The sequence below is a fragment of the Apium graveolens genome, chromosome 10 (genome assembly GCF_009905375.1).
Source record: "Apium graveolens cultivar Ventura chromosome 10, ASM990537v1, whole genome shotgun sequence".
Lineage (NCBI taxonomy): Eukaryota > Viridiplantae > Streptophyta > Magnoliopsida > Apiales > Apiaceae > Apium > Apium graveolens.
In genome coordinates, this window is record NC_133656.1 from 182,693,419 (window position 1) to 182,765,507 (window position 72,089).

The 72,089-nt window shown below is 36.9% G+C and overlaps 4 protein-coding genes and 1 pseudogene across 4 annotated transcripts; all 5 read left to right on the plus strand.

Annotated features, from left to right (window-relative positions):
* Positions 1–17,589: 17,589 nt before the first annotated feature.
* Positions 17,590–18,147, plus strand: LOC141691405 (uncharacterized). The gene has a single exon (XM_074496146.1). It carries the CDS (start codon positions 17,590–17,592, stop codon positions 18,145–18,147), a length of 558 nt encoding a protein of 185 aa, XP_074352247.1.
* Positions 18,148–19,157: 1,010 nt separating this feature from the next.
* LOC141692704 (BTB/POZ domain and ankyrin repeat-containing protein NPR1) lies at positions 19,158–23,472 on the plus strand. The gene is made up of 4 exons (XM_074497624.1): positions 19,158–19,863; positions 20,420–21,164; positions 22,474–22,677; positions 22,875–23,472. Exons 1-4 carry the CDS (start codon positions 19,357–19,359, stop codon positions 23,156–23,158), a joined length of 1,740 nt encoding a protein of 579 aa, XP_074353725.1. The 5' UTR covers positions 19,158–19,356; the 3' UTR covers positions 23,159–23,472.
* Positions 23,473–23,788: 316 nt separating this feature from the next.
* Positions 23,789–25,793, plus strand: LOC141692836 (UDP-glycosyltransferase 73C3-like; annotated as a pseudogene).
* A 381-nt stretch (positions 25,794–26,174) lies between these two features.
* On the plus strand, positions 26,175–29,649 carry LOC141691406 (nucleosome assembly protein 1;2-like). Its single transcript, XM_074496147.1, has 11 exons — positions 26,175–26,220; positions 26,341–26,369; positions 26,459–26,533; positions 28,063–28,155; positions 28,240–28,297; positions 28,376–28,437; positions 28,532–28,716; positions 28,813–28,987; positions 29,072–29,115; positions 29,290–29,500; positions 29,632–29,649. The coding sequence occupies exons 1-11, from the start codon at positions 26,175–26,177 to the stop codon at positions 29,647–29,649; spliced, it is 996 nt and encodes a 331-aa protein (XP_074352248.1).
* A 29,437-nt stretch (positions 29,650–59,086) lies between these two features.
* LOC141691407 (uncharacterized) lies at positions 59,087–64,563 on the plus strand. Its single transcript, XM_074496148.1, has 6 exons — positions 59,087–59,791; positions 60,176–61,168; positions 61,322–61,885; positions 62,105–62,923; positions 63,467–63,823; positions 64,552–64,563. The coding sequence occupies exons 1-6, from the start codon at positions 59,087–59,089 to the stop codon at positions 64,561–64,563; spliced, it is 3,450 nt and encodes a 1,149-aa protein (XP_074352249.1).
* Positions 64,564–72,089: the final 7,526 nt, after the last annotated feature.

The following is a 72,089-nucleotide window of genomic DNA, read 5'->3' on the forward strand; positions in this document are numbered from 1 at the left end:
TATTTTGTAGGAACCCAACCACAGCTACACCTCTACAGCGGCGAAAGATCCAGGACGGCGTCGAAGGAGCAGCCCCGCCACCAGGAGTTATCAATACATAATCAAAATTTTATTCATAAAAACAAAATTTAAAAAATATTAATTTAACTATCCTGTCAAAACATGTAAACATTTGTATGAAAAGTCAAAATGTCAGATAATACAAATAGAGAGGGAGAGGAAGTACTGTATTAGTAAGATGGGGCCGGGCCACTGTTAAAAATGTTTAAAATGAAGAAATACAAATAAATAAAAATGTTTGGTTACATTATTATTACAGTATCTGTTTGAATTCTTTTATTAATTAATTTGCAAGAATAATGTAACAAGCTCTGGTTTTAGAAAATGTTTTTAAAATTCCTTGTTTGCTAAATGCTGGTTTAATTTTGAACTGGACCGAGTTCATCATCTTCTTAATGAGCACTACTTGTAATTCGATGGGAATTTATGTGGCAACTCAATTTGAATGCTTTAAACATTGTTGTTCAACTAGGACCATTCTTAATTACTTTTGCCGACTGTTTGAGTATATCTTTGGCTGCATATATCTGTTGAAAAGTTTACAAATTTGTTAACCAGAAGGTCTACATTTGCGATTTTACCCTTCCTAAAATATTTCAGCAGTCTAAATTCTCATACTCTACCATCCTAAAACAATCATAATTGCATTTTTACACATGAGCTGTGGCAGGCACTAAAATTGTGCACAACTATTGATTTTTTTCTTAAAATGAACAAGACTACAATCATAGAAATTAGTTTCCAGTTTCGAGGAGCACACGTCTGAGTATAAACTAACATTTGTATGTTAAACATCACTTGTGTAAATACGTATCACATGATAATAACATGAGAAGTTTTAGGATCCTAAAAAACGTTATAAAATAAATGTTACTCCGTAGAAGTTAAAAGTGAACATGTTTATTCCGGGAAAAAAATCTCTCACAAGAAATTAATGGTCGTGGGATGGGATAATATTTTTTATATATAGTTAGATACACTTTCCTTGTTTTCGATAAAATTTGCACTCTGCTTAGTTTCGATAACATTAGTGTCACTGTTGATCACATTTTAGATTTGTTGTTTATTGCAAAACTATAACTAAAGTTTATTGCATAAGTCAGATGTATGTGTTTTGCAAAGGAAAACTACATCTCCCCCATTCACTTTTAAATTGACACAAATATATGCAGATATATACTCAACCCACACCGAGAGTGGTGGCTAAAAATTGGCATCAAAACTTGCAACTTCCTGACTTATTTAAACTCAAACTGTTAGCACTACTTCACTAACTCCTAATAAAACTAAACACTTTGTCACTGTTGTTTAAAAACAAATACATGAGCTTTATTTTGTTAAACAAAACAAATAAATAATAACTAAGTTTAAGATTATTCCAACAGTTTCACGGTGCACCATGAATTCGAATTGTGACCTTCGTTTAAACTATAGACAAGTCCATTCACACAAAAAACACCCATGAGTCGGGACATTTAGCGAAATATACAATTTAATTGGTAGTACTATATTAATATATTGGAAAGTGGTTGATGTGACAATTTATTACTTCTTACATCCTTTTGTAGTTATCATTTTTTTTATAGATGAGATTACTTAAAAATTGAACATTATTTTTATATCATTTAAAAAATAAAAATTATATATTAAAGTATATCAAATTTACTTTTTAATGATGTAATTTTTTATTTTGTCAATTATAAATATTAATAAATTTTAGTTAAACTTTGATCAATTTGACAACAAAAAAAACGACCCTAAGAAGTAGATAACAGTTATACTCGTGCATGATGGCTGGCATGCAGGTCCACTGTCTTGCAAGTAGAGGTGGCCACTTGTGCGGGTTCGAACCGCCCACCCGGGACCGACTCGTAGTAAAACCCGGATTTATTCGGCCCGGTTCAGAACCGCACAAATCGTTAGATTTCACGAGCCGGTTACGAATAGAGTTTTCGAAGACCGGACCCGGCACGGACCGCACAAGACCCGCAGGACCGCACGAACCCGTGAGCTCGCACAGCCCGCGCGAACCCGTGAGCCCGAACAGACACTTGGGTTGGTTTGTTAGTTTGCTAAGTTATAAATGTAGTAGGAATGTTTGTTCTTTTTATATGTCTTTACTTTCTAAATTCACATTTTAGTGTCAGCTAACTATAGATCAGTAGTACAAGTAGAACCTTAAAATAGATATATAAAAAAATTATTATGAAAAATAATAACCTAAAACCCATATCACAGATTATTTTTAATATTACATAATTTTTTTGAATTTAATTTATAAAAATTTTAAATTCTAAAATTTATTTATTTGAAATTTTAATAATATAATTCGATAATATTTATTAATTATTGCTATAAAATTATTGCCTAGATATGTGCAGTACTACTAGTCTACTACTAGACTACACTCCAGTACCAAACTCATTGATAAAAAAAAAAATTGACACAAGCCCGACTTGTCGAGCCCGCACAAGCCCGACTCGTTGAACCCGCGTAGCCCGCCCCACTTGCGTGCGGTTACGATTCCTCTTTCTCCAGTTCAAACCCGGCCCGAGCCCGATTCGGTTCTCCACCGGGCCGGTTCAGTGTCCAGATTTCTAGCGTTCAACCCGTATGCGGCCCGGCCCGAACCGCACGGACCGCACAAGTGGCCACCTCTACTTGCAAGTTGTTAAATTTTATCTTGTAAGTTGTAAGAGTTAAACTACTAATATAAATATCTTGAATTAACCAAATTCAGATAACCCGTGTATCACATCCGAATCACAAGGTTTGCAGAATTAGAAGGTTCAAAATCTTCTCTGTATGGACAGAAAAGAATGGGATGTCGATTTAATTGCTGTTATGTTTAATGTTCGTGATCATAGTGTATTTTTTAGATCCCGTTGAATGTATCGAGTATTAATGATATTTTGTTTTGAAAAGACAAAGACTCGGGGGTGTACTCAGTTAAGAGTGCCTACAAAATGCTTTAGAGGCATAAAGAGGCAGTGCTTGCTCAAGATAATGAAGAAGTCTGGCACTTGTTGTGGAGAATAAAAGCCCTTCCTAAAACGTTAAATGTAGTTTGGAGAGCTCTAACGGAATGCTTGCCAACTAAGGTACAATTGCTAACGAAACATGTTCAGGTTCAAAGTCTTTGCCAGTTTGTAAAATGGAGGATGAGTCGATTATGCATAATTTAGTGTCTTGCCCTTTTGATCGACAATACTGGTCACTTATCTGGCAGAGCTTGGCATGCTGATATGGATTTTTTAGCCTGGCTGAAATCATGGTTAAAGGTTGAAGATGCTTGATGTGACTCAACTTAAACCATTTTTTTATCGTTTGTAATATAGAGTAAATAAGGTGTCGATTTACGTCGAGGATCAAGGACTCACCTCTCTTCTATTTTGCTAATGTTATCACGAATAGATTTGGTTTTGTTTTGTCTAACGTAACTAATAAGTAAGAAAAACTTGTTTGTAGACAATTAAATAAACATATTGGAAAACGTGTAGATCCACCCTAAATCCATGACACAAATCTAAAATTCGTCTGATATATTCCGAAAGATACCTATAGAGAACCTACCATGACCACATAGAAACAAGTTCTGCTATCCGTATAACCTCATGACCACATAGAAAGGTTAAAACAAATTACACATTAATACAACTAATCCCATGACCACATAGAAAGATTAATTGACTTTACAGAGATAACAATCACAAAACATATTTGGATGACCACATACCATAGTTAATTCATACATCTCTATAAGTATTGACGTATATACAGGCACAATCAGGAACACATATCAGAAAATCAAAACTATATAATTGTCATAAAATTTAGGGCTTCAAAACAACCATCCAACAATAATAAACTAGCCAACCATAATCATAATAAGAGTTACAAAGTTTATGTGAAGATTAGAATAAAATACAAAGTATAGAGTTAGAAGAATTATCCCTATGTCGTTGATATCAAATCTCCAAGTATAAAGTCCTCCTCCTTCTCCTCTTAACTTCTTCTCTTGGTAGCTATGTGTTAGATATATTTGATAATGTCATGGCTAATATGATTTATGTTTAGATTTCAGATCTTACTTAACAGGACAAATCAGTACTTAACCATTAAGCAGTACTTATACTGGAAGTCAGGACTTAAGGATATCAGTACTTATATTATCAGGAGATAATCATCAGAAGTTAGATATCAGAACTTAAGTGCTGAAGGATGTTCAGATAAAGACGGTAGCTGATTAAAGGAAAGAAGATCGAGATAAACATAAGAAGAGATATACATGAAGAAGGAGTTCCGTGAAGAATGGAATACTTGGAAGAAAAGATATCTGATTGATATATTTTAGGAAGCAGAATTATATTTCATATCAATTAGCGATTATCTTGTAACTGTGTAGTATATAAACACAGATATAGGGTTTACACTATAAGTGTTATCATATTCAAGAAGATTATTCATTGTAACCCTAGCAGCTCTCGTGATATTTATTCATCACTGAGAGGTAACAGTTCCATACTGTAACAGAGTTTATTGTTTCAATAAAATTTGTTTTCTGTTACTTAAGATATTAAAGTTCGATTTGATTGTATTATACACTGTATTCACCCCCTCTACAGTGTGTGTGACCTAACAAGTGGTATCAGAGCAAATCTGTTAACACACACATACAGTTAAAGATCCAAACACAATCATGTCTGACACAGAAACTCCAACTAAGCCTACAAAAACTGAAGAACCTCCAAAGACAGAAATTCAAAGTCGGTATGAGACTATCAGAGTTCCCATACTGAGACCATCTGAATATTCCATATGGAAGGTAAGGATGACCATGTTCCTGGAAGCAACAGATCCAGAATACCTTGATATAATCAAGGAAGGGCCTCACAAACCAACCAAGCTCGTTGTTGCAGTTGCAGGTGAAGCAGCAAAGACCGTACCAAAGGAGAAGAGTGATTATACTGCTGAAGATATAGCATCAATTGCTACGGATGCTAAGGTACGACACTTACTGCATAGTGCCATTGATAATGTAATGTCAAACAAGGTAATCAACTGCAAGACTGCTAAGGAGATATGGGATGCTCTGGAAACAAGGTGTCAGGGAACTGACACAATTAAGAAGAACAGGAAGACAATACTCACTCAAGAGTATGAACATTTTGACTCAAAGACTAATGAGTCATTGAATGATTTATATGATAGATTTGTCAAACTCTTGAATCATTTGTCATTGGTTGATAAAGAGTATGATCTTGAAGATTCAAACCTTAAATTCCTGTTAGCTCTTCCTGAATGCTGGGATTTGAAGGCAAAGACAATAAGAGACAACTACAATCTTGATGAAATAACTCTTGATGAAATCTATGGAATGCTCAAGACTCATAAACTTGAGATGGAACAAAGAAGCAAGAGGAAAGGAGGAAAGTCAAGGACAGTTGCTCTTAAGGCTGAAGAAGAATTCCCCAAAGCAACTTCCTCAAGGAAAGACAAGGGTAAAGCTCTTTTCATAAAGTCTGATACTGAGTCATCAAGTTCTGAAAGTGATGATGACTCAGATTCTGAAAGCTTGCCTGAGACTGATGCTGATGAGGAGATGATGAAGTTGTGTGCTCTTATGGCGAAAGGAATCACAAAGATTGCATACAGGAAGTTCAGGAAGGGAAAGAAGTTTTCCAGGAAAGGCATAAGTTATGATAAGAAGAATTTCAGAAGATGAAGGCAGAGGAGGAAAGTCTGACAGAGGAGATTATATCAATGTTAAATGCTATAACTGTGGTGAGAAAGACCACATATCTCCTGATTGCAAGAAGGTAAAGGGTGACAAAGGCAAGGCTCTTGTCACAAAGCAGAAAAGCTGGACAGACACCTCAGACTCTGAAAGTGAGGAAAACTATGCATTGATGGCAAATGCTGATAAAGAAAGTGCTGAGAGTAGTTCTGAAGCTGCTGAAACAAAGGTACCTTAGACTACTTATGCTTTTCATACTGATGATATTAATGAGTTGAGAAGATATCTTAAAACCATGTTTGTTAGTTATAGAGATCAAACTTTAACATGTGAAAGATTAACTTCTGAAAATCTTGCTTTTAAGAAAAGAAATGATTTCTTAGAAAAAGAGTTAGTCATGTTCCATCAAACTCAGAAGGATAGAGATGATGCTTTTTATGTTAGGGATGAAGTGCTAAAAATGAATGAATCTCTAAAAACTGAGTTAGAAAAGGAAAGAGAGATTATCAGGACTTGGACTAACTCTGGCAAAACAACTCAAAATTTGCTAAGTAGTGGAAACTGGAAAGAGGGCTTAGGTTATGGAGAGGATAAGAATGATAAAGGAACTGAAGAAATTAAGCCTGTTGTTAAGCAAAAGCCAAAGTTAAAACCTGTTAAGTTTGTAACTATAAAGTCTGAAAATGAGAAATCAGAAGTTAAAGAGGAATTAACTTCTGACAAACTAAAACAGGAAAAGACAGCTGAAGTAAACATAGGCTTAATGACAAAGAAGCAGCTTAAGCATAACCTGAAAGATGTTAAGAATGCAAACAAGGTAAAATCACCTAGGAAAAATAGGAATGGAAAGGAAGGTGTGAATAAAAGCAATAATTATAAACCTGTTCCTGATGCTCCTAGGAAAACATGTCATAACTGTGGAAGTTCTAACCATCTGACTTCTTTTTGCAGGAAGAATAAGAATATTAACTCCTTACCTTCAAAATCAGGAGTTAAGAGTCAGTCTGTTAGATACAAACCACGAAATCCTTGTTTTCATTGTGGTAGTTTATGGCATTCCATTTATACTTGTAAGGAATATCATAGTTTGTACTATGATTATTATCAAATAAAACCTTCTTTGAAGAAAGTTTCCATTGTTCCTTCTAGTGTAAATTCTGATTCAAAGTCTGATAGTGTAAGTTCTGATAAGAAAAATGTTAACATAAACTCTGATGCTAAATCCGCTGCAAATGTTAACAAACTTAATAAGACCAAAGGATCCAAGCAAGTCTGGGTCCTTAAAACTAATAATTAGTGGTCTTTGTGATTGCAGGGCAACAGGAAAAATATTCTAGTTCTGGACAGTGGATGTTCGGGACAGATGACTGGAAATAAGGCCCTGCTATCAGACTTTGTGGAGAAAGTTGGCCCAAGTGTTTCTTATGGAGATGGCAACATTGGAAAAACATTGGGATATGGCAATATCAATCTTGGGAATGTCATAATTAAAGAATTAGCTCTGGTCTCAGGACTTAAACACAATCTGCTGAGTATAACTCAAATCTGTGACAGAGGTTATCATGTTGATTTCTTTGAAGAACACTGTGAAATTGTAAGTAAATCTAAAGGCAAAGTTGTTCTGAAAGGATACAGGCGTGGTAACATTTATGAAGCTAAGCTTTCAACAAGTACTGATGGTTCTGCAATTTATCTGATGAGTAGACATCAATTGAAGAAAGCTGGAATTGGCACAAGAAACTCTCTCATTTAAATTTCAACAATATAAATGAACTGGTCAAGAAAGATCTTGTGAGAGGACTGCCAAAGTCAGTATTTGCTCCTGATGGCCTTTGTGATTCTTGTCAGAAAGCCAAACAAAGAAAATCTTCATTTAAGAGCAAAACTGAATCATCAATTCTTGAGTCTTATCATCTACTACATGTTGATCTATTTGGTCCAGTGAATGTCATGTCTATTGCAAAGAAGAAATATGTGTTGGTCATAGTGGATGGGTTCACCAGATACACATGGGTGTATTTCTTGCACACAAAAAGTGAAACTGCATCTATCTTGATTGATCATGTCAAATATCTGGATAAATTGGTCAAAGATTCTGTGAAAATCTTAAGGAGTGATAATGACACTGAGTTCAAGAATTTGATAATGGAAGAGTTCTGCAAAAACCATGGAATAAAGCAGGAATTTTCTGCTCCTGGAACTCCACAGCAAAATGGAGTTGTTGAAAGGAAGAATAGAACTCTCATTGAAGCTGCACGTACAATGCTTGAAGAAGCAAAGCTTCCAACCTATTTCTGGGCTGAAGCTGTGCAGACTGCTTGTTTTACTCAAAATGCAACACTCATTAACAAGCATGGAAAAACACCATATGAGATGGTGAAGAAAAAGAAGCCAAATTTGAAGTACTTTCATGTATTTGGATGCAAGTGTTTTGTTCTCTAGACTCATCCTGAACAACTATCCAAGTTTGATCTAAAAGCTGATGAAGGAATCTTTGTTGGATATCCACTTTCCACAAAAGCCTTCAGAGTCTATAATTTGAGAACAAAAGTGGTCATGGAATCTATCAATGTCTCTTTTGATGACAAGAAGATTACTGGTCTTGAAGATTTCATTGACCATGATCAGCTGAGATTTGAAAATGAAGACTCAAATTCTGATACTGAAAATCCTGACAGTCTAAGTCCTGATACTGTAAACTCTGATGGATTAAACTCTGATGTTATTGAAACTGTGGTGACTACGTCAAAGGAAGATGCACCTATGCAGGGGGAGCATACTCAAGATCTTACCACATCTCAAGAAACATCAGAACATACATCTGGCTCTTCAAGTTCTGATTCGTCAAGTTCTGATAAGCCAAGTTCTGATAGTGCTGAAAATCTAAATTCTGAAGAATCCAACTCAGAGAACATAGTTTCAGGGGGAGAATCAGAAAATGAAAATGAAGACAGCATGGATCATGGGGGAGCATCCAGTTCTAGAGAAAACCTTCAACCTGCAAGGAAGTGGACAAAATCCCATACACCTGATTTGATAATTGGAAATCCTGATGCAGGTGTCAGAACTAGAACAAGTACTTCAAATGAATGTCTTTACAATTCTTTTCTCTCTCAGACTGAGCCAAAGAAAGTGGAAGAAGCTCTTCAAGATGCTGATTGGGTGCAAGCAATGCAGGAAGAGTTAAATAAATTTGAAAGAAACAAAGTCTGGACCCTAGTGCCAAGACCAAAGAATAGATCTGTTGTTGGTACAAAGTGGGTATTCAGAAACAAAACTGACAGTGATGGCATAATTACAAGGAATAAGGCAATACTGGTTGCAAAAGGATATTCTCAATATGAGGGAATTGATTATGATGAAACATTTGCACCAGTTGCTAGGTTAGAAGCCATAAGGATATTTTTGGCTTATGCTGCTCACAAAAAGTTTATTGTCTTTCAAATGAATGTGAAAAGTGCTTTTCTCAATGGAGAATTGGAGGAGGAAGTATATGTTGAACAACCTCCAGGCTTTGTAGATTCCAAACATCCAGATTAAGTCTACAGGCTTGATAAAACACTTTATGGACTTAAGCAAGCTCCTAGAGCATGATATGAGACTTTAGCTCAGTTTCTTCTGGAAAGTGGATTCAACAGAGGAACAATAGACAAAACACTGTTCTACCTCAACCATGGAAAGGACTTACTTCTGGTCCAGATTTATGTTGATGATATCATTTTTGGGTCTACAAATGACAGACTTTGCAAGAAGTTTGCCAAACTGATGCAGTCAAGATATCAGATGAGTATGATGGGGGAACTTAGCTATTTTCTGGGCCTTCAAGTCAAGCAGAATGAAGAAGGCACTTTTATTTGTCAAACTAAGTACACCAGAAACTTGCTGAAGAAATTTGGAATGCAAGATTGTTCAAGTGCATCCACTCTCATGGCCACTGCAATAAAACTGGATAAGGATACTGGTAAATCAGTAGATATTACTGATTACAGAGGTATGATTGGCTCTCTACTCTATCTAACTGCTAGTAGACCTGATATCATGTATGCTACCTGTCTTTGTGCAAGATTTCAAGCAGATCCAAGAGAACCTCACTTAACAGCTGTGAAAAGAATTTTTAAGTATCTTAAAGGAACAGCTGATCTGGGACTGTGGTATCCTAGAGAATCAGATTTTAAACTAATAGTTTACTCAGATGCAGATTTTGCAGGTTGCAAAATTGACAGGAAAAGCACAAGTGGAAGCTGCCAATTCCTTGGAGGCAGATTGGTTTCTTGGTTCAGCAAGAAACAAAAGTCAATTTCCACATCAACTGCAGAAGCAGAGTATATTGCTGCAGGAAGCTGTTGTGCACAGATTCTTTGGATGAAGAATCAGTTACTGGATTATGGGTTAACATATTTCAAAATCCCTATTTACTGTGATAATCAAAGTGCTATTGCTATGACAGGTAATCCAGTTCAACACTCTATGACAAAGCACATCAGCATCACGTACCACTTCATAAGGGAACATGTGGATGAAGGTACAGTGGAATCGTACTTTGTTCCAACAGATCAACAACTAGCAGATATCTTAATAAAACCACAGTGTGAAGCCACTTTTACAAGATTGGTAAATGAACTTGGAATGGTTTCAGGTTCTTTTTCTAAATCTGCCTAGTTTTGTTCTGATACATCAGACTTTATGATCAGTATTTACAGAATGTAATCTCTTTATGTATTCTGTGATTAATTGAAATATGCGTTTAAGTACTGATTGTTGTCTGATATATGTTTCTAAACTCTGATAAGTGATATGTCTGTTTAAGTAACTATTCAATTCTATGAGGATAATTGTGCTAGATACTGACCTAGTAGTCTTCAATAAATAAATGATCCCATGTAAGAAGTAATTATTTATGTGGAAATCTTATGACACAAGCAAATTCTGATAATTGAGCTTAGTTGAGTTTACTTTGTTTATCTTATTACTAAGTCACAAATTAGAATTATGCTACTCATCTGTTAAGTTCTGATACTAGTAAAACTGCTGAATGTACTAAGTGCTGATAAACCTCACTTATCAAAAGAAAAAGCAAAAGGATCAAAGAATAAAATCAGGTACTCCTTTGAGATCTAGAGTAAAAATGTGGAAGGGACGACCCAAGTGCATTGCCGGTATTAAGTAAATATGCATTAGAAAAGCAAAATATTTTCTTGGTGACTTTTCACACTCTATGATTACTGGAGAAATACTCTGATAATTGCATAAATTCTGATAAGCAGTCGTGACTCACTTACACTGAGAATCCACTGTAAAATAGAATTTAAAAAGATGCATAAAATTAGCACAAAACAGTTGAGGTGGACTCAAACATGAACTCATTCATCAGTAGGTTTCAGGATAATGACAGCTCTTTAGCAAAATTTTAGTTATGCCTTATTTCTAAGATGTACTGAAGTGAATCAGACTTTACTCTTTGTCTGCTATTTAGCTTGATGCACACACTAATCACTCCATCTGAATGATGAAAATTACTGTGGTGGTCTATGTTGTTTTAGATAAACAGTCATTGTGTCATTTTGCACTAATTCTGAGGACAAGTTCTGGTTGCATATTCTGAAGATTAAGTTCTGAAGAGTATAACTCAGAACTTGTATGAGGATTTACTCAGATAAGCATTCCTTTTTCGAGTTAAGAAATTATGTTCTGATGACTGTTAAGTTCTGATATAAGTCTAAGTTCTGATATTACAGTCTAAATTCTTTACTTGACTTATCTGTGGATAAAATTTGATAACAGTCTCGGTTCAAACTAGAATATATTGAAGTGGAAGATTAATAGTCACTATGGTTAGGGTTAATGGTATTCGTACTTGAACAGTCCACTTTTACTTGTTTCTTGTGCGCATTAAACCATGTTTTCTCTTTCCAATGAATGTTATTCTTTTTTCAAGTCTGGGGAGACGAAGTAGAATTAATTCTACCTGTCAGCATTAAATTCCTTTGCGTCTCCTGGCATTCACTTGCCTATATAAGCAACCACTTCACATCAGCCTTCCCATCAAATTCTTTCTCACAAACTTACCTTCATACTTTTTCTTTCAAAAACACAATGGTCAGATACAACATGTTTTTGAATTACCAAACATTTAATATGAAGCTAAGCTGTGCTGAATGGCAGCAGGAATGGCACGTCACGGCCATTCCTGAGGAGATATGGGACTCTGTCCCACAGGAGGTACTGACCCACCTCCTGTTCTTCTATATGAATTACCATCGCCATCTGGAGCGATTGGAGGAGGAAAGGCTGGAAGCTCTCCGCCAGCAAGAGCGAATCATCCGACTCGCCAATTCTGTTTGTCGAGAGTAGGAAGAAGAAATGATTTATTTTCTTCTTCCTGTTTTTCTTCATCATCAGCCTTCCCCTGCTTCTTGAGCTAGGACAAAGGCTGTTGACGTTAGTTTTAGTAGCTTAGGGAAATCTTGTATAAGTACTGATGTAATTTCAATTTCATGAATGTATTCTCTTGATATATTAATGAAATTTGTTTTTGTTTCAAAATTTTGTCTTTAAATTATTTTGTACTGCATTGATAAATCCTGATAATTATTCATATTCTGATGACCATATAGATTTTGTTTTAATTTAAGTTCTGATTTTTCTTTATCAGCACTTACTCATCTGATTTATCTTGGTCATTTTCACTTGATTTATTTTCAGAATATTAATGATGCAGTGAAAAATAATTAAATCAGTGGGAACGGTTTCAATTTTGAATTAAAACTGTTTCACCTTGATTAATGGAATATCTGGGTAAGTGTAACGGTTTTTCCTTGAAAACAGACAAGTGGGCAAGTAATGATTACTGTTTTCTCGCGCCCAGTAACTATCCGTTATTACTGCATGTCTGACAGGTGTCCAACAGTAACATTTTTTTTCAGAGTATAAGTACGACAGAGAGAGAATTTCTTTAATCTTTTATTTCCTTCATACTTTTTCTCTCTACTTGCTTTTACTCTCTCTTTCTCTCTTCTTCTCACGTTGGTTTTTCATACAGACATTTTATCAAACACCTAACAGGCACTTTTAAATCTCAATTTTTCACATGGCACCTAAGGATTTAATCATTGATGGAGCTAAGTTTGTTCCAAACAACTATGCTGCAATTCTTGATCATACCGAAGCTCCATCTGAATTGCATTTTGTGCAAGATCTTCTTGCACACAGTGAGATTGGGTATGCATTAACCCAGCCTTCAGTATTTTCGAGCCAACAAGTTCTGACGTTTTGGCGGACTGGGCACTTTGATGATGGTGGTAGACATGGCACTCCTAGTATTGTTTTCGAAGTGGGTGATTCTTCTTATGCAGTCACTCCTGGTACAATACGCAAGGCTCTACATCTCCCAGAAGGTTGTACCTTTTCAATTCCAGCAGAATCAGCTCTTCAGGAGTTAATGGCAAATTTGGGGTATGAAAAGAGTTTAGAAAAACTTGGGCAGTTGAAACGGGCTCATATCAGAAGAGAATGGAGCTTCTTCTTCGACTGCATCACTAAATCTTTTGGGAACAAATGTTCGAATTTTGATACTATCCCAATTCTGAGTCAGCGCATCGGGTATGCTATTATAAATCAAACTCATTTTGATTTTGCAACTGGTATAATTGGTTTTATTGGGGATAGGATGACAGAGGATAGGAATGTTGTCTATTTTGCTAGATTCTGTCAACTTATTTATACTTTTTGTACTGATAAACCTCAATTAGTCAGTTCCTCAACCCCACCTTTTAAAGTTGCAAAACGCTACTTTAATGATCTAGGCTTCTCAAAAGGCTTAGAAGAATGACAGTTCCTGAAACTCCCAAGGAATCCAAATCCACAAAGAGATACAAGAAACAGAGGGCAAAAAAGCCAGTTTCAGATGATGAAGAGGAAGCAGCTAAGGAAGGGGATCAGGAATCTCTGATCTCACAAGACAAGGAATTTGCTACAGTCACTTCTTTTCCGTCAACTCCATCTAAGGAAGTTGTTTCTGAAAAGGCTAACACACCATTTGTGTCTCCTGTTGATCCAGGCACAAGTGCTGATATTGATGTTCAAAACTTGGTTGTGCCTGAAGTAATTCTCTTAGAAGCTCCAACAGCAACTAATCCTTCAACAATACCTGTTACTGATGCTGTTCAAACTCCAGAGTTATCTACAACACCTTCTCTGCATCAAGATGCTGATGATCAGACTTTAGGTGAGCATCAGGATATGGCTGTTGATCAGAACTTATAACCAGATCAGAAATTAGAGGATGCTGAAGCCTCCATTGCTACTCACACTGTTGTCTTATCAGAAGATACTGATTCTTTAAGTTCTGATGCTGCAAATGCTGGAGATACTGGTGAATCTGCTCCAACTGCAGATGCTGATGCAGCAGGTCCTTCAGGACATGCTCCTCAACAAACTATTCTTAAGTCTGAACTTGTTAAGAAGTTTGTTACCAGAGAAGCACCAGTGCCTTGGAGTGAAACTCCTGCAGGATAGGAGTGGAATAAGGAATGTAACTCAGTTTCATGTGTTCCAAATGATATTCATCTTGCTGAGCACTTGACTAAAGCTGATGAAATGTTAAATTCTGATAATTTCAAAACCCAGCTTAGAGTCACTGCATTGAGCACTAAACATCTACAAGGTCTTCATTCAACTACTCGTGCAGAGCTACACAAGATTCAGGAAGAATTTATTAAGCAAGGAGAAGTTTGGAAAATTGATAAGAAAAAGTTCTTCCAACCTACCTTTGACAGGATTGCTTCTATTGAGAAGACTCAAGATCATCAACAAGCTCAGATTGGTGATATTCTAAAAAATTAAGCTTCTCAGCAATCACAACTTAATGAAATCCAATCTTCAGTGGAATTGCTTGTCTCTCTTCTATTACCTGCTGATGCCAAAAAGGGGGAGAAAGTAATTAAGTCCAAATGCAAGACTGACAAGACACTGAAAGGGAAGGATGATGGAAAAGATGATCGAGGAAGCTCTGGAATGGGTAGAGGTCATAGTCAAGGTAGAGGATTCACATCAAGACAAGCTGAAATCATAAGTCACAGGACAAATTCTGATACTGGGAAAAGAATAAGTTCTGCTACTGGTAAAAGGATAAGTTCTGATGAACTTTTAGATCTTGATGAGGAAATGTCAAGACAGTTATTTCTTCAGGAAAATCCAGGAATGGACTTGGAGAGTTTAATGGAAGAAGAAGCCAGACTTAAATCAGAGAAAGTCACATCTAAATCTGAAACTTCTGGTAAAAAGCCACTTCCAAAACTCAAAGGCATTGTGATCAAAGAAAGGACACATATTGAAGCAACATTGGCTAAATCACAACCGCAGATAGATCCAAGATCCAAGGGTAAAGAAAAGGTTGGTGAACCTATCAAGGTTTATGTGCCTCCTGAGGATGAAGAAATTACTGATGAAAAAGATGATCTTGCTCTGACTTCAAGAAAAGTTCTTAAAACAACCTCTGACATGGCTCAAGTTGTTCAGAGTCAAGAAATTGTAAGTTCTGATATTCAGAAGAAGCAAGTAACCTCTGACATAGCTCAAGTTAACTTGATATCAGAAGATAGACCAAAGACACTCCTACCAGGATTCACTAAAGCAAAACAGACTCAACCTTTGAAGACTACTGCAAGTGGTTTTGAAGCTAGAGTAGTTACTGGAAAGGAAGCAAGAGATAAAACTGGATTGAGAAGTGCTAATAAAAGAAGAATACATAATACTACTAATGATACAACTTCCTTGAGTGAACCAGGTATTGGAGCAACTCCTGAGAGATTGAATCAACTAGAATCTATACAAATGGTTTACCATACCTACTTGAAAAAATACATCTTGTTGTATTTCATGACAGATGGTAGGGTTTATCATATAAGACAAAATACCATTCCATTGAAGTATTATGAAGAATTGGAGCATGTATTATTCTTACTTCAAGTGGATGACAGATTGACAGGGACTGCTGCAAACTATTTGAAGGATCAGATTCAGAGACAGAAAAGGCTTTATTCTGTTATGTCTGACAGCACATACGTTCCAAAGTACAGAGATCACAAGGGTGATATAGTTGAAATGAAGCCCAATTCTGCTCAAATTGTAACTACCTTTCTAGGGTACAGGGCTGTGGAATTCAATCTTGAGTCTGATAAAGCTTATTTGATCAGACTGGATCAGGATATAAGAAAAACAAAGATCAATGATCTCAGAGCTGCAATCTTTCAAATTGGTGAAGATACTGCAGAGCTTAAAGATGCCAAAAGGAGAATGATTGATGAACTTAGATATGCTGAGAGATGTTTGTTGAAGAACTATCTCAGAACAACTCCTGACATCAGAGAGATCAGATAATGAAGCCAAGTCAAAGATCTACAACTGCTTAAATTCTGATATTTGTACAGACTGAAGTTGTTATCAGAAGTTAAATATTGGTAAAGCTTTAAGGACTGTAAGTTGTAGCTATCTAGTCTAATTCTCATGAATTTGTAATTAATGTTTTTGACATCATCAAATATCGGTTAAACTTGTATATTATGCTAATTTACAAGTTGGGGGAGATTGTTAGATATATTTGATAATGTCATGGCTAATATGATTTATGTTTAGATTTCAGATCTTACTTAACAGGATAAATCAGTACTTAACCATTAATCAGTACTTATACTGGAAGTCAGGACTTAAGGATATCAGTACTTATATTATCAGGAGATAATCATCAGAAGTTAGATATCAGAACTTAAGTGCTGAAGGATGTTCAGATAAAGACAGTAGCTGATTAAAGGAAAGAAGATTGAGATAAACATAAGAAGAGATATGCATGAAGAAGGAGTTCCGTGAAGAATGAAATACTTGGAAGAAAAGATATCTGATTGATATATTTTAGGAAGCAGAATTATATTCCATATCAATTAGCGATTATCTTGTAACTGTGTAGTATATAAACACAGACATAGGGTTTACACTATAAGTGTTATCATATTCAAGAAGATTATTCATTGTAACCCTAGCAGCTCTCGTGATATTTATTCATCACTGAGAGGTAACAGTTCCATACTGTAACAGAGTTTATTGTTTCAATAAAGTTTGTTTTCTGTTACTTAAGATATTAAAGTTCGATTTGATTGTATTATACACTGTATTCACCCCCTCTACAGTGTGTGTGACCTAACACTATGAATACGTATATTCTATCTCTAATCTCTGATAATATAATCCTAATATAAAAAATATTTTTTATTGTTTCTATAAATAAACAAGAGTTTCCAAAATTGAATGGGATTCTAAAGTCAAAATTAGTAGTTGACTCTTCCTTGCTCTTACTGGGCTGATCCGAGTGAATTTTGAAGTGTAGACCATTCTCTAATCAAAGATAATCTCGTTATCTTCACGTGGGTTGTTGAATCTCCCAAATCTGATGCGCAGAATTCAAGATACGGCCCAAACAATAAGTCTTGCCTGTGTAGCACAATAAATCCGAATTTTCTTCTAATTTAGCTCCAATCCTTTCCAATTTAAAATTCTTTATTTCCTACAATAAAATATTACAAACTAATTAATAAAGGTCCAATTAAATGTAAAATATAATCAATATGGGAACAAATATCATCTAAAATATACATAAATATATATTCTATCAATGCTCGAAAGTGTGGTGAGATTATTTCTCTTTGTTGGGCCATCTGTAGGTCTCGAAATCACCTAGTCTGAAATCAAAAATCAACTACAGTAAACAAAGTGATTGCCACAGCAAAGCAATACCTTACATAATGGAAAGTAGCCCAAAACAAAGTTTCTATGATTCCGCTCCAGCCACAGGTGAAGGAGATAAAGCAACAGCTTGGGTAAAGCCTTTACCAAATACAGTTAAGGTGTCTGTTGATGCAACCGTGTTTGAAGATCGTGGTGGTGTTGGTTTTGGATTAGTTGATAGAGACTCTGATGATTTACTGATTGAAGCAAGAGCAATAGTAGATCCACACTTAATAAATCCGATGCTGGCAGAGACAATGGCGATTAAGAAAGTTCTAAACTGGATAGATGGAACTCCATGGCAGCGGGTAATGATTAAATCTAATTGCCTAGCTGTGATTCAAGCAATCAGGTGTACTACTTCCATGCGATCACATTTTGGTCGGTTTGTGGAGGATTGTCGAGTGTTCATGCAACGACTCAACAACATTAGTTTGTTTTTTGTTAAACGATCTGCGAATACGGTGGCTCACAAACTTGCTAGGCAGTCCTATATTTATTCAGGTCGTGTGTTTGATAGGAGATCTGTTCCTATCAAAATTAAAAAATGTATTAATTTGGATTTAATTCAGTAATAATATTCCCAACTTTTTGTTAAAAAAAACTACTAATCCATGCCATGAGAGCGAATTTCATCCGATCAATAATCATTTTGCATTATTCTATGCACATTTATTAAGGAATAAACCCTAATTTAGTGGTAGAAATTGAGATGGGGTATATAATAATTAAAAATTCAGTTTTTTTTTTTGTAATTAGTAACGACAACATTATTCAAAATCGATATAATTTAAAAAATTACATACATTAATTTTCCAAGATCAACTATGGCTAAACAAAGTTTTTATAAATTTTTAAAGAAAAATACCAGTTCAAAATATAAATTCATATTTTTTCAATACATACATTTAGAAAATTAAATTCAGTACCTTAAATTTGTCGAACTAGCCCAAAAATATGTCATTGTGTACAAATCACATCACATCACATCAATCCCCAGTTAATCTCATTTCTAATCATGTACGCTTTTTGTCGACGAAACAGAGCCTAATGTGCAATATGTGTCGCAATTTGCCTTTCGCACATTGCTAACAGACTCAGAAGTGGGCTGGGAACAAAGCCCAAAAACGAATTTTCTTTTTTATACTACCCCTTGATAAATAACGTTATGTACAATTGAAAATAATTGAGTTTAGATGAGTCAACTGCTTCTCTGACATTAACCCATCACAGTCACAGACTCACAGGCTTAATAATTTACTACTCCATCAACGATGCAATTTAACACTGTTTGTTGACATGTACAGGGTAAAAATTGCTTTCAAGTTATTCAACCGTCTTGTAAATATTATAAAATCAAGTTGAGTTTAATTTATTCAAATATCTAATTGAATTAAATATAAATACTCATTTCACATCTAAATTATCTGGTTTTTAATTCAGAACTCCAAATTCTAATAATAAGATTCTAGATAAATTAAAATTCGTTATATTTCTGGTACGAAAATTGTGCAAAAATATTTGTGCTACTCATTGTATAGAAACTGAAGTCGCACCAGCTTTAGCAGTCAATGTTAGAATATAATAGAAAGCGTACTTCCATATTTTCAAACGTCACCCACGCCTTCATTTCTTCTTCTTCTGTAGACATATTCTCCCCATCTGACGGCACCTCCTCCCTCAAACTCCTATACACACACAATCAGTCACACAAATTCGAATATTTTACGAAACGAGCCGGATATGTAACCGAATCATACTCCTTGCAGTTCAACTTGTTTAACATGGACACACAAACACCTCTCTCCGATTCAAACGACAGCACGATAACCAAACTCACCGACTCATTCTCACACGAAAACAATGTATTATCAATGAATCGTCTCTCCGAGAACATCCAATCGATCTTCTCTCCATCTTCTCCTGACTTCGATTACTTCTCCGACGCTAAAATCGTCTCCTCCGACGGCCGAGTCATTCCGGTTCACCGCTGCATATTAGCGGCGAGGAGCGCCTTCTTCAATTCGATTTTGCGTGAAAAAGTAAGTGATGCGATTGTGAAATTGGAATTGAAAGAGTTAGCGAGAGAGTATGAGGTGAGTTTCGAGGCGGTAGTTACGGTATTGGCGTATATGTACAGTGGAAAAGTTAGACAGTTACCGAAAGGTGTGTGTGTTTGTGCGGATGAGGAATGTGATCATGTGGCGTGTAGGCCGGTGATTGATTTTGTTCTGGAGGTTTTGTATGCTTCGTTTGTTTTTCAGATTTCGGAGTTGTTTGCTGTTTGTCAGGTAATTTTTAGATTCAATTTGCTAATGTTTTTTTAGTTTTGTTGTATTTTCGGAATTGAATTTGAATTAGTAGTTGCAAATTTGAGTAGCGTTTGTAGATAATTGACTCGTTCCTAATTGCAATTCTTACTAATCATCGGAATTTAATACTAATGTGTAGTTAGAAATTTATTTAAAAATTTATGTAGCAATTTGTAGATACTTGATCCGTTCTTAATTGCAATTGTTACTTCATGAATTAACACTCATTGATTAATGGTTTGTGTTCAAATAAATAGTTCTGTTTTTTTTGGTTAGATTGTGTGTAGAAAGTAAATTAGTAGCTGATATAGTGGTTTGTAGTTTTGCATTTATCAAAACTGGGAAGTCATAATTCGACTCATGTCATAAAAAGGTTAATTGAGTGTGAGACTGAGTGATAAGTACGATTGTCAAACAACCGCTGCAAATTTAGAGCAGACATTTTCAAAATAGATACCAACATTAGCTCAGCTTGAACAGATTTACTAAGAAAATAGTTCTTTCCTAGTAATTTTCAACTCTTTATTAATGACAGAGTCACCTTCTGGACATTGTGGATAAGGCTGCAGTGGATGACATTTTAGTGGTTTTGTATGTGGCAAACATGTGCTGCAATGCTTGTGAGAAATTGTTTACGAGGTGTATGCAGATTGTTGTCAACTCTAATGTTGATAGTGTAACTCTTGATAAAGTTTTGCCTGAGAACATTAAAAAACGAATTATGGATTCACGTATAGAACTGGGATTAATTGGTCCTGAAAGCAATAATTATCCGGACAAACATGTTAAAAGGATACACAGGGCTCTAGATTCAGATGATGTAGAGTTGCTAAGAATGCTTCTGAAAGAGGGAAATACCAGCCTTGATGATGCTTGTGCACTTCATTATGCTGTGGCTTACTGTGATGCAAAGACCACAACAGAGCTTCTTGATCTTGCGCTTGCAGATGTAAACCATACTAATTCTAGGGGTTATACCGTGCTTCATGTTGCGGCAACTCGCAGAGATCCTAAGATTATAGTATCACTTCTCACAAAGGGAGCTCGACCTTCTGATCTCACTTCAGATGGAAGAAAAGCCCTTCAGATATGTAAGAGACTGACTAGAGCTTTGGATTACCGTACTACTGAGAAAGGAATAGATTTTCCCAAGGATCGTCTATGTATAGAGATTTTGGAGCAAGCAGAGAGCAGAGATCCATTATTAGGAGAAGCTTCTGTGTCTCTAGCTATGGCTGGTGATGATCTGAGGATGAAGTTGTTGTACCTTGAAAATAGAGGTGAGATATTCTGTTATTTAATAAAAAACTATATGCAGGTCTGCTTATTACTTTTCTTCTGCAATTAAAAGAATATATAATTTTATAGCCTCGTGCTTGAGTCTGAATCTCTGATTACCATTATTCTGTGGAAGTCATCTTTTTCCTCACAATTTGCTGATGCTATAATTTTCATCACCTGGGAGATTCTTTCTGATCAATCTGATTGTAATTAAACCCGTTAGTGTCATCCTATAATAGATCTTCTAGTTGGTAGTTAAAATCGGACAACCATCCATAAGGGCCAAGGTACAACCAGAAGGTGGTGTAATGTTGATCTAAATACAGTAGTCTGATTCCTGCTCAAGCATATAGGATTAAAGGATGAAGGCTTATAGAAGGAAAGTAATGTATAATATAGTGCAGCGTCGTGGATTCAGTCATCTCGAAAGTTTCTGTTTCCGAAAACCCTTCAAACTATCCCTGATTATTTGGAAAACATCATCTAAAAGAGTAAGATCAAGCAAACAGACCATTTTGTATATTGTTCAGGACTTCTTAACCTTCTTAGAGTTTACTTGTTACTGAAGTGGCAGTGAACAGGTGTCCTTCAAGTTCCGATTACTGGTGTAGTTTGATGCAAGTCTCCCAACTCTAGTTATCTCTTGTTCACTTTCACATATCATTGATTTTGTAAGTTGTGTAGCTTAATCACATGCCTTATCCTAGTACTTCAATGTTTTTAGCATTTTGCCATGCTTTGATCAAATTATCAAAACAAATATATAGAAAAAGGCAGTACATGCTTATTGCTTTAAGAGCACATAGAGGACACCTGTGTAATGTCGAAAGATGACAGAGACTCTACAGCCTTTTCTTATCTCAGAAAGGCATTACATATCTCTAGATGATTCCAGTTAACATATTTAATAGTGCCTGTTGCTCTCCAAGGGAATCCAAGTGGGCCACGCACCTACAAATTATGTGTCTTTCTTTATTCTCAATACACCAATTGAAAGTTTCTGTTAGAAGTTTACAGAAATATTAGTTGATTTCTTTTCTGTAATTTTTATTTGTCTATCTTCTGATCTGCACTCTGCAGGACATATCATCATTATTATTATGAACGGTGATGTATAATTGATGTATAATTGACTTAACCAGAAACCTCTTTTGCCTTCTCCTTTTATTGTTCGTGTTGAATATTGCATTTCATTCATCTGTTTGCAACCACTGTTTTCACTTTTTTTCTTGTTAGCTATTTTTTTTGCTAAATTCTTGTTAGCTATTTGCCGCTACTGTAATGATGACGAGTCCTCTGCACTTACAGTTGGACTTGCAAAACTGCTTTTTCCTATGGAAGCTAAAGTTGCGATGGATATTGCTCAAGTTGAAGGCACCTCTGAATTTCCATCAGCTGGTATGATTTCCAAAGTTATGTCTGATGCTCAGAGGACAACAGTCGACTTGAACGATGCACCTTTTAAACTTAAAGAGGAACATCTGAATAGGCTAAGGGCACTCTCAAAAACCGGTAATGATCAGTTTCAATTCTTTATTACTTGCACACTCGAGCAGTTGAGCTATAGCAGGCGATTTTTACTTGAGACATGCACGGTGCCTTGATAAATTGAACTTTACGGCATGAATAATTTGCTACATTATAAATAAATCAACTTTACTCAGCAACTGAGCTGTAGCTGATCCTTGTTATGTTGTGCACTTACACAGTTGAACTTGGGAGGCGATTTTTCCCTCGATGTTCACAAGTGCTCGACAAAATTATGGATACTGATGATCTATCTCAGCTGGCTTACCTGCGGAATGACTCCCCAGATGAGCGAGAAACGAAAAAACAAAGATATACTGAGATTCAAGAACTGCTTAATGAAGCATTCAGCGAGGACAAAGAGGAATTTCATAGGTCTAGCAACCTATCGTCCAATCTATCATCTTCCGCCTCATCTACATCCCCGGGCGTAAAGCCTAATGGTAGCCCCCCTGTCAATAGATAACAGTTTCTGTATTGATGATAATAGTTAAGTACATCTCTATGTTATTTGTCACATATTTTAGTTTTCTTCTCTAGCCTCCTCACGTTTACCATAAAAGGTGTCATCCGTTCTTTGTATTATGCTTCATTTCAATTTGTTGTAGTCAGATTAAAGCACACTCATATGATAAAAAATGTTACACCAGAAAGAAATGTGGTTAAGGGAGTACAGTTTCTCTGATATAAATAGTTTTTCCAACTGTATTACTGTGTTTAGAGTGCGAGGTCCTTAAGCCTAACTCAATCGTTTACTTTATAAACAATTTTATCTGACCAGAGGGCTTCTTTGTTGAAGAACTTCCAAGTAGTAGCTTACTTGTAGTTAATCTATCAACAAGATGAGTGATGAGTCGGGGTTTCATTCATCATCTCAATACAGCCAAACAAACAAAAAACAAGAAGTCATGAGCTGATAATATACAAAACATATTCATTAGCAGTTTACCATATAAAAATCATTTCAAATAAAAGGATATTATATTTTTCAGCAGTATTTTTTTAACATGTCAATTTTTTTAAATTTCGGTAAATAATAATGAGGTGGATTGTCATTTTCCTGGGGGTATTTTGGGAGTTGGAGGGTGTTATTTTCTGCTGGTACAGATAACAATTTTATTCACGGCTCCAAGTAGTATCTTGTGATCAACGAATTTCATATGATCAGTCAAAAGTTTATTACAGTCTACAAAGAACAAATGAAAATAAGAGTCAAATGTAGCAGTTTCTGTAAAGGATAAGACTTTTCATGGCGGCTGGCTAACCCCCCTGGTGATAATTTTTTCGTAGTTAAGTTTATCTTTTTGGCCATATGTATCCATGTGACTTGTGAGTTGTGACTCATGGACTGATCAACTTGTATTCTTACAAGTAAGACAGCTTATATTAAGAGGCCCTATCTTCATTCCTTGATGTGCCCGGCAAGTAAATTGTTTGGCACAACACAGTGTCACATTTGTGCGTGGATTTAATTTGGCCTAGCAGTAATACTTTGTACTGAAATATTAATCGCTGTCTAACTACATGTGTGCAATAATGGGTTCACAGTCACAGCAGCTTCACTTTGTTATGATCCCTTTAATGTGTCCAGGCCACCTCATTCCAATGATAGACATGGCTATACTGTGCACGACGCCATGTTGTTGTCACCATTGTCACCACACCTCACAATTCAGTCCGTTTTGGCTCAACCATAAGTCGAGCTATTGAGTCTGGGATGCCAATTCGCCTTCAAGTAAGATTCCCGTCTAAGGAGGTTGGAGTGCCTGAGGGATGTGAAAGCCTTGACGAACTGCCCTTTTAGAAGGATATGTCTGTGAACTTCTTTTCTGCGGTAAGAATGTTACAAGAGCCGGTGGAAAAGCTTCTTGGAGAGGTAAGGCCTAGTCCAAGCTGCATAATGTCTGATAAGCACGTGTTCTGGACAGCAAAAACTGCAGAGAAGTTTCAGATTCCCTGGATCATATTTGATGGAACGAGTTGTTTTACACAATTATGCACAGAGTTGCTGCATACTCAAAAGTGCACGAGAGTGTTTCTGACTCGGAAGTCTTCACTGTACCCGGTCTGTCTGATCCTATTGAATTTACTAAAGCTCAATTGCCAGGTTTATTTAATCCAGGTTCTGATCCCCCTTCTATGACCAACCTTCACAAACAAATAAGAGAAACTGAACTAGGAGCATACGGGGTTGTCATTAACAGTTTTGAGGAGTTAGAAAAGAGTTATGTTAGCGAGTATAGAAGGCTGAAAAGAGATAAAGTTTGGTGCATTGGTCGTTTATCTTTATGCAACCAAAGATAGCTTAGATAAGGCCCAGAGAGGAAATAATGCCACCATTGATCAATACAAATGCCTGGAATGGCTTGATACTCAAAAACCAGGTTCTGTAATCTATGCATGGTCTTGGAAGCCTGAGTAGTCTTGCACACGAACAGCTGATAGAGCTTGCTCTAGGCTTGGAGGCATCGGGACATCCATTTGTATGGGCAGTAAGAGCTGGAAGTAAACAAGAAGAGATAGAGCAATGGATAATAGAAGATGGATTTGAGGAAAGAACAAAAAGGAGAGGCATTTTGATCCGAGGTTGGGCGCCACAAATCCTAATTCTGTCACACTTTGCAATTGGCGGATTTTTGACACATTGTGGATGGAATTCGACAATTGAAGGGATTTGCGGTGGTGTTCCACTGATTACATGGCCATTGTTCGCAGAGCAGTTTTTTAATGAGAAGTTAGTAGTGCAAGTAGTAGAGACTGGTGTGAGTGTTGGGAGTAAGACTGTTGTGCAGTTGGGTGAGGAAGAGAAAGCAGGAGTGAATGTGAAGAGAGAAGATGTTAAAAGGGTTATAAAATGCATAATGTGTCAAGGAGAAGAGGGAGATAATAGAAGAAGAAAAGCAAAGGAGTTTGCAGAGAGAGCAACTAAGGCAGTTAAAGGTGGATCTTCTCACTTCAATATGACATTGCTAATTCAGGACATTATGGAACAAGCTCATAATTATATGTTAAAGGAAAAGAATGATGATTAAGAATGTATCTATGACATAAATGTAGAATTTGACTTGTTTGTAAACACTATCAAAAAATTATCTCAATGACACCTGTTTGTTAAATTATTAAATTATAATATCACACAGTTAAAGAAGTGTATAATCTTTTACATGAAAGCAAATGAGCAAATTTATTTGTCCAAAAATAGGAAAACTAACGTAAGAAAACCACTGATTTTGAACTAACGTTTCCAATTGATTTAACCATGTGAAAACATTCTTATGGAATGAACTAGAAAATAATATAAAAATGGGAAGTTCAGATTTACATTAAGAGCTGAATTAAAATAAAGAGAAAAAAATATGATGCTACCAAACCTGAACATCATTTTCTGTACAAGTATAAAAATTTCCAAGTCTTCACCACAGACATAGCACGCATAAAGTACAGGAGGTTTTTGTAGTTATATTATCACTCTCAAAACTGCAATGGCAAATAACAACAGCTCTTTCAACATGTCCAATCTCGAGTCTGGTAAATTTTGAAATCTTATTGTTTCATATTTCAATCTATAAATACATATATATATATATATATGCTACCAATGATCTGCTTCTGTATCTGCATTTTATATAATGTTTTTGTCTTGTGTAGCTTTGATAATGAACGCTGAAACTGACAACGTGAGTTGTTCACTTTGATGTATCAATATAATTTTTATATTCGTATATATTTGTCGTAAAATTGTGATTTAGTTTGAGTTTTGTTTTAGAATTCCTTCCAGAATGAGCTTGATAATCTCCCTCCTGAAGTCTTGAAACGTATTGAGGCGCTCAAACAAATTCAGGTAATTTTTTAATACTGTGTTACTTGTTAGGCTTAATTATAACTTAACCCTTAAATATGACACATTGTACATATAAACCCCTAAAAAAAATGTTGTATATTTTAACCCTTCAAGTATGAGATTTGTTCACTTTAACCTTTTTTTCAAAATTTCTTCCAATACTACCCTCAACCTCAATGGTTATTATGTCCGCAATCAGATACTTCAAGGGCAATATTGTTCGTCAATCATTTTCTTGTCATTTTTATTTATTAAATAATATAAAATATATATAAATGTATAATATAATAATTAAAAATGTATTATATTTAGTTTACTTTCGGTGAATATTACTAGAATTATTTATAAATTTTGCTCATAGAAAAAACTTGCAAAATTTTAATATACTAATAATATCTTAGAATATATGCAATTATAACCAATATAAATTAAAACTTATTTGATTGTATAGACTAATTAATATGATAAATAATATTATTAAAAAATTAGATGTTAAGTAATTTTAAATAATTTTTCGCAAGAATCAAAAAAAGTATATAAAAATGATTAAAGGTTAAAATGTACAAAATTCATATTTTAGGGGCTGAAGTATACAACCTTTAAGGGTAATATCGGAAAAAAAATTAGCATAAGGGTCGAAGTGTACACAACATATAGTTAAGGGGTCAAAATGTATAATTTTTTTGTTATGTGTATATCAGGTTATACTTTAAGGGCTAAATTATAATTAAGCCTACTTGTTATGTGTATTTGTGTGTTAGTATGATCACTACAGATTGTTATGTATATTTGTGTGTTACTATGGTCACAATTGATTGTTATGTGTATTTTTGTATTAATACAGTTACGATACTATTTAATTGATTAGTCATGTGCAATTTAGTAAGTTACAACTAGAAAATACTTTACATAATTTCTACATTTTTATCCATTGACACTTCTCAAATTTGTATTAGGTTACATGTTTGATTGGTTGTATATTTGTATATCTTAGTTGATCATGTATACTAATTATGATAAATATCATGTTTATCGATCTATGATTATATTGTTGTGATGATGATTATTAATAATAGAAAATGGTTACACTACTTTAGTTCAAATGTTCAACATATTGATCAAATTTGTATGATTAAAATTACTTTGTTGTATATAGTTTATAAGTTATAATCATCATGTTTTATTATAATTTTTTTTTGTATTTTTCTAGTATGTCGTTATTAGTGCACGTTACTAATGAAAAAATTAACTTGTTAACTTGTATAGAGCCGACGTGTATATAATTAATCCCAAGTTTTTAGAGTTTTCGAATTAATTTTTTTAAATGTATAATCTTTCCTTACAAGATGAATTAACTTGTGTCAATTGATTTTATATGACGTGAAATATCATAAGTTGAAATTTTTAATTGGGATCTATTATATTTAAATTTTACATGTTAATTTTTTTCCCGTTGATTACTCCATAAACAAGAATTTCAGGAAAGTTATTTATTACGCTAACTATTTTAACAAATTCTTCGTAAACAGAACCAACATGATGAGTTTTATGCAAAATTTTTGGAAGAAAAAACAAAACTTGAGGCCAAGTATGAAAAATTTTATCAACCACTTTATTGTAAGGTAATATGAGTCTTTTATCACTACATTAATGTAATATATGTGATTTAAAAAATATAATAAAACATTCTAATTCATGATTTACAGAGGTACGATATCATTAATGGTGTCGTTGAAGTTGAAGGGATTACGGAAAATGATATAGGTAAGCTTTATTTTTTCGTAATATCAATAATTTCACATTTGTTATGTCAATGTTAATATCTTTAATATTATCATTTAGTGAAAGGTGTTCCCAATTTCTGGCTCAATGTAATAAAACATAATGACATTGTTGGTGAGGAGGTAAGCAAAAATTTATATTATTTATCTTAATTTACATAATGATTAATCCAAGTTAATTATGACTAAATGTGTCTTATCTGTTTAATCAAAACAGTTTACTGAACGTGACGAGGGAGCTCTCATATACCTCAAAGATATCAAATATAGCAAATTGGTTGATGAAAAGGGATTCAAGCTCGAGTTTTTCTTTGACACAAATCCGTACTTCAAGAACTCAATTTTGACAAAAACTTATCAATTAATTGATGAATATGATCCAATCATAGATAAGACTACAGGGTAAAGTTAATATATTTTATTTATCTATCTAGTAATTATTTTTGAAAAATATTGCTTCTTTATTGCGAACAACACAATAATACTCGTGCTTTGTAGGACGAAAATAGAATGGTATCCGGAAAAATGTTTGACCAAAAAAATTATTAAGAAGAAGCCGAAAAAAGGATCTAAGGATGCTAAGCCAGTCACCAAGACTACGAAATGTGAGAGTTTTTTCAACTTTTTCGATCCACCTAAACTTCCTAAGATTGACGATATTGATGATGATACTGTAAGTTCAACACTACTACTAGGTACATATTTAATTAAGCACAACCTTAGTATTTATATATTTATGCTTTAATATTTTGAACAGGCTGAAGAGTTTCAGTATTCATTGGACTTTGATTATGAAGTTGGGTTAGTTTTATTTTATTTTGCATTATAATTTAATATATTTTTTTTATAAATTTGTTACCATTTTTCTTGGGTTTAAAGATTTTTTTTATTTATTTGAAGGTAGTTGATAAACTATATTTAAATGATTCAGAAACCTTTAACATCGAAACTAACATTTATATTTGTGTATTTTAGATTAACCATCAGGGAGAAACTTATCCCTCAGGCAGTGTTGTGGTTTACTGGCGAAGCTGATCAAGTAACATATGGAGATTTTGTTCATGACGACGAAGATGATGAAGTTCATGATATTGTCTTGGAAGGTGAAGAGGACGATGAAGACACCGATGATGATAATGAGTATGAGGAGGATGAAGAGGTAGATAATGAGGAATCTAGTAAGAAGGTAATGATTTAATTAAAATTGTTTAACTAAACTTTAAATCATTCACTTGGACTGAAAACATATACAGTATAGTCATATTTATTTTATTGTATAACATGTTCTGATAGTTGTTCCTTTAAAATTTAATTTAGGACGATGAAGCTGCATAATCAAACAGAATGATAATCACCTCAAAAATGATGAGCATATGTGTTTCATTGTTGGGAGATCAGCTTGAAGGTTTATAATAAACAAACAATTGTGATGATGGATTCGTATGCACGGGGCATCATTTTTTAGAGTTCATTCGAGTTTATTACACCTGAAGATTGTTTATTAATCATGTAGTTCTATTATTACACGAATGTTTATTTGCCCTGTAATTCTTTAAACATTTCTTCATAATTATTTCATTTCTTGTGTCCAAGGAATGTTATAGCCATATTTGTTATGATAATATTTTGTTCTTTTGCAACTTAAAATTGATTTGGTTTGTTTAATAATTTTCCATCCATTTTTGTCACTTAAGAGTTGTCACATTTTAAACCAACTATCATAATAACCCGTGTGAGACACTAGTCAATTTGTAAAATTTTTTGTGTACCCTGCAGTGACTATTTTCTTATTGGTGAATATTGTGCAATGCCTCATGTATATCAAATATAAGTTGATTGCTTATCAATGTGTGTGATTTTTATGTAAAACAACACCGATGACATAATATTTCTACTATAGCTCATTAAGCAAATTATAAATTTTCTTGTTTGTGTAGAGTAATTTGTATTTACTGAAAGAATATAAACATGGTAGTCAATGTACGTTTAAAATAAAAAGATTAAAACGTAATCCATAAAATGTCGTGTTATGATCACAAAGAGTAAACTAAACATTAACACATATGTTAAATGGAGAGTTGAGCAAAATTTTTGAGTTTTTGTCAAATAAACTATGGGTAATGAGATATTTTTGTGTCAGGTGAGTAATGAGTTATTTTATTACTAAAGTCACTACTAACTTACAATTACGTTGCTCAATTAAAAAGGATTAAAAATGCATAACTCATGTTGTAAAGACTCGTAATCATAATATTTAACAAAGTAAAATTTACATAACCGTTAAAATTATTTGATTTTATTGGAAAAATGTTTACGTCTGGGTTGATGTTATATCATTGTCAATGTCATAATTTATTAACTAATGTTGAACCAGTATTCTTAATTTTTAATCATTTGAATAAAGTCCTATTCTAATAAGACGTCAAATAATTGTCAATTTCATAATTCATTAATTAAAATTTACTTAATCCATCTAGTTCTTAACACATTGAATCTGAAAATTGGAATTATTCCCCTAATTTTTAACACATTGAATTTCAAATATAATAGACCATTCTTACTTTCACAACATAAAAGACTTATGTTGTTCTCTTCTAGTGTATCAAAGAATCTGAATATTGCATTAACATTAAATTTTTTATAGTTAGTAAAGATAAAGTAATATGTGCATACGTATGTAAATTATTGTTTGTTATATTGTCGAGGGAATTATGTTGGTCTCTTTTATTTTTATGGTAAATATCTTATTAGTGTATATGTTTAATCATTATTTACATCTATTAAATCAAATGATTACTCAAATTACATGAATTTATATTAGTTAAAAAATTACAATTATTTAATAAATAAATTACAGTTATTTATATATATAAATGTGTGTGTGTGTGTGTTATAGTTGTTAGAAAATTGGAAGTTTGGAGCTTTAATATGGTAGGTTCCTTACGTAATTTCTGGAAATTTCATATATGGATTTAAGTAATTTTCTTAGCGTAATCCATTGAGAAATAAGTACAAAGATATTTATTTATTTGGAGTACATGTGTTGTGTATTGTCTAAGTTAGGATCAAGGGCTTGATATTTTGCCTCAAGGCCTTGATACAAACAAAAGTGTTTTAAAAGCATTTACTGTCATAATCAAGGCCTTGACAAGAACGATCTAAAGGCCTTGAGCATCTTGAGTCAATGCCTTGACCTGATAAACATATACATAAATTTATAACAATATATAAATAAGATTAAGGATTAGTGTTATGTAAATAATAATAATTAGGCTCTAAAGTGTATATTTTATATATGATAATATATACTCCTTGATAGAAAAAAGGAGAGATTAGAATCCTAACTAGCCCCTCTTTTTCTCTCTCCCAAATATACATACGTATACATAGATTTTCCGGGTGAATTGAGGTATGGTCATTGTTGAGCTTTACCAGCCTGTGACAGATTGCGCTGTTGTTGTTTTATCCTGGAAGTGAATTCACGACATCCTAACACAACAAAGGTGGGGTGGATTCTTCAAGAACAGTCGTGTCTTTTACAAGATTCAGTGACTCATCTGTTATACAATATTAAAGTTATAATATTTATAAGTTTTCTTTCTCGTTATTGTTTAATATAGTTGTTTCTGATTATCAAATTCGTTTTACCTTCGTGATTTGTTTTGTTGATTGGTTTTGATTGTCTATTCTTGAATTTTGATTTGATTTGAATATAATTGCCTTATTGTTACTTGTTATAAAATTTACCAACAGTAGTCGTAGTAGCACTAACTAACTAAAGTCCATATCTAATCATGGTTATGATATAAAATAATTTATATATTGTAAAGACTAATTATTAGTATTCATACTTTTTTTAAGAATTCGAAGGAAAACTTGTACAAAAATCTTCATTCAAATCATTTTCAAATTTCGTTAATTAATGATTCTAATCATTCTTCTAATATTAATGTGAAAACATTGTATATTATATTCCTAAAATTAAATATTTTTCAATATGGATAGAATTTTGTAAATATCAGTCAAACTTGTTATAAAATGGATCAAATCAAATGGCATATTATAATATAGTTTTAATATTTATTTAAACAATTCTAAATATTTAAGTAATTTAAAGTATTTGTACGGTAAATTCCAGAATTAAAAATTAGCTTCCTCAATTAATATTGCTCATCTAAACTATTTTTTAAAATATTTAATACTATAATCTTTCTCATGATTACATTTAATAATCTATCATATTGAAAAATTATGTAAAATTTAAAAATTTCATTCATAAATATTTGAATATAAATATATTTTTAATTTAAATTATACAAGAAATCATCTATATTTTTTTAAGAATCATCCACTTCCTTACCATTTTCCGAATAACATAAATCAATGAAAATCTAAATTTTATTTTATAATTGTAGGTTAACTTGTTTTTTTAAAGAATAAAATGATGTAGTACTTTGGAATTAACTCTTTACAAATTAACCATCATCGAACAATATTATAAAGCTAGTTCAAATGTGAAATGTAAAAAATTAATCAATTTAGCATATTGTCGTAGTTTTAGCAAATCTTGTTACAATTTATGTCAAATTTCGAATGCTTTTAAAAATTAGGTCAAGTCCCAAAAATAATAATATACTACGTTTGATGCATTTTATCAATTGACTTTGACTTGATCTTATAAAGACCTTTAACCTATTTGTTTTTTTTATTAATGTAAGATATTATAAATATTTGCCCTTATTAGTAAGATATTCTCGTCGAGATTGTAATTTAAATTTAAATTTTATTTTTTATTGGAAAGGTACAAGATATAATTTTAAACTAAAAATTAATTAATAAATAAGCTAATGATATGTTTATGTACTATAATTAACCTTATATTGTTATCCGGTAATAATACAATTGTTTAAGGGGGGTTGGATACAACTGTATAGATGTTTTGAACAAGTATAAAAATATAACAGTTCTTTATATTTCTGATCAAAACTGTTACAAACTCTCTCACGAAATACTGATGTTCTTAGAGCTGCTAGGTCGTACAATACTCGAGTTAATCACTATGTGATGACCTAAACTGTGTTTATATATTACACAGCTGCTACAAATCAATCTGAGATATGTATTATCAATTACTAACAGAAAATGATACATATCTTTAACCGAACATATAAAGTCCTATAACTCAGAACGTAATAGATATCCATCCCTCAAATTAAGGAACAGAATCAATCTTCACAGCTGGCCGCCTTCAGATGCTGATGACATACAAATACTGATGATGCATCAAATCCTGACGACACATCAAATACTGATGACATCTAAAACGCAGTCAGATCCTGAGCTTCTTCTGATCATTGAGAATCAACACGTAACAATCTCCCTCAATTTATGCTTAATATAATGAAGCACAAATTCCATTCTCAATGATGCTAAAACCAATTACAAAATGTACAAGAAGTAAAACTTACTTCAGTATCCTAAGATAACTGATAGTTGTTTTCAGAAAGTTATTCAACCTTTCTTCCTTCTTGTCTTGAAGGACTTTAACAAGTTTTTTCTTCAACTCTCTCTTATCTTCAGTATCTTCTCCAAGCTGATAGATGGCTGATCTCAGTTTAGAAATTGAGCTTTTATTCAATTCCAGATCACCAATCAGTATAAACCTCAAACTGACATCTTCATGATCATGACTGAAGGAACTAAGGATTGTCAAAAAAAACTTTTAGAACTGCAGCTCCCTTTTGTATCTTCATTTCTTGACCAGTATAAGTTCTGTATATAGGAACATAATCACCATTGTATGTATCTTCTTTGTTCATGACTCTTCTTTTGATACTTTCAAGTATCATAGAAGACCAATTTCTGGTGACATTATTCTCATCTCTAAGAAGAGAGTGAATGTATTTCAACTCTGTCACAATCTTCATCAAAAGTTGCTGCAAGGTAAAAGTCTTTACTTTACCATCTCTCAAAAAGTACGGAATCTCCTCTCTGACGTTATCAATATTTATCTTTCTATATAAAATCTTCACGGCTTCAACTTTTTCAAGATGTGAAGAAGTAACTCTTTCACCGAGATTGTCAGTCATAATATTTGTGTCCAGTAAATCAGACCTCGGAACTTCCATTCCAGAATGGCCAGTACATCCTCTGGTTCCAGTTTTGACAAGCTTCAGTCTTTCATTATGTTCCACCCAAGAAGGTTTCTTGATGGACTTTTCAACATCTTTCTATTCTGAAACATAATCTCGTAGTCCTGCAGACACATATTTAATATGTTTGAACCCTTTAGGATAACTGAATGAACCAACATCTTTCAATCTTCTATCTTGTTTTCTGATAGGAGCATAACTTTTAGGTAGATCACAAATCTTTTCTTTTTCTTTATGTCATTGCTTTCTCTCTGAATTTAGAATTCTCTGCATATAATCACCACATGCTTGATCAGCCCTTGTCAATTCTTTCATGTTCATCAACCTCTGAATTATGAGAATCGACTACTGTAGTAAGAACCAATTGATCCAATGCTTTGACCACCTTTTCATCAGTGTCAAAATCAGCTATCAGATTTTCAGTATCAGAATTTGTTTTATCCTCAGGAATTTGTGTCTGCCTTAAGAGTTACATTTACATTAGTTATATCAACTTGAGCAATGTTAGTGGTTGATCTTTTCTTCCTTTGAACAATCATCTCTTCAGTCTTCTAAACTTCTTCTGTTAATTCATGTCCTTGTACAGGAACATAACCTTCTTTAGATAAGACATTTAGGAATTCAGAAACAATTATAACCATTTGACTTGGTTCAGAAGTCTTTCCTCTTCCTCCTCTTCCTCTAACACTTATAGATCTTCCACCTCTTTTTCCTCTTTCTTTAGAGGTTTTGACTTCAGCCTCAATTTGAGCCATTAACTCTTTCTGTTGCATAACTGCTTCTTTAGTTGTTAGATCATGAAATTCTTCAGTTATCATTCCAAAAGCATTCCTAGCATTCTTTTGCTCAAACTTTTTATCTTTGTAGTACAGAACAATCTCTTCTCCTGTTTCCTTGTGTCTGTAAGGAAAGAATAACCCCTTAGCATCTGCAAAGTTAGAGATTGTAACATCACCAGTCTCAGGAGCATCATCAGTAGCCTTGTGCTTGGCTTCATGAGCACCAGTAGACTTTCCTTGTCCTGAAGAAATAGATCTTTTAGAATGTTGAGGTTGTTGAGCAGTAGGAACAATTGGAACATTGGCAACCGGATTTTTATCACCATCACCATCAATATCTTTATCCTTCAACTGAATAGAGTCAGGTGTACATTTTTTGGCAACTATCTTCTCCCCCTTTTTGGCATCAGTATTTGAAAGAAGAGAAAATAGAGCATCCAGTTTATCAGCCATAGAAGATACTTTATCTTCCAAAGAAGAAAATCGAGAATCCATGCTTTGTTGAGATTGAACCACAACTTTAATGGCAGTTTTCACACTTATGAGTTCAGCTGAAGAAAATGGATTAATCATGAATGCATCAATCTTGTCCTTTAAACTAGCATGAGATTTCTTCATATTAGCAAGTTCAGAATGAATTCCTTTCACAAAAATAGTAGAGGCCTTAAGATGCAATTTTAGATCAGAATTTTGAATTTCATCATATGCCATGTGAACATGTTGCATACCAACAGCAGATGAGATATAAGTATTTGCATTTCTCCAATTAAAATCCCATTCAGTTTTTCGAAAGTGCTCAGCATCAGCATTATGATGAGAAGGATTTTCACTGAAATGTGAAGAAAAATCAATATTGGACTTCTTAGATGCATCAATAGAAGTCTTAAGCCGAGCTGTGTTAGAATCATCATTGTCACTATCATCATCAAAATCAGAACTAGACAGACCCTCAGAAGAATTTGCAGAACTAGGCAGGAATGTTTTGCCTTTAGAAGAATCCTTAGCAATAGGTGTCTGTTCCTGATGAGATCATGAAACATAAATAAGGTAACACCTAAACTCTCTTTTCTTTTCAAGTGATCTCATCACTTCTCACACAATATATTACTTTCGAGAGTAATATTTTTCTCACAGAAGAAAGTTTATAAGCAAAGAAACACTTATAAAATTATTTTATCAAAGCTACCTCTCCTTTTTCCAGTACTAGAGACTGCCACTCAAAAAATTAATTTTCTCTCATAATATTTTCACACAGTCTCACAGAATAGCACAGTCACACATTTGTCAAAGAAATAAGAGATGGCTGAGAGGAGTAGTATGCTTGTCATATAAATAGAGGTAACCTCAAACAAGAGACTATTTATAATTATACGAATATGAAGAACAATGTAAGAGAATAAGCAATACCTGAAGGTGAGTCCTCAAGTGGAAGTGATGATAGTGGAGGAACAAACAACACATCAGGATGCTTTAGCAAACTAGTCAGCAGCAAGGGATCATCAATAGTAGCTGTTGCAGTGGAAGGATGAACAACATCAGGATTTGACTTGTCAAGAGGATGAGATAGGCCAACATCAGCACTTTGAACTAATGGTTTTGTGGGGCCTGAGGAATATGAGATGCTTCAGTAAGTGTGGGTGAAGGTTCTTGTGTACTCTCTTAAAAAATAGGATCATTGATAACTGCATCCACCTTTGACAATTCATCCTGATGAGCCTTCTTGTCCTTCAATAGTTGCTCAAAATCAGCAAGAAGATCACCTTGAGCAAAATCAACAATGATTTGTGCAGCCTCTTGGTCTGCATCTTCCCTTTGAAAAGATGGTTCTTGTGTGACTGGATGTGTCTCAGTTGCTAAATCCCTTTGAGACTTAGGTTCTTGTGAACTGACATCCATAGCAGAGGACTGAGCCTTGTTCTTCTTTCTGATGTACCCAACTACTTCTCCACCTTTTCTTTTCAAGCTGCTCTTTTCAGTTGTCTTGGGCACATCAGTTTCTTTGAGCACTGGAATCTTTTTGAGCAGAGCACTAGCATTAGTAGTTGGCTCCTTGGTACCAGTAATGTCAACAGAGTCATCAGGATTTTCAATTGTTGATTTATTGATCTTTAACCTAGACCCAATGGGCATCTGATCATCATAATTAGAATCACCATGCATGATCAGTCTTCTCTTCCTGACTGGAAAACATCCTTCTTTCTTCTCACTCTCACTCAGTAAGGCATGTAGAGCTTTCTGTTCAGATTTAACATAATTCTTAACTAGCCTTTTCTTTGTTACAATTGATGCCTTTTGGGAGACACTAGAGGAGGCTAATTTAGGGGTTGGATGAGAGTGCTGTTTAGGAGAAAAAGTGCTTGGGTTAGAAACAAGATGGGCAGTGTCTTATCCCACAACATCAGGAAGTGTTACAGAGATGCCAGCATCAGGATTTGCAGGCACTTGTGTAGGAGTAGGTCTATTTCTCAACAGAAATTTCCTGACCTCCCTAGGCAGGAAAGGAGGTCCTGAAAAATCATTTTTTCATCCCTTTTAATGTGATCAGTGATAGCTTTTTTAGAGATTTGAAACACATGGAGCAATTCATCATTATCAAATTTAGCATTAGGGCATAGAAAATTGAAAATCAATTGAAAAAAATCTAGTATACCCTATAACTCTTGATGTATCTGCTATTCTAGTAATTATGAATTGAAGTGTAGTATTTCCATAGTCAAAATTACCAGAGTAAAGGAGAGAGTACCCAATTTTCAGAGAAGTAGATGGAATAGCATCAAAATTTGTTGTTTTATTCAAGAAACACCTGCTGATGCAGTCAAAGAAGAAATTCCATTATCTCTTCAATTTTGTCCTTTTCAGTTTGCCAATGGTTGTGATTTCACCTTTATAGCTCAGGGTCCTTAGCATATCAAACAACCGCTCAGTTGCATAGTTATCAGGAGCACCATCACAGGCAGGCAATCTCAAGGCTTGAACTCAAGACATCAGCGTCAACCTCATACCTGCGTCCCTTATATTTAAAATAGAAAACATTGTTTGTTTCATTAACCAGAGCTTTATTCTATACCTGTATTACAGCCCTGTATGACACCTTGGTAGGATTTGTAAGAGCATGCCCAATTGGACATTGGAGTAAGAAATCCTGAATATCATGAAAAGATTTTGGAAACTGCTGATGTGTAAGCAGAGCCAAATAATTATTGGTGCCAAAGGTGTTTCCATGAATGAGTAAGGATATGAGTGAGATGTGGATAGTGAGGTTGTGTGTATGATGATTTGTGTCACTAATATTCTTGTGGGTATATAGGTTTGTAAAGCTGAATTGTGTATAACACACACGCGAAGAAAGAAACTTAATGAATTAGACTTCTGACATATGGCAATTACTGAGTAATAGGATTTAAAGTGGAGTAAAGTGCGGAATTAGCAACAAATTACGCACAACTTTTTCAAGAAATTACTGTGTGAATTTGTTTAACATATAATTCACTATTAATCAATAATTAAGTAAGATATTCAATTAAAACACTAAACAACTCAGAAATTATTTAAAAATAATATTCTAAATTAGAATATGCTGACCTGTCGTCAGTATTTGGAACCGCTTATCTGTCAGGATTTGACAATCTCAGGATTTGTCGATTCAAATTCATCAGTATTTGTTAAAAACGTAAACTCGTTAGAATACCACAATTTAATCTCAATAACCATTAAAATATACATGATAAGTGTATAATTTAGAGATTAATAGGCTACAAATAAGAACAATCGCATGCACACACAACTAAATAACAGAGATTCAATCTTGCAAACATTAATTTCATTAATGGATCAAAAGATTACATTTCATAAAATTTTGATTACATGCATGAAAGATTACAAAAGTATCCTAGTCTAGTAGATAAGAACTTCAACAGCCTTGGTCTAAGAAGCCTGAAAAGTTGATGGTGAAGAGAAACAAGAAGATGATATTTGTCCTTCTTCCTGCTTTCAACAAAGAGAATTGCAAGATGAATGAGCCTCTCTTGCTGACAAAGGATACGGAGATGAAGCTCTCTTTGAAAACCCAAGAAGTCAGTTTTGGTTACTTCTGAGAGTTGAATCCAAATGTCATTTGGAATGGCGGTGATTTTCCAGGAACTTTGCACTCCAGCATAAAAGAGTGTCACATTATTTGTGTCATAGCTGTAAAACCAACCGAAGTTCGCCATTGTATAAGAGGGAAGGAGATGAAAAATAAAAGTGATGAGAGAGTTTTGTGTTTGGGAAGATATGATTAGACTGGATGATGAATGGTGGTTTAAATAACCAAGAGAGAGAGAATATAAAAGGACTAGGGGTTTGGTTAATAATTAACCGGGGAGTTAACTGAATGATTTAACCAAAAAAAATAAATGATACACGTCTCCCTAGACTGATTTGTAATGATGAAAAAGATATATGTATACATGCACACTTAGCAAATAAATTACTTAATTGAACATGCATATAGAGAAATACAGCATTAACTTCCAAAAAGTATCTTTAAAAACCTTCAGGACACCATCAGGATTTGATCAATTTATATCAAGATTTGATCAAATAAGATAAAAGGAAATTATCTGTCCCAACTAACCATACCAAGTTCATTGAAAAGCTTTGTAAATGTTGCTTCAGGTAATGGCTTTGTGAATATATCAGCCAGCTGCTAATCAGTAGGAACAAAATGAAGCTCAATTGTCCCTTATATGACATGCTCTCGTATAAAGTGATATCTGATACTGATATGTATAGTAAGAGAATGTTGCACTGGGTTTTCTGTCATGGCAATAACACTTTGATTATCACAATAAATAGGAATTTTAGAAAATGATAATCCATAGTCCATGAGTTGGTTCCTCATCCATAGTAGCTGAGCATAGCAGCTTCTCGCTGCAATATATTCAGCTTCAGCAGTTGAAGTAGAAATGGATTTCTGCTTCTTACGGAACCATAAAAATATTCTTCCTCCCAAAAACTAACAACTTCCAGATGTACTCTTCCTGTCTATCTTACATCAAGCAAAGTCAGCATCCGAATATCCACACAATCAAAAATCAGCTTCCCTTGCATACCATAGACCAAGTGATGCAGTACCTTTGAGGTATCTAAGATTCTCTTAACTGCAATAAGATGTGGCTCTCTAGGATTTGCCTGAAATATTGCACACAAACAGGTGGCAAACATAATGTCTGACCTACTATCCATTAGGTACAAGAGAGAACCAATCATACCTCTGTAGTTTATGACATCAACTGATATGCCTTCATGAGGATCAAGCTTTGTAGCAGTTGCCATAGGAGTAGTTGCGGTTGCACTTGCACTTTCTTGCATATTAAACCTTTTTAATAGATTCTTTGGTACTTGGACTGATTAATGTAGATGTCATTTTCAGTTTGTTTAATTTACAATCCCAAGAAATAGCTCATCTCTCCCATCATACTCATTTGATATCTTGATTGCATCAACTTTGAGAACTTATCACACAGTTTTTGATTAGTTGATCCAAAATGATATCATCCACATAAATTTGAACTAAAAGCAGATCTTTACCTTTATTCAAATAAAATAAGGTTTTATCTATTGTACCTCTTTTGAATCCACTTTCAAGTAGAAACTGAGCAAAAGTCTCATACCATGCTCTAAGTGCTTGCTTTAGTCCATAGAGTGCTTTGTCAAGTCTATAAACATAGTCAGGATGTTTAGGATCCACAAAACCTGGTGGCTATTCAATATAGACTTCCTCTTCAAGTTCTCCATTGAGAAATGCACTCTTGACATCCATCTGAAAAACTTTGAACTTCTTGTGTGCAGCATATGCTAAAAAAATTCGGATTGCTTCCAGCCTAGCAACAGGAGCAAATGTTTCATCATAGTCAATGCCTTCTTGTTGGGAATATCCTTTACCCATTAACCTTTCCTTGTTTCTGACAATGGTTCCATCAGAATCAGTTTTATTTCTGAAGACTCACTTTGTACCTACAATTGACCTGTTCTTAGGTCTAGGCACCAGCTTTCAAACTTCATTCCTTTTAAACTCATTCAACTCTTCTTACATAGCTATAACCCAATCTGCATCCTTAAGTGCATCTTCTATTTTCTTTGGCTCTTCCTTTGAAACTAGATTATGATAAAGACATTCATTTTGAGTTTCACTTCTTGTCTTTACACTTTCATCAGGATTTCCAATGATCAGATCAGGAGTATGATCTTTGGTCCATTTTATGGCATTAGGAAATGTCCTTCTTAAGCTAGATGCTCCCCCTGAATTATGTGCCTCATCAAATGCATTTGAGGCTCTCCCTGAATCAGTGTTGTTAACTCCTGATGAAGAATTAGGACTTGACTCATTTTTTCATGATGTTGAATCAACATTAGATTCCGAGTGATCAAATTGAGAAGAATCTTGAGTTGAATGTTCAGTGTTAGTACTATCAGTTGAACCTTGCTGTTGCTCCCCCTCAACATGTGCAAGTTCATTAGTATAATGATAATCTTCAGGATATGAAGGAGTATCAGGATTTGGATCATCATTAATTGATAATACATTAGAGTTTGAGGCAGATTCTAATAGTGCATTTTTATTTGCAAAGATCAAACTTTCATGAGAGTTTTCCTCAAAACCAGGAATTTTCTTATCATCAGAAGATACAATGATAGAGATGACTACAGTATTTGTTCTCAGATTGAAAACCTTGTAAGCTCTTGATGGTGAGTAACCAACAAAGATTCCTTCATCAGCTTTTGATTAAAATTTTCCTAGTTGCTCAGTATGAGTTCTCAGAACAAAGCACTTGCATCCAAATACATGGAGATGTTTAAGACTGGGCTTCTTTTCTTTCAACATCTGATAAGGAGTAACACCATTGTTGGTGAGACTGCGTAGTTGTATGAACAGTTACGTGATAACTCAACACGAGAACAACACTAAAACATGACAAGTTAATAATACTACATCTACACAAGAAATCAGGATGAATGAAGACAAGGCAAATACAAATAATCAAAAGATTAGAAGAAGGCTTGAAGTCTGTTTACAGGTCACTGAAAGAAGTTCATCAATATGTTCATGCCTCGGTGAAGAATAAAGGTTAAAGACTTCCAGGGTTTCAGAAATGATGAAGATTCGGTGTATAAAGTGCTACCAGAAGATTTCAGTGTATTGGCATTCATTGAAGATAGACAGTGTATGAAGCATAGGAATCTAAAGAATTAAAGACATGGTATAAACAGAGGTTAAAGAAGATAATTGCAGTCTTGAAGTTATACTCACTGACAGGAACTCATTTATATGTTCAAGCGTTGGTGAAGAACAGTGAATGAAGTGTTCAAGATTGTGGTAGCAATGAAGACGTTATTTAAAGTACCAGATGGATTCCAGTGAAAGTACAGTTGTTTGTTGACAGTCAGTGTTAGAAGCAATGGATATTCAACCAATCTGTATCAACTCAGAAACACAAGAAAAATTGAATTAGGTCCTCTCGATGCTAGTTGTTTGCGATCCAGACCAGTGCACCAAACATCAGTATACAAGAAGGGATTTTGATTCAATTATAGAATAAGGTGTTGATACAGTGAAGAATGGCAAAACAGAAGCAGAAACATTCTAAGGCAGAGAGCTTATCATCTTGGTCGCCATAGAAGTGTAATCTCAGTGGTCGCCACAGAGCAGTCTCCATGGAGAATTACACTAAGGCAACCAATTGGTCGCCATAGAGAATTCCTCTAAGGCACCAGTAGTCGCCACATAAAATTCCTTTAAGGCACCAGTGGTCACCAAAGAGAATTCCTCTAAGGCACCAGTGGTCGCCATAGAGAATTCCTCTAAGGCACCAGTAGTCGCCACAGAGAATTCCTCTAAGGCACCAGTGGTCGCCACAGAGAATTCCTTTAAGGCACCAATGGTCGCCATAGAGAATTCCTCTAAGGCACCAGTGGTCGCCATAGAGCAACACAGTATACGTTGGTCGCCATAGAACACCAACTAGTCTCCATAGAGAAGCCAAAGGATATTTTGGTCGTCATAGAGCACTTGTGTGAATGTTCAGTGATTCAATGCAGCAGTCCTAAGATTTGTGTGGACACGGGAATGCCACATGTCCAAAGGAATTGAAAGTCTACACAGAGAAGCAGAATATATAACAATTAAATAATAATTGTTAATTAGTTCTGTTCATCTTCTCTCTCACGAGAGGTGATGAAAATAAGAAACAGAGAGAATACAGAGAAGCTCAGCACATTGATATTCGTTTAACTTCTCACCGGAGAAACGTTATAATGCCCGATTTAACTCTTGTATATTCATAGGGGAATTATAATCGTTATCCGGTAATTAAGTCCTTATACAAACAAAAGCTAGATCATTGTATAGGATTTTATTTGGTGATCTTTGTAGAAGCTAGGAACTTTGTTGTTCTTAGATTGTAGCCGGTTAATTTATTTACTGGAGTGTAGCAACACCCCTCGCGGATTTATATATGATTATATACTTCCTCGAATATCTCGTGTTCCTCATTTTATATTCCCAAAAACAATTCATCTCAAGAACACAGAACCACTAACCGAGCACTAAATCTATATCCGCTAAAGATTCGAAAGAATTTTTAATTTAGTGATTATCGTATTCAACCCCCCCCCCCTCTAGGATAATTCGGGACCTAAGAATTGGTATCAGAGCTTGTTGATCGATATACGGATCAAATCTGGTGTGTCAGCTCAAACAGTCAAGTTCTCATATTTTCAGATTTTTTAATTTTCAAAAATTATCAACACTTGAGATTTTTGAATTTTAAATAATTTGAACTTAGCCATAATTTTTATTTTTGATTTATTTATTTTTCCATAAAATGTAAAATTCTTAAATTTAAATTTTTCTTAAATAATAATTTAAATTTTATTTAATTTTTAAGAAAATTTAAAATTCTTGAAAATTAGATTTTACGTAAATATTTATTTTTGATTAATTTATTTTCTAAGAAAATTAAAACTATTGAAAATTTAAATTTCTCTTAAATATTAAATTAAGGGTACTCAAAGTAACAGTAGACTCAAGATTCCTCTGGGCTTTTAAAGTGGATTTTAATCTTTTGAAGAAAACGAAGAGCATGTGCTATTCAGACGGAAAATTCCTAAATACGGAAATTGAAGATAATGGTTTTCTTACTCCAATGGAACTGATTTCAAGACCTACATATGAAAATTGTGGATCTTAATTAAAGGCTTACTCCATAGGATACCACTGGGTTTTCAAACACAGGTATTGAATGAAATTTCTAAGGGTACAATTTTTCTCGAAGATTTTAAGACAAATCTATGATCCCAGATTATACAGTCACACACTGGTTTGTACCAATGCTATATTTATCCGGGAATCAATGAGATCATACAGGCAGGAATTGTGGAGGTCAGAGAAAATAGTGGGGACAGACAAATATCTCAGTTATATGCATTAAGGTTGGAACCTCGGGACAGAATGTAAGAGTTACCGATAGCTGAATCAGAAGAAGCTCAGGTAGAAGTAGTTGAAGGACTGGACGTCAGAGCAGTGTTTCACATGTCAGGGAAGTTTGGTTGTATCATATTCACAAGGAATACATAAGCTATATCCAAGGATCAAGCCTATTTATTCTGAAGTAGAGATTCTTACAGATTCAGTTCAAGAGGTGGTTACAGTCTGAGGTTGGGACATAAACAAGATTTGATAGCTACAAGTTTGACAAACAAGGATGAGTAGGGATTTAGTTGAAGAGTTGAGACAAAGGTGGAATGTTTTCTTAGGGAAGCAGCCAGTCAAAACTTATAGTGCATGGAAAAGAGTTGGGATGGATCAGATGGCGAGAATAATGAATATCTTGCTTTCACAGTAATCTCTGAAGATGGTCCAACTCACATATCTCAGATTTCAAATTCTTGAACCATTGTAGTACTTTGCTCTCAATATTCAATGCATGATGAGATCACAGTGTTTAAATGTTTAACACTCGCACAAGCATGATAGCATCACACATAGATAATGCTGAACTAGTTTACTAGATTATTTTTCTGGCAACTAGGATTGATGTTTACCTTGTGCATGTTATATTAGATGATCTTAAATAATTGTTGAACATGATTAATCGCTTTAGTGAGCTATATATTTTTCCAGCATATAAGACATTTGCTTATGCTTATCTTCTATATCCTATTACAATGTGATTTATCCAATTAATCTGAATTGTTTGTTAAGATGTATTAATTTATAATTGGATTGAGATAGCTAGATGAGATTCATCAACAAGATTGGACTAGATAGAATTAGTGATTTATTTGTTATTTCTGCTTGTTCCATATCATGCATGTCTTGCTTAATTCTTATGTGTAATGTTTCTGAATGAATGCCAAGTATTCTTAATACAATGCTTGCTTATTTCAATGCCATGAATGCATCTCTTAGTACTTGCATTAATTGTAGAAAGTATGTTTAGGATCAATAGGGCAAAGACTGCTAGTCCTCCTTATGTAAGGTTGGAACCATTTATCCCCTAGCCTAAGACAAATCTGTCAAGGATATTAAAATGAAGAAAATGGTCAGTCAAAGATAAGAATTAGCATGATAAGGTTGCAACTGTTGGTATCTCTGTTTATAATAAAATCTCTAATCCATCTGGACCCAAACTGATAAGTTGGGTACCAAGAACTGTTAATCCATTTGTGAGTGCATGACATAACAGGTTAATTGATTCATATGTGTTCTTGGTAATTCATACTCAAGGCATATGATCAAAGAAAGAGTCTCACAATCAAATGTGATTGACAAAAGCTATTCTGTCAATAATCTTTGGAGATGATAACAAAGGTTTACATTACGGGATAAGCTATACAGAAAAGGGATGTCATCATGAACTCAACAATTGCTATCACTGATAACATAGTGGAGTCATTGATAAAAGTTGAAGCAACTTCCTTGCTGGAGAATCAAGGCACAAATCCTCTTATCAGACGGTTCTGCATCAAAGGACAAAATGTTAATTCAAAGAGGGATTAGTGTCTCATCTGAAGCAGGAAGGTTGAGAAGCTTGCTCTTCTTAGAGTAAGGAAATGATATGCTCGTAGCTAGAATGGAATCTCAGGAAAGGTGAAGTCAATAGTTTCTACTATAAAGCTCCATCTGACAGAAGTTTAGCTATGGCATTAGAAGCTCTCACCCTTGAACATCAACTCAAGAAACTCTTTTATAAAAAGGGGTAGTGAGAGGACTGCCTCATCTAGAATTCAAAAGGATGATAAAAGTGAGGCATGTCAATTAGAGAAATCAAAGACAACATCACATCAAAGTAAAGATATACCTTAGTGATGGTGGTTGACTACTCTTATGAAACAAAGTTGTTGTTCATGCGTTCTCAAGACAAGATATCACAGATGGGATTGATCACATCAAAGAAGATCAAGCTGAAAGCAACTGTAAAAGAAATGATCTTGTGGTCTGGGACTGAATTCAAGAAGCAGTCTGATTAATATCTGTAGTATCAAGAATATTTTGAGACATATTCAGCACTGGGAGCTCCGTGTCATAATGGAGTGGTACAAAGGAAGAACCAGAACTTGATTAAAGCTACAAGGGAAATATCAAGCTAATCAAGACTTTCTAAATACCAAAGGGCTGGAGCAGTCAATACAGTTTACTACAAGTAAGATCAAGCCTTGATCGGGATGTATACATGAAGACCACTAATGAGTTAATGGCCAACAAAAGCAAACACTGGATAACCTGAAAGTGTTCGGAAAGAATATTCTATAGAAATAAACAATGAAATATTTTCTGTTGTTTGAAGATCTTGGCATTTGCAGCTAAGACTAGTTATGATATTTTTCATGGCGACTCAGTGGAGTCTACAACCTACAGGGCATTTATGGCTGATCAACAGAAAGTGATTGAAAGTCTAAATGCATAGTTCAACAACTCCATGTTCTAAGCTGTTACAAGAGAAACTAATGGTATTGATGATTCATATCCAAGCAGTGGAATGGCGTGTATAATACAACTCATTAGTTCAATGAAGCCAGTCAGCAAGGGTAAAGATTTTCAGGAAATCCCAGCAACAGTTTAGGGGGAGCAATAGAAGGATCAACTAGTCAGACACAACACCACATTAAAAATCAGAGGACACTAAAGAACATATCTGCTGAGACAAAGGGTTTGATGTCAATATTATTCCCAGAGTCTAGTTCTTAAGTGATTCAGATGGTGGAGTAATGATTAGCAGGGCTACTGAGTATGAATGAGTATCTCTCTAGTTTTCTATCTAAGGAAGAAACTAAGAAAGTTACAGAAGCTCTGATAGATCCGGATTGATTGGGTGATTACAAAGCAAGATGAACTCAATCAGTCAGCAAGCAGATTGTAGGGAAGCTGGTATCCAAACCAAATGACAGTATTGTAATTGGTACAAGGATAACCAGAAGTCAACCTGGATGACATTGTTACGAGGGACAAGGCCAAACTGGATGCTAGGTTATTATCAAGAAGCAGTATCTAACAGATAGCACTAGTGATGAGACTTGAGGATATTACGACATATCAGGCACCTGATGCACATTACACTTGGAATTGGAGTCTAGTAGATGTGTACAAGTGTACTCCTGGTTGGTGAGTCAAAAGAGGGGTTGGTGAGTCAAAAGAGGAAGTCAATGAAAACAGTTAATGGAATTTGCAGTAGCAGATCAATTGGACTCTGTATATCTATTCTTCACAAGCTCACTTAAGGATGGTATGAACTAATATACTACTCAAGCAATCGTCAAGGACATGATATGTCACTCTAACTGAAGTTACAATCTAATGTGAACTAGTAGAGTCGTCATATTAATATCTCTCTTATCACTAGGCACAAATATATTATTTTATATGTGCAGTGACATAATGATAATGTTATATGTTAGTCTACTAACAAAGACTTGTGCAAGATTATTTGCTAAGTAATTGCAGAGTAGGTATGAAGGAGCATGTTGGAAATGTTGCAATTCTTTTAGAAGCTCAAGCATGCCAAAAGAACAATTCTTTTAGGAGCACAAGTAAACCAAAAGAATGTTTATCAACAGGAACCACTTAAGCTTGATTAGTGCAACTCATGTAACAATGAAAAGCTATAGAGGTATGACAATCTCACTCTTTTACTCAAGTGCTAATAGACAACATGTAATGTTCTCAAGATGTCAATGTGCAAGGTTACAAGGGGATCCTAGAGAATCCAATCTTATAGCTATTGACAAGATTATTAGATATCTTAAGGGACTACCAACTCTTGGAGTAAAGTACCCTAAATATATTGTGCTTAATATGTTTGGCTATATAGATATAGATTACGCAGGTTGTAAGAAAGACAGGAGAAACATCTCTGAAGCTGTCAACCTAAGTGACAGGAGAAGCATCTCAGGAAGCTGTCAACTTCGTGAAAGAAGATTGATTTCTTATTATGATAAGAAATAACCTCAAATCCAACAACTCTGTGAACACTCTATGACAAGTCACCATCATACCAGGTATCATTTATTTCGAGAGCATGTCTCTTAGTCAAAGAGTCACTTGCAAAAATACTTATTAAATCACTTGTTGAATTTAATTTTTCAAGACTAGTTTGTAAGTGTGGGATACCATTCATTGCATATTAGTTGGAAATCCCATTTGTAAGGAATTCTTCATATAAGTTCACAAGTATTAAATATTCAATATTTAAAGGACTTGTGAATTTATCAGTAATCCAGTACCTCGTACTTAGTGTTACTATCTTGATTATCATGATTACAATGCCATATACATTTGTGGTAGTTAAGTATAATAACATTAAGTTTGGACTTTATTTTAATTGATTTAAATTATGACTGTAGACAATTCCATTCCATATCAGTCTCATAATTTAAATTATATTAAAATAATATGCAGCATAGTTATTTGTATCATGTACGAATAATTGTGATACTTTTAGTATTAGTGATATTATTTAGAATTTTTATTCTAAGTAATCAATGTTTATTTCTAAAATCACTAATATTGAAAGTTGAAGTATTTTTAAAGTTATGTGTATAAAACTCTCAATATTTTATATGCTTAGAAAGTATTTCTAAAATTTCTAATTATCCAGAGAGTGATTGCCATGTATATATGTCATATATCCCATTGGTGATTATTCAAGGATAATTATGAAAATATTTAAGTGCTAGTATCTAACTAATAGATATTTAGTATTTATTTATTTAATATTTATTTTGGGTAGTTTGGATTATGGAATTTGAAGCAATTCAATGATTTTATTTGCTCAATAATTCAAACTGACTTAAAATAAATAAGCATCATGATTGATTATAACTAAATCTATCAACAATTGATATCTAGTATATTGATTGTAACTTATGTGTTATAAGTTAATTATGAGATTTTGGTTTTAGTGAATTTAGTTATGTTACATCTTAAGAATTCACTGAGATCAGAATCATGATTGTAGCATGATTAGTTGTGTGCTAATTCTTGACTTATATTAGTTAATGATATTTAGTTAAGATTTTAACTGTAAACTAATTGTGAAGTATTAGTATTTGTGACATTACTTAGAACTCCTTTAAGTAATCAATATTTATCTTCAGTCACTTATACTAATATACAAAGTGTGGAAATTTTTCTTAAGTACAACTATGGTTAGAATGTTTGATTGCTTTATTAGAAGTAACCATATATTGTCAAGTTAGAATAATATTTATACTTACTTGCAAATTCCTAAACACTTTGATAATCGATGCAATACTCAATGGATCAAAGTATATGGAACTTAGAATACTTTCTAAGATTGCAAACAAGTCAATGTTGGTTAATGTTGCTTTATTTATCGAACCAACACTGTTTGAGATATTGCAGTTGTTAGGAGTTAACAATTGTATAAAATATGATATTGAATGTTGATGTCTTTTGGATAGATAATTGGTATTTAATTCATTGATATCTTATTTTAATATTTAAAATAGGATGCAACATAATTATTGGTATCTAAAGTACTCGACAAGTATCAGTCAATGATATATTGTTAATATTTTGTTGCAGATAATTGTGAGATTTTAAGTTCTAGTGAATTTATATGAGTTGCTATATCTGACAGATTCACTATAATTTGAAATTAGTAGCATAGTCATTCTTATTTAGATTATTTATCAATAAACAATTTTGTTGATTATAATCTTATAAAGATTGATAATGGAGCTTTTGACGTGAATGAGAATTGCTTAGACTTTACCCTAAGTGATCAATGCTTTTACAAAAACTCATTCATATTGAAAGACAAAATCTTTCTTTCTCTTCTTAATACTGCTAGGTCATCAGTCTATGTCTTATCAAATCATTTATCTTTTTAGGCATAAAAATAGACTTGTGCACTCGAACAGTTTTAGGAGAAAATCAAACTTCTTTCTACATTGGTGATTTCTTATTTCATTAAAATCTTTTAAAATTACTATTGTACATCATTTCTCTCAAAAGATTAAATGCATAATTTTCATTCATTATAGATCTTAACTACATTTTATCTTTATATTGCCATATGCTCTGTGATGCAGGTCAGCCTCCAATGGCATTCTTTCATTTGATAGTCATGAGGTTGAAAACCCACAACTTCTATCCCAGACTGTAAAGACAAACACAGAAACAGAACCAACCACCACTCTCTTACCAATAAAATGAAGTATGAATGAGCGTGAGGGAGAAAGTGCCTTAGTGTACCACATAAGGAAGGTTCTGAAGTCAATCCAGCATCTCTGTCTCCTACAAAGATGAGTAGTATTTAAACAAAGACAACTGCTAGCCCCCATTCATCTTCTCAAAAAGATGTAATGGCTGAAAATGCACAAAAACAGTTACTAAATTCATCCTCTCAAGAGGGTGCGTCTATTGAAATTTGCTTATCGGCCAGGGTATCCGATGTAGTGTCACCACCTCAAACATAAACAATTCTTGATGCACAAGGAAATGTTACACACACAAAGGATGAGTTGACAGAAATAAGAGTTTCGACCATTTTAAGGCCAGATTCGATTATTTAAGGTTCTCTAATGGACCAATTTCCTTTACAGGTATTAGGAGAGGATATTGATCCAATAGCCATATGTCAGTGGTCAGTGTCTACCTCCCCAGGACTAATAAACCTGGATGCATCTGCGGATAGTGGATCTGATATAGGTGCAGATCGGCAACTTGTTGACAATGATTCAGATTTACCTGTTGAGTCACAAGGAAATGTCTTCACAGACATTAGAAGGGAACTTTGATCTTTATGCTAAATTCTTTGGATCATTGTTTACCTTCCCAAAGCTCAAATCTGGAACCCTCAAAGGGAAACTAGCAACTTGTAGATTATGACTCAGATTCATCTGACGAGTAACAAGGATGGGGATTTGCGAACTCCCATTGCAGCACTTGTGACCTCCTTAAGGATGGCTAAGGTGATTTCCTTGCAGGTACAACTGGATTTTGGAGTTATGAGAGGAGTGATACACTTGTGAGAATGAGTGTAAACATGAGTGGAGAGAAGAGTGAAACACTTGTGAGGTACACAAAACAGAATCACACACTCACAGTGAGGAAGAAAGAGTATCCCATTCCCTATCCCTAAACACCGGTCCTTGATACTTCGGGTCTCGAATCTGTTTATGATTGGAACCTAACTCTTAGGGACCTAAAATTTACGGATTGGATTAGAATACTTCGGGAACTAACAAGTTGGGAGCTAACAATTGGTGATCTCACATTTGGGAGATATAAGGACTTGGGAAGATTGATGAACATGAGGATCAACAGTGAAGTCATTCTTGCAGCATTTAAAGGGACATGGTTGATCAGACTCTGACTTGTTATTTCTTTTTCAACCAAGTAAAATACGAGAACTCCTTCAGATGACAACATACATTCCTTCTCTAAGGGGGAGATACAAGCTTATATAATAGTTTGGAGGATTCCTCAACTAAGGGGGAGAAATAGCAGAGAGGAGGAAAAATGAGGAAAAAGGTAAAGCACATGTACACTACACCACACCATTTTTGTTTGTAACTACGGATCCTATTGTACGGGAGAGGTGATAAACACAAGGTGATTTTCTAGTGATCAGAAAAAGTGGTTTGTTCATCACTATTCTTCATAAGGGGAGAATCTGTTTTCCAAAAGGGGAGTACCATTGGTTTTTATTTGCGGATCCTATTATACGGGAGAGGTGGTAGACAAAGGTGATCTCCTTTAAGCAGTTGATTCTCATAGGGGGAGAAGCAAGAGAGATGCGCTTTTCAACAGGAAATATGGTTGTACAAAAGAAGCTGATGATGATTATTTCAAGACTGAGAAGTATTATCTAGCAGAGACTTGAAGAACCAAGGAAATGAAGATGAAACTAATTGAAGATCAGTTCAGTGCTAGAGGAACAAGCATCTTTCATTTCAGTTACTCAAGAAATCTGGAAATGCAGTATTTGATCCAGAAAACCAGTAGCATTATTTACAAGTCCTGGTACATTACTTTTTCTAGTTGTTAGTTGAGTTATCCTCTCTCTTTAATTTGTTTGTTAGGTTTAACAATCAAATATGGGGAGATTGTTGGTGAGACTGCGTAGCTGTATGAACAGTTACGTGATAACTCAACACGAGAACAACACTAAAACATGACAGGTTAATAATACTACATCTACACAAGAAATCGGGATGAATGAAGACAAGGCAAATACAAAGAATCAAAAAATTAGAAGAAGGCTTGAAGTCTGTTTACAGGTCACTGAAAAAAGTTCATCAATATGTTCATGCCTCACTGAAGAATAAAGGTTAAAGACTTCCATGGTTTCAGAAATGATGAAGATTCAGCGTATAAAGTGCTACCAGAAGATTTCAGTGTATTGGCATTGATTGAAGATAGACAGTGTATGAAGCATAGAAATCTGAAGAATTGAAGCCATGGTATAAACAGAGGTTAAAGAAGACAACTGCAGTCTTGAAGTTATACTCACTGACAAGAGCTCATTTATATGTTCAAACATCGATGAAGAACAATGAATGAAGTGTTCAAGATTGTAGTAGCAATGAAGACGTTGTTTAAAGTACCAGAAAGGATTCCAGTGAAAGTACGGTTGTTTGTTGACAGTCAGTGTTAGAAGCAATGGATATTCAACCAATCTGTATCAACTCAGAAATACAAGACAAATTGAATTAGGTTCTCTCGATTCTAGTTGTTGGTGATCCAGGCCATTGCACCAAACATCAGTATACAAGAAGAGATTTTGATTCAATTACAGAATAAGGTGTTGATACAGTGAAGAATGGCAAAATAGAAGCAGAAACATTCTAAGGCAGAGAGCTTATCATCTTGGTCGCCATAGAAGTGTAATCTCAGTGGTCGTCACAGAGCAGTACCCATAGAGAATTACTCTAAGGTAACCAATTGGTCGCCATAGAGAATTCCTCTAAGACACCAGTGGTCGCTACAGAGAATTCCTCTAAGGCACCAGTGGTCGCCATAGAGAATTCCTCCAAGGCACCAGTGGTCGCCAGAGAGAATTCCTCTAAGGCACCAGTGGTTGCCACAGAGAATTCCTCTAAGGCACCAGTGGTCGCCATAGAGAATTCCTCTAAGGCACTAGTGGTCGCCAAAGAGTAACAAAGTATACGCTGGTCTCCATAGAGCACCAACTAGTCGCCATAGAGAAGCCAAAGGATATTTTGGTCGCCATAGAGCACTTGTGTGAATGTTCAGTGATTCAATGCAGCAGTCCTAAGATTTGTGTGGACACAGAAATGCCACCTGTCCAAACGAATTGAAAGTCTACACAGAGAAGCAGAATATATAATAATTAAATAATAATTGTTAATTAGTTTTGTTCATCTTCTCTCTCACGAGAGGTGATGAAAACAAGAAACAAAGAGAATACAGAGAAGCTCAGCACATTGATATTCGTTTAACTTCTCACCGGAGAAACGTTATAATGCCCGATTTAACTCTTCTATATTCATAGGGGCATTTTAATCGTTATCCGGTAATTAAATCCTTAGACAAACAAAAGCTAAATCATTGTATATGATTTAATTTGGTGATCTTTGTAGAAGCTAGGAACTTTGTTGTTCTTAGATTGTAGCCGGTTAATTTATTTACCGGAGTGTAGCAACACCCCTCGCGGATTTATATATGATTATATACTTCCCCGAATATCTTGTTTTCCTCGTTTTATATTCCCAAACACTATTCATCTCAAGAACACGGAACCACTAACCGAGAACTAAATCTATATCTGCTAAAGATTCGAAAGAATTTTTAATTTAGTGATTATCGTATTCAACCCCCCATCTACGATAATTCGGGACCTAACAACCTTGTCTGTTATCAGTGTGATATTCTGAGTATAACAGGTTGTGTTTATTGCTTCAGCTCAGAAGTAAGTGGGTAGTTTGGCTTCTTCTAGCAGAGTCCTGCCAGCTTCAATCAAGGTTTTGTTCTTCCTCTCAACAACACCATTTGGTTGAGGTGTACCAGGAGCTGATAATTATTGTTGTATACCTTTATACTTACAGACTTCCTCCATTTTTGAGTTCTTGAACTCAGTACCATTATCACTTCTCAGTATTTTCACTTTGAAGTTGGTTCCATTTTTAATTTGCCTTACATGATCCAGAAGAATTTCTGGAGTTTCATCCTTCTTGTGAAGAAAATAAACCCAAGTATATCGAGTGAAATCAACAATAATTACAAGTGTGTACCTTTTCTTGTTGATAGACATTATCACTGGTCCAAAGAGATCCAAATGTAACATAAGATATAGTTCAGTGATAGAAAATTTTGTTTTACTTTTAAAGCATACTCTTCTTTGTTTGGACTTTTGGCAAGCATCACAAAGACCATCAGATGAGTATAGCATATTTGGTAATCCTTTTACTAGCTCCTTCTTGGCAAGTTCATTGATTGAATTGAAGTTGAGATGTGAGACCTTTTTGTGCCAATTCCAGCTCTCATCTACTGATGCCTTAGAGATAAGGCGCTTCTTGCTCAAGGCTTTCATGCAGCCTTGCTTCATACATGTTACCATGTCTGTATCCTATCAAGACAACTTTCTTTATCTTATTATGAACAACTTCACAGTGAGAGTCATAGAACACCACATGATAACCTCTGTCAGTGATTTGACTGATGCTTAGAAGATTGTGCTTCATTCCTTCCACCAGAGCTACATCCTCTATTACTACCTTTCCAATTAATAAGTTTCCATATCCCAGAGTGTGTCCTATATTTCCATCACCATAAGATAAATCTGGACCAACCTTCCTCTTAAATTCTGACAGCAGGGATTTATTTCCAGTCATGTGTCCTGAACATCCACTATACAAGTAAAGAGTATTTTTCATGTTACCCTGCAATCAGAGGAGTGATTAATTAGATGAATTTTTAAGGACCCACACTTGTTGGGTCCTCATTTTGAACAACTTAAGTTTCTGTGATTCAGAGTTATTTCTGACAGTTTTTTATCAGAATTTGTCTTATCAGAAGTAGATTTAGTAGAACCGGCAGTATTAATCACATAAGCAGTTTTATTGAATTTTGGCAAAGGTTCATAGAAACTACGATACAACTTATGATAAGAACTGCAAGTGTAAATTGAATGCCAACTACTACCATAATGAAAATAAGGATTTTATGGTTTATAAAATATTGATCTACCCCTAACATTAGACTCAGGAATAACAGTTTTCTTTTTCTTACTCCTCCTGCAATCAATAGCAAGATGATTAATATTATCACAGTTAAAACAAGTTTTTCTAGGAGCATTGGAAACAAACTTATAGTTAGATTCCTTAGAAATACCTTGTTTACCATTCCTGTTTCTTTTTGGACTTTTTACTTGAGGTTTGTCAGTAACCTACGATAATTTCTTTTTCAATTTTCTTTTAGACAAAAGTCTTGTGTTCTTTTCTTTCTTAACAGTCTTAATGGTCTCCTTATTTTCTTCTCTTTAAGTTTTATCATTTACTACCTTTTCTTGGGATGCTGAGGTTGAACCCTTCTCAAAAGTAGATTTGGGTTCATCAGCTTCTGAAGAGATAAAGTTAACAGAAGTCTTAAGGGTGATTTTATTTTCAGTGTCAACATCCTTAATTCCATCTACATAGCCAAGACATTCTCTCCAGTTTTTCTTAGAAATCATCTCATGAACCTTTTTTCCTGAATCGGTCCAGGCTTTAAGGGTTTTCCTCTTATTTTCTAATTCATTTTCTAACATACTATACTTAGCTTCTAGTATCTTTGTTGTATGTTTAAATTTCTCACATTCTTTTTGAATTTCAATATAATTTACTAAGTCAGACTCTAACTGATCATTCCTAGATTTTAGGACTTCATTTTCAGTTAACAGTCTATTGTTCTCTAGAATCTTATTCTTAAAATTTCCATGGAGAGACTTAAGAATATATTTCAATTCAGATATATCTTTAGTATCAAGAGAGAAGAAAGAAGTTGATACCTTGTGTTATGCCCGCTTTCGGCCATGGGCCCTAAACAGGTCCCTGTGGGTGCACTAAATAGCTGGACTCTTGTGTGTGGGCTAGAACCATGGATTTATATGACTTGGGCCGGCACATGAGGGCTGGGCTCGCAACATGCGAGCTGGGTTCACATGCGGGCTGGGCTCCTAACATGCGAGCTGAGTTTACATGCGAGCCGGGCTCATGACATGAGAGCTGGGCCCAAGTGAGGACATGCGAGCTGGGCTCACACATGTAAGGTGAGCTCATATTTGTCATTTGGGCTCTCATATGCGAGCTGAGCTCGGTTGTGCCCACGCGAGGTGGGCTCAGGTACCTTCATGCGAGGTGGGCTTAGCTGCCCATACGCGGGCTGAGCTCATGAGCCCACATCTTATAGAAACAGAGGTAACATTATATTTATTGTTTGAAGGTGGTGCGGGCCGAGGTGACCAGGCCGGCCCGCATCGAAAGACTTTGTGTACAACATGGAAAGTGACTCATAGATGACTGAGTTGCTCGTAGATTTCGGGGTCGACACGGGTTGTTCCTACAATCACGGGAAGGATTGCGGAGATGCCGCGAGATTGTAGGAAGCGTGTGGAGCCGATCGAGATTTACGTGACTAATTGGCTGAAGGCCTGACTTTATCGTGGGCTTGGGCTGCACGGGCTGAAGAGTCCTAACCCTAGCCTACGTGACTTGTTCCCCAAGAACTACGTGAGGCTTGATCCCTATAAATAGGGTACGTAGGCACTTGTATGAGACATGAGTCGACACTTGACAGAGAATAACAAACCCTATTCTTTCTTAAGGAGTCCACATACAAGCTCAGCCACCACCAAACAACCTTCCTCCGCCCTCAAACACCGTCCTTGATCTTTGTTCCGCCCATTAACCTCCACAACATTGTTATACGAAATTCTCCCTATAACATTTGGCGCTAGAAGGAGGGGGACGTTCATCTTAGGGAGAAAGATGACCAAAGAAAGCAAGCAAGCAACGACACCAGGGAGCGGAGGCAAGAAGGACCCTACTTTCGAACACACGCCCCCAGAGAATCAGGCGCCACCTCCACCAATTGCAACCGTGGACGGGCAGGCTGTGATGACGTATCTCGAAGGGCTGGCCGATCAGATGAATCAGATCAACGCCCGAATGTCAAAGGTAGAAAGAAGCTCGGTCCGGAACGCCAAGCGTAAGGCACGCCGCCTCAAGGTCTCACAGCGTAGCTGGAAGGGCAAAGGCCCTCAGAAGAAGCTGATCCACGATTTTGATGACGTGGCAACCGAGACCAAACAGAAGAAAGAAACATCACGCGAAAAGGAAGATATACCCCGAGGCCATGATGAGCAGGGCAGCCAGATCTCTACGAGATCGGGGCCGAAGCCAGCTTCATCTGAGGCAAGGTCAACTAGCGTGCTAGACCGAGTGGGTAGAAAACTAAGCGAACATGACCTCAGGCTCAAATTGGAGGATAGTAAGAAGGAGAGAGAAGAGAAAGAGCCCGTGGATAAAAGAGGCTCGAAAAGGGAACGGGCAACGACCCCTCCGGAAAGACGTCAACGCACCTCACCCATAAGGGAGGAGCGACAAAGACGCAGATACAATCGTGAAGAGGAGTCGCAGGACCGAGCTGGAGGAGGGGAACGCCGCGAACGACCTCAGGGCTCACATCATTCGAGTAATGCGGGAGGTGACAGAGAAGGAGAAGTTGTTAGAGTAAGGGACCTGAGAAGGATCTTAGATGAGATGGAGCAAGAGAAGAGAGGGCCCCCTGCTTCGGCTGCCCCCTCTCCGTTTACGGCTGCTATCCGATCATCCCCCCTACCTCGGGTGTTTAGGCACAACCCCGACCTTCTATTCAACGGCGAAGCCGACCCGGCGGAGTACCTTATTCAATTTAACACTGAGATGGAAGTCTATCAGGTGCCGGAGATGACCCGTTGCAGACTCTTCGCGGCATCACTCAGAGGTAGTGCCCAATAATGGTTCTCCAAGTTGGGACCGGCTAGCATAAGAACGTGGAGGCAATTGGAGGACTTATTCGTCAGACAATTTCAGTCGACCCTCCACTATTCGCCTCCTGTGGCCACGTTAGCCAACATCAAGCAAAGGGAGGGGGAGCCCTTGGCAGAATACTTTCGTCGGTTCAACGCCGAGGTCCCCAAGGTGAGAGGAGCCAGTGAGGAGACCATCAAAAATTTCTTGATAGCAGGGCTGAAAGAAGGATCGAAATTTTGGAAGAGCCTCCAAGCGAGTGAGCCGAGGACCTTGGCCGAGTTCTATGAGCAAGCCGAACCCTTCAAGAGGGTAGAGAAATCGATGAGAGAGCTGAAAATCAGCGAAAGCTATCGAGACAAGAGGGACCGATCCTCAAGCCCTGACGAAAGGAGGAAGACATATCGGCGTAGTTCGAGCCCAAAAAAGTCTGCCCGTGGCAAAGAGACCACAAAAGATTCGGGGAGGCCTTATACAAGCAAATGGCAGACACACACCCCTCTGGTAGCCTCTATCGACCACATATATGCTACATATGTGGGGAAGGGGGTATTCAGGAAGGCAACTCCTCTCACAGACTACAATAAAAGAGACACTTCGAAGTATTGTGCATACCATGAGGCCACCGGACACGATACAGCTGATTGTAGACAACTAAAGGATGAGATCGAGATTTTGATTAGACAAGGGAAGCTTACGGAGTGGGTTGTCAAGGAGGTTCGAAGACACAGGACGGATTATCATACCGTCCCTCCTCCACCCCCAGAAGACAAAGAAAGGGTCCCTCGGGCTGGTAGTATTCATATTATTCTAGGCGGGTCTCACATTGGTGGAGACAGTCGGAAGGCGATGGACAGATATGCCCGAGAAGCAAAGGACAAGCCGCTCACCAACGTCAATCATCTAAGCCAAAGGCCCCCGGAGCTCTTTGAAAGGGAGGTCGATGATATCGTATTTAAAGAGAATGATGCAAAATGGGTGCATTACCCTCATACCGATGCCCTAGTCATAAAAATGAAGATTGGGACGGTGAATGTTCACCGAGCAATGGTGGACACCGGGAGCTCGGCTGATGTTTTGACTTATGATGCCTACAAAAAACTGGGATTATTGGATAGAGAATTAACCTCAACAGGTGGGCACCTGTACGGGTTCACGGGAGACTCGATCGGAGTGAAAGGGACAATTCGGCTCCCGGTGACCATAGGAGAGGAGCCTCATGTGGCCACCCAGATCGCTATGTTTACAGTCGTAGACCAGCCTTGTGCCTACAATGTTATAGTAGGCAGACCCCTTATGAGGGCAATGAGGATGGTGACCTCGATCCATCATATGACGATAAAATTCCCAACCCCCACGGGGGTAGGCATCTTGAAGAGCTGTCAATACGAATCCAGGGTCTGCTACAACCAGGCACTCAAAGCGGCCGAGTCAAGAAATGCCTCAAGGGAGGTAGCTGAAGCAGGTGAGTGCGACATCCCCATGGAAGAGGCAGAGGGCAGGAAAAGAATACGTCCTGAGGGCCACGAGACTTGTAATTTGATTTCAATTGAGGAGTTGCCCGAGAACTACTTCGAGCACATGGGAATTCATGTGGAACCACGCCCAGGGGCCTTACTAATGGAAGCATCTCAGCCCATCATGTTGATACAAGAGGGGATTGTAGAGGAAGCAAGTGATGAAGAAGAGAGCCCAGAACAAATCACTGCAACACTTAGGAGAGGGAAGTGGGCACGCAAAGAAACAACAATCACTATGGACCCATCCGACGGAATCACTCGAACTGTAACTGCGACCTCTGAACACTTGATAAACCCGACCCAAGCTCACCAAACCGAGCTCAAGGATGCGGAAGGTTTGGCAATCACGGAAATGGAAAAAACTAGCGAAGCTCGAGCAGATCTAGACCCGAGAATGCCCTCAATGGTCGAGAGGGCCGGGGCCGCGGAGGACACAATCCCGATCTTGGTAGACCCAAATGATCCCTCCAAGGTACTCAGAATAGGCTCTAACCTAAGTCCTGACTTGAGAGAGGATCTAGCCCGCTTCCTAAGGGAGAATTTGGATGTCTTTGCATGGTCACACTCCGATATGATAGGGATAAACCCAAATGACATATGCCACCGGCTCAACTTGGACCCGAAAAAGAAGGGGGTTAGGCAAAAGAGACGGCCGATTAGTGGAGAGAGGGCAGAGGCCCTCAGAGAAGAAGTGGATAGATTAATGGAGGCAGGACTTGTGAGAGAAGCCTTCTACCCCGTGTGGCTGGCCAACCCTGTGCTTGTCAAGAAGCCCAATGGCAAGTGGAGGACATGTGTAGACTTCACCGACCTGAACAAAGCTTGCCCGAAGGACAGCTTTCCTCTACCCCGAATCGACCAGCTGGTTGATTCCACGGCTGGGCACGTGCTGCTTAGTTTTATGGATGCTTATTCGGGATATAACCAAATCCCCATGTATGGGCCAGATCAGGAGCACACCTCCTTTATTACTGATCGGGGCCTTTACTGTTACATCGGGATGCCCTTCGGGCTCCTTAATGCGGGGGCAACCTATCAGAGGCTGGTGAATAAGATGTTCAAACATCAATTGGGGAAGACTATGGAGGCCTATGTAGACGACATGCTGGTAAAATCGAAAGAAGCGAGGGATCATGTCCGCCACCTGGCAGAAATGTTCCAGATCCTAAGGGAGTACAGAATGAAACTCAACCCCCAGAAATGCGTGTTTGGGGTTGAATCGGGGAAGTTTTTGGGATTTATTGTCAACCATAGAGGCATTAAGGCCAACCCAGCCAAGATACAAGCACTACTCGAGATGAGATCCCCTCGACGGGTGAAGGATGTTCAAAGCTTAACAGGACGAGTGGCTGCCTTAAACCGCTTCGTCTCAAAATCCTCCGATAAATGCCAAGAGTTCTTCAAAGCAATCAAAGGAATGGGGAGGAACTTTAAGTGGACCGAAGAATGTGAGGAAGCCTTTCAGAACATAAAGAAGCATCTCAGTAGCCCTCCCATGTTGACCAACCCAAAAGCAGGAGAAACTTTGATCCTATACTTGGCCGTCTCCGACTTTGCAATAAGTGCAGTATTAGTCCGAGAGGAGGATGGTGTCCAGCTCCCGGTATATTATGTGAGTAAAAGGCTAGCTGATGCCGAGACTCGATACACAAGCCTCGAAAAGCTAGCGTATGCTCTGATTCTGGCCTCCCGAAAACTCAGGCCCTATTTTCAGGCACATAAGATAGAAGTGCGAACCTCCTACCCCCTCAGACAAGTGATGCATAGACCAGAATCTTCTGGTCGAATGTTGAAGTGGACGGTTGAGCTCGGCCAATTCGAGGTGGATTATAAGCCAAGGACTGCGATCAAAGGCCAAGCCCTGGCCGATTTTGTGCTAGAATTTCCCCCTCATCAAGAAGTGGAGCCGGGAGCCCTTATTGTTATACCTAGCACAGAAGAAGTTGGACTGGAAAGACAAAATAGTGCCCCATGGTGGAGCCTATATGTGGATGGTGCCTCTAACGGTGATGGAGCAGGAGCTGGAATCGAGCTAATCAGCCCAGAGGCTCACAAAATCAGACATGCGACCCATCTGGCCTTTCATGCAACCAACAATGATGCTGAGTATGAGGCCCTGATCAACGGTCTCAAGCTAGCTTTGGAAATGAAGGTCGAGAATTTGAATGTATTTAGCGACTCCATGATTGTGGTCTATCAGGTAAATGGGGGGTATCAAGCTAAGGGGCCGAGAACAGAGCTTTACCTGAAGTGCGCACAGAGGATAATCGCAAGATTCAACGAGGTGAGGCTGGAACTAATCCCGCGTGGGCAGAATGAAGGCGCGGACGAGCTAGCTAAGCTCGGTTCACGCCGCGAGAGCACTTTGCTAGGGACCGTGCCCCTTGATATACAGAGGCAACCTAGTGTGCCCGAGCACGAGGTGGGCAGCCTCAATAATGAGCTCGGCCCCACGTGGATGACATCTATTCTAGCATACATAAGAGAAGGTTCACTTCCGGATGAAAAGAACGAAGCAAGGAGAATAAAATACAAAGCAGCCCGCTATGTGATATACGACGAGATTCTATACAGAAGGGGGTTCAGTGTTCCTCTTCTGAAATGCATACATGGGGAGGAATGCAACTACATCCTAAGGGAAGTACACGAGGGTATTTGTGGCAATCACTCGGGGGGTAGCTCTCTAGCTCAGAAAATCCTCCGTCAAGGCTACTACTGGCCAACGCTGAAAAAAGACGCCTTTGAATTCTCCCGAGCTTGTGATAAGTGTCAACGATATGCCAATTATTACAACAACCCCGTGGCCTCTCTCACATCCCTCATGAGCCCCTGGCCCTTCTCCATGTGGGGAATTGATCTGATTGGGGAACTCCCGAAGGCCAGGGGAGGCGTCAAGTATGCGGTAGTTGCGGTAGACTATTTCACTAAGTGGGCAGAGGCCGAGCCCCTAGCCACTATCACAGCGAGAAAGCTCCGGGAGTTTGTATACAGGGCTATTGTATGTCGCTATGGCATCCCTTACAAGCTGATATCTGACAATGGGAAACAATTTGATAGCAAGGAGATGCGAGAGTTTTGTGAGCAGCTGGGGATTCAGAAGAGCTTTAGCGCAGTCTGCCACCCCCAGAGTAACGGGCAGACAGAGGCTGTTAATAAAATCATTAAGCATACCTTAAAGGCAAAGCTTGAAGAGAAGAAAGGAGCATGGCCAGAAGAACTCGCCCAGGTCCTATGGTCTTATAACACTACACCCCGAACCACAACTGGAGAGACCCCTTTCTCTCTGGTGTATGGGTGTGAAGCTATGGTGCCCGTTGAAGTGGGAGCAGGATCTTTTCGAAGGGACAACTATGACTCAGAGGCAAACGAGGTCAATCATCGGCTCTATTTGGATATGATCGAAGAAACTCGAGAAGAAGCTCAGATTAGGATTGCGGCATATCAGCAGAGGACAGCTAGGCATTACAACAGTAAGGTTCGAGGCCGATCTTTCAAGGTGGGAGATTTAGTTCTGCGCCGGGTCATGCCAAATACCAAGGTGGTGAGTCACGGAGTCTTGGGAGCAAATTGGGAAGGCCCTTACAAGATAAAATCGGTGCTCTGGGAGGGAACCTACCACCTCAATGATATGCAAGACAAGTTGATCCCAAGAGCCTGGAACGCGGAACACCTTCGCAAGTATTATCAGTAATATTATTCTTTTCAGACTTAGTATTATCTTCAAATATTCCTAAGTCTCGGGGGGTAGTGCCATATAGGTGCCTCCCTGAGACCACAAGCATGTATTCCTTTCACTTCCCATTATCTATGAATAAACGATTGATCTCTATTTGTGCCCTTGATATTTTAACTTCTGTTAATAGATTAAATACCCAGCAGGGGACCCCATCATTGGGAACCCATGCGAGGACAGAACAGTTGTTTTATTAACATGTTAAATCAAGCTGGGCCCCGACCCGCTTGATGCCAAGAACATGAAACGAGCCGGGCCACGGCCCGCTTAGACAAATACGAACACATAGTAGATAAAAGATGTGGATAGAGATATAGGCCCGCGATGCGAGCTCATACCCTGGCCCTCAAAACCATAAATGCGACCCAGGGGGCCCAGCCCTCCATCAAACATACTCAAAATCGCATGATGCGAGGAGAAGACACATGCGAGCTCCTAGTGCGAGCACACCTACAACACCTGCGAGTCGATGCGGGCTTGTTCCACTTGGCATTCTCTTTCAATGGTTGTTTGATTTAAAGATAAAAAAAAAACAGCTAGCACCGTAAAGACATACGCGGGCACAAAAAACTTAGACATTTTATACAAACAAAAGTTAAATAAGTTATGCCCCGAGGCAGAATATTTCAAATACAAGCGCGAGGCGAGAGGGGTGTCCGCTTACCCAGTCAAAAGTCTAGTTCTAATCAAAATTACATTAAGGGTTATCAGCCTCTGCTCCCTCACGATTTTCACCAGCGACCTGGGCCTTCTCGGCCGCGAGCCTAGCCTCCTCAGCAATTTGGGCATCCCTCTCCATCTCCAGCTTCAACTTGTCAGCATGCCTCGCTGTGCTCGCACCCAGAGCCGCCCAATCGAAGTCAGGAACCTTCTTCATAAAGACTTTCATGAAATTCCTGGCCCCCAGGTTCCTAGCATCAGCGAGGGCGGCCTCATGGCCCTCGGTCAGGGCAGAAACTGATCCCTCCAGCTCAAGCACCCTCTCCTCGAGGGCATCCTTCTCCTTCTTACATGCCTCAGCAGCCAGGTCATGAGCCTCCTTCTGCTCCCTTAGGGCCTTGTCGTGAGCAGCGTTCAGATTAACTATCTTCTGATTATAGTTGTTCACCAGCGTAACTTTCTCTTGCCCATGCTCAGCGACCTTACTCTGAAGGGACTTGACTTTAGCCTCGAGCTTTGTGTTGGTCTGGCTGAGGGCTCGCATCTCTCGAGCCTTAGATAACTGACGATAGTATACTTCGGCCGCGGCTCGGGAGAGTGCATCCTGGTTAACCTCGAGAGCAGAAGAAGACCAATCCTTTAAATCCTGCTCGCTGATGTGACCTTGGGCGAGCCGACCGAATGTGGTCGCAACCGCATTGGCAGAAGAAGAAGAGGGAAGAGGAGCATCAGAGGGAGCAGCTTTCTTTGGCTCAGGCTCGCCAGTTTTTCCTTCTTTACCTCTATGCCTCTTTAGTCGAGGAGAGGGCCCTGAATCCTTGAGATGCTCGGAGAGAGTAGTCATGCGGGCCGGAGGATTGGCCTGAGATCGAGCCCTTGTGCTCGCAGCTGCGGGCTGAACTGGGCCCGAGGCCGCAGCCTGCTCAGCCTCTTCCATGAAGGGGATAGGGGAGATGGCCATTTCTGAAAAAGAAAACAACAAAGCAATAGATTAGTCACAGCATGATGCAAAGGAAAGAAGTAATGCGAGCAGGTGAAAAATACGGAGAATTAAAGTGCGATGTGAAACTAGATGCATGCAGGAAAAGTGAGCACACGAGCTCGCGCATGCGAGCATCCAGGCCCGGACGTGCGGGCCCGATATTCTTACCTTTTCTGGATCTCTTCCTAGATTTCTTCTGAGGAGTCAACCTCACTCCTTCCTTCAAAAACCCACATGCGACCAGATTGGAGGTCGTTATGAGTTTTTGGATGTCCCGGTCCGCCTTGGGAAGGTTTAGAAGACTGTCCGCGTTTATCTTTTCCTGTCCCACAAGGACAGTACGAGGCGGGGTGGCTGGAGATGAAAGGAATTCTTGTTAAAAGGAAATGAGCTATGGTAGAAGAGACAAGAGCGGGCAGGAGAAAACTTACATGGATTATAATAAAAATGAGTCTGGACTCGAGGCACCTCGTGGATATAGAAGTAAGGGCTTTTCCACTTCCCTGAGTTGCTCGGCCCGTTGTGGATGAGGTTCTTCTTGTTGAAGCACGGCCAGACAGAGAAGTAGAAATATCCAAAGTCGTTAGGAGAATGCTTCAAATGGAGGAAGTAACCCAGCTGCCTCGCGGTTAGAGAAGGGTACCCGCATTTGTGGTACATGATGTACAATACGAGGGCGGCCCGGTATCCGTTTGGATTGATCTGAAGGGGTGCGAGCTGGAAGTACTCGCAAACATCTTTGATGAAGGGATGAAGAGGAGAGGAGATTCCCAGCCTTAATAGGAAGGTGGACAAGACCATGCGAGGCACCCTGCCTCCATTCTCCGAGTGATTGAATCTATAACATCTCATATGAGGTAGGGGCAAGACAATATGGCCCTCGAGCTGAAACTGCTCAATGTGCTCGGCCAGATGTTTCTGAGTCAGCGAGGTAGGAAGGTCGCGGCAAGCGAGCACCTTAACCTCCTCGTTTGCAGTTGAGCTCTCCTCCCCATCAGGAATGATCTGCCTTTTGAAAACAATCTCACCCTCGAGCTCGGGCTGGGCAGGAGGCACATAAGGCTCAGGAGAGGCCGCGGGGGCGTAATTATAGTTACAAATCTTGTACTGACTTATAACATCTGCCACCTCCTCGCTCTGAGGAGAGTCATAGGACCAATGCGAGCCGTCCTCTTCACCCTCGAGTCCCAGGATGGGATATTCAGCAGCTACAGGCTCTTTTCCTTTCTTCCTGGTGTCATAGTATGCACTCCCCAGGTCGCTGTCAGTTGATTCTGAGTCAAGGTGAATGGGGTCGAGGTGGTTAGCTGCTGCTTGCCTCAGACGGGCTGCCCTCTCTTCAGCCATTTCTCTTAAAATCTCCTCGGCTCGGTCTTTATCCAAGGGAGCAGGCTCGCGGTTTAGCAGCTCTTCTACCCCAAGGGAGGCTGGAATATGAGAGAGGTCCACGGGCCTATTTCTCCAATTATATATATTCTTCTCCCTGGTAAAATCCTCGGGGTTCGGGTCGAGGTGAATATCAAGCGAGCCGGATCCAGCTGCTCGCATCGAGTTCTCAACTCTGGCAATGTTCAAAGCCCCTTGAGGGGTGATAGCCGAGCCGGGAGAGATAGGTTGGCTAAGACGACCAGAAAGAGAGGTCAGCTCGCGTTGGAAGTCCTTGGAGCCTCGCTGCTCAGGAGGGTATTGGTTTAATGGAGATGGAGTAGCTGAAGAGCAAGCCGGGCTAGCAGAGGTGCGAGCCGGGCTCGAGGAAGAGCGAGATGATCCATAGGAGCGGGCTGAAGACGCACTCGACATCTGTAAAAGATGGTGAAAATTAGTGTGTGGCCCTAAAAAGAAAACAAAAAAAAAACAAGTATGGGATCGCACCTAAGTGTCCTCACATCTCACACGGGATCGCACCTAAGTATCTAAACGAGCGAAAGGGCTCGCATCGCGCGTTGTGGTTGTGTGTGAACTCGTATCGAACATGTGGTGTGTGCTCGCATGGTGTGCGTGAATAAAGCATGAATAAAGAACGGGCTCGAATCGAAGAGTACCTGTGGGAGAGGTGTATGAAGATCCTGATGAATCTGGTCCCGGAGAATATCGCCGCCGGTAGACGGTTCTTGTTGAAATGATAATCTTCGCCGTGGTAGATCCTTGAGCAAATTGAGCAGCAATTCAGGAAGTGTTTTTGGAAATGTGAGAAATGAATTGAAATCTCACATATTTATAGGAGATAGGAGAGAGAAAGGAGGAGGCGACACGTGTCGTCATCTCATAAGATGACACGAATCCCCACGCCAGCTGTCCAACGGCTGTCAAAATGAATGCAAAGATGAAAGGCATGCGAGGCGAGACACGCGAGACGGCTTGGTGCGGCCTGGTGGGCTCACACTTGCGAGGCCATAAAAAGATTAGAAAATACCTAGCCTCAAGATGCGACCAGGAATTTTGGGGGGTAGTTGTTATGCCCGCTTTCGGTCATGGGCCCTAAACAGGTCCCTGTGGGTGCACTAAATAGCTGGACTCTTGTGTGTGGGCTAGAACCATGGATTTATATGACTTGGGCCGGCACATGAGGGCTGGGCTCGCAACATGCGAGCTGGGTTCACATGCGGGCTGGGCTCCTAACATGCGAGCTGAGTTTACATGCGAGCCGGGCTCATGACATGAGAGCTGGGCCCAAGTGAGGACATGCGAGCTGGGCTCACACATGTAAGGTGAGCTCATATTTGTCATTTGGGCTCTCATATGCGAGCTGAGCTCGGTTGTGCCCACGCGAGGTGGGCTCAGGTACCTTCATGCGAGGTGGGCTTAGCTGCCCATACGCGGGCTGAGCTCATGAGCCCACATCTTATAGAAACAGAGGTAACATTATATTTATTGTTTGAAGGCGGTGCGGGCCGAGGTGACCAGGCCGGCCCGCATCGAAAGACTTTGTGTACAACATGGAAAGTGACTCATAGATGACTGAGTTGCTCGTAGATTTCGGGGTCGACACGGGTTGTTCCTACAATCACGGGAAGGATTGCGGAGATGCCGCGAGATTGTAGGAAGCGTGTGGAGCCGATCGAGATTTACGTGACTAATTGGCTGAAGGCCTGACTTTATCGTGGGCTTGGGCTGCACGGGCTGAAGAGTCCTAACCCTAGCCTACGTGACTTGTTCCCCAAGAACTACGTGAGGCTTGATCCCTATAAATAGGGTACGTAGGCACTTGTATGAGACATGAGTCGACACTTGACAGAGAATAACAAACCCTATTCTTTCTTAAGGAGTCCACATACAAGCTCAGCCACCACCAAACAACCTTCCTCCGCCCTCAAACACCGTCCTTGATCTTTGTTCCGCCCATTAACCTCTACAACATTGTTATACGAAATTCTCCCTATAACACCTTGGAATCAGAGGAAGCAGGAGTATCAAAACTAGCCATCAGTGCATAGCATGTTTCTTCATTTTTAGAATTAGTGGAATTCATCCAATCCTTGCTTGATGTAATCAAGTCTTTGTTCTTCCATTTGTCATTCTTTGTCTTTTTGCATTCTGTAGCAAAGTGACCAGGTTCATCATAGTTGTAGTAGTTGATCTTTGATCAGTCGACTTTCCCAGCTTTAAAATCCTTTCCTTCTCTTCTTCCAGAAGACTTCTTTTCTCCTCCAGTAAACTTCTTCCCGAAGCTTCTTTTCTTCTGAGACTTCCTGAACTGCATCCTCTTGAAGCCCTTAACCAACAATGCAGCCATTTGCACGACATCGGAATTTGTCACGTTCTTATCAGTTTTAGAATCAGTATTATCATCAGGATTTGATGATGAATCATCAGTATCTGATTCTGGCAGATAGTTCTTTTTCCTTGCAGCTTCAACTAACCTGTCTTTTGAAGCTTTATCATTCACTTTCAAAGCAACTGATTTTCCCTTGTTGCTTTTCCTCTGTTTCCTTTGCTGAACTTCAAAATCATGATTTCTCAACATGCCATAGATTTCATCTAGAATGACTATTTCCAAATCATACTGATGTCATATGATTGAAGTCTGAGTCTCCCATTCCTCATTCAAAGCTCTCAAAAATTTGGTGTTTGAATCTTCCAGATCGTACACCTTTCCCACCAAAGATAGGTTATTAAGCAGAGTGAGAAACTTATCATAGATGTCGGTGAGAAATTCATCAGACTTGGCCTCAAACTGTTCATATTCTTGAATTAGAACAACTCTTATGTTGTTCTTGATGGTCGTGGTTCCTTGACATTGAGTCTCAAGGGCATCCCAGATCTCTTTGGCAGTCTTGTAAGCTATAACCCTATTTGACATCATAGAGTCAAGACTGTTATGCAAATTATTTCTTACCTTTCCATCCTTCAGCACAACGGCTTTCTCTTATGGTGTCCACTCACTCTTCTCCTTCAACTGAAGGTGTTCAGCAACAGTAGGAGTTGCAGGTACCAATTTTGTTGGCTTGTAAGGTCCATCATTAATTACATCGAGGTAGTCTGGATCTGTAGCTTCCAAGTGCATTAGCATCTTCACCTTCCATGTAGGATATTCAGTCTTTTTCAGAATGGGAATTTTGATACTTTCATACTTGTTCAGAGACATGTTTAGATCGTTTCTGACAGTAAATTATTAGTTCGCTCTGATACCAATTGTTGCCCAGTAATAATACAATTGTTTAAGGGAGGTTGGATACAATTGTATAGATGTTTCGAACAAGTATAAAAATATAATAGTTCTGTATATTTCTGATAAAAACTGTTACAAACTCTCTCAAGAAATACTGATGTTCTTGAGAGCTGCTAGGTCGTACAATACTCGAGTTAATCACTATGTGATGACCTAAACTGTGTTTATATATTACACATGTGCTATAAATCAATCTAAGATATATATTATCAATTACTAAAAGAAAATGATAAATATCTTTAACTGAACATATAAAGTCCTATAACTCAGAACGTAATAGATATCCATCCCTCAAATTAAGGAACAAAATCAATCTTCACAGCTGACCGCCTTCAGATGCTGATGACATGCAAATACTGATGATGCATCAAATCCTGACGATACATCAAATACTGATGACATCTAAAACGCAGTCAGATCCTGAGCTTCTTCTGATCATTGAGAATCAGCACGTGACATATATTTTAAGTACAATTATTTAAAATTAACTCTACAAAAATGTTCCATTAACTTCGTTTGGAGTTAAATAAAAGTTCACTATTTACGATATTCACATATTACGCGTATCATTTAAAACACATGTTGATAATATGGTGTAGTGGTACGAAAATATATACAATTAAATGGAAAGACTCGAGTTCGATTCCTATCAATGACAATATATATATATATATTAAAAATAGTGGTAAATTAGTAATTGCAATATATGAATAAAATATCGCATCAATTTTATCCCATTTTTGGTGTATTATATATAGAGGATTCATTTTATTCATTAACGCGAGATTACCGATAATTGATAATCAATTATTTTCTACATAAAATATGAATTATTAGTACACATATTGGAAAGATACCCCTTATAACAACATATATTATTTAAGTAACTTAAATATAACGTATAATATTTGAGTACAGTAAAATCATGTCATATTTATAAAGATGTCTTTTTAAAATAAAGGTAATTTGAAAAGGTGTTTAAAGATTTTTCTATTCATTATTTAAATGAATTATTAAATTGATGTAACATCAAATGAGAGGTAAAATCGAGATTCAACAAATTTAGTAGAGTGGGTTGTGTATATAATCGAAAATGTCCTACCTTCAACAGTCCTATGTCGTAACTCGTTCATATTAAAGAAAAAAAATTATGACAAAAATATCTTATTAGTAATTCTATTTTTTTTATAAATTTTGGAGTGTTCATTATTTAATTATTAAAATATAAAGATTGGTTTTAAATTCTATACAAGAGAAAAAGAATGAATTACATTTAACGGATCTTGTACAATGATTTTTAATTTTAAAATATGTATATTTGTACAAAATTATTGTACACCGATTAAAATTATAAAATGGTGATTTTTATAGATGAAAACTTTATAAGAATTGGAGGGGCTCTTTACATTCCGACAAAAGACGTTAATTGAAAAATAAAAAAAACAGGTGACATGAAAGTCGATGAAATGAGTGACATAGCGTTACTATCTAAAAAAATGTATAAAAGTGAATAAATGTAGGAAGATTGTTAAGTTAGAAAGAGAAAAGAGAATTCAAAAGTTATGATAGAAAAGTTTTTTATTAGTGCAACTCAAATTTACAATATTTAAGTATTAAATTAGATATAATTATACGGATGTAAATATTATGTAAAAAAAATCTCAAGTATGCAAAATTTCAAATGATTTTGTTAGGGATCGATTAATTTATAGCAAAAAATAATTGTTCAATCTCTATTGTTAACATTATATTAGAAAATTAAT

Excerpts from the sequence above, each read along its gene's own strand:
- LOC141691405 (XM_074496146.1), top strand. The coding sequence starts at position 17,590 with ATGGAAAGTAGCCCAAAACAAAGTTTCTATGATTCCGCTCCAGCCACA.
- LOC141692704 (XM_074497624.1), top strand. The coding sequence starts at position 19,357 with ATGGACACACAAACACCTCTCTCCGATTCAAACGACAGCACGATAACC. Across the intron at positions 19,864-20,419 it reads AGTTGTTTGCTGTTTGTCAG|AGTCACCTTCTGGACATTGT; the intron begins GTAATTTTTAGA and ends TATTAATGACAG. Across the intron at positions 22,678-22,874 it reads AAGGGCACTCTCAAAAACCG|TTGAACTTGGGAGGCGATTT; the intron begins GTAATGATCAGT and ends GCACTTACACAG.
- LOC141691406 (XM_074496147.1), top strand. The coding sequence starts at position 26,175 with ATGGCAAATAACAACAGCTCTTTCAACATGTCCAATCTCGAGTCTG. Across the intron at positions 26,221-26,340 it reads CATGTCCAATCTCGAGTCTG|CTTTGATAATGAACGCTGAA; the intron begins GTAAATTTTGAA and ends TGTCTTGTGTAG. Across the intron at positions 28,988-29,071 it reads ACGATATTGATGATGATACT|GCTGAAGAGTTTCAGTATTC; the intron begins GTAAGTTCAACA and ends TATTTTGAACAG.
- LOC141691407 (XM_074496148.1), top strand. The coding sequence starts at position 59,087 with ATGAGAGAGCTGAAAATCAGCGAAAGCTATCGAGACAAGAGGGACCGA. Across the intron at positions 59,792-60,175 it reads TAAAAATGAAGATTGGGACG|GCACTCAAAGCGGCCGAGTC; the intron begins GTGAATGTTCAC and ends TGCTACAACCAG. Across the intron at positions 62,924-63,466 it reads GCAACTACATCCTAAGGGAA|CTTGAAGAGAAGAAAGGAGC; the intron begins GTACACGAGGGT and ends TTAAAGGCAAAG.